This window comes from Fundulus heteroclitus, unplaced genomic scaffold (assembly GCF_011125445.2).
Source record: "Fundulus heteroclitus isolate FHET01 unplaced genomic scaffold, MU-UCD_Fhet_4.1 scaffold_437, whole genome shotgun sequence".
NCBI lineage: Eukaryota > Metazoa > Chordata > Actinopteri > Cyprinodontiformes > Fundulidae > Fundulus > Fundulus heteroclitus.
This window is the reverse complement of record NW_023396854.1, coordinates 11270-83358: the sequence shown is the minus strand read 5'-3', so window position 1 is coordinate 83358 and position 72089 is coordinate 11270. Positions and strand designations below refer to the sequence as shown.

At 40.9% G+C, this 72089-nt stretch overlaps 2 protein-coding genes and 3 non-coding genes across 5 annotated transcripts; 2 read left to right on the top strand and 3 right to left on the bottom strand.

Annotated features, from left to right (window-relative positions):
• Positions 1–19489: 19489 nt before the first annotated feature.
• Positions 19490–21033, top strand: crhb (corticotropin releasing hormone b). Its single transcript, XM_012879667.3, has 2 exons — positions 19490–19715; positions 20081–21033. Exon 2 carries the CDS (start codon positions 20102–20104, stop codon positions 20615–20617), a length of 516 nt encoding a protein of 171 aa, XP_012735121.2. The 5' UTR covers positions 19490–19715; positions 20081–20101; the 3' UTR covers positions 20618–21033.
• A 2148-nt stretch (positions 21034–23181) lies between these two features.
• On the bottom strand, positions 23182–40443 carry trim55b (tripartite motif containing 55b). Its single transcript, XM_036131450.1, has 9 exons — positions 40328–40443; positions 36263–36418; positions 35680–35849; positions 33080–33260; positions 27904–27999; positions 24562–24795; positions 24451–24473; positions 23953–24077; positions 23182–23868 (listed from the first exon to the last, which is right to left on the bottom strand). The coding sequence occupies exons 1-9, from the start codon at positions 40337–40339 to the stop codon at positions 23720–23722; spliced, it is 1146 nt and encodes a 381-aa protein (XP_035987343.1). The 5' UTR covers positions 40340–40443; the 3' UTR covers positions 23182–23719.
• trnaa-agc lies at positions 38678–38750 on the bottom strand. Its single transcript has one exon. It is a non-coding gene; the product is annotated as a tRNA-Ala (tRNA).
• Positions 39641–39726, top strand: trnay-gua. The gene is given in 2 exon segments: positions 39641–39677; positions 39691–39726. It is a non-coding gene; the product is annotated as a tRNA-Tyr (tRNA).
• A 9190-nt stretch (positions 40444–49633) lies between the features above and the next one.
• trnai-aau lies at positions 49634–49707 on the bottom strand. Its single transcript has one exon. It is a non-coding gene; the product is annotated as a tRNA-Ile (tRNA).
• Positions 49708–72089: the final 22382 nt, after the last annotated feature.

Sequence of the window (72089 nt, the reverse complement as noted above, 5' to 3'; positions counted from 1 at the left end):
ATTCCTTTTATGCTGTTTATTCTTGTACACCATTTAACTTTATTCTCGCAATTTATATATAAAAAAAGGATTAAAGAAAATAAATTATTGGCCACAGAGGAGTAAATTTACACACACATTCAAAAACAACCATTTTTGCGAGAAAGGTTGTAAATCATTCAGTCTGCTTTGTGTTCGTCCATCTCCGTGTGGTTTGGCTCTTCCAGAAAACAGGATGGGTCCAAACTGCAAGAAGCAATAACGGTCTCCAGAGAGGATCGTCCGGACTGAACTTCCCTCCATCCAGGACTTGTCCAGGTCTAGGGTCAGAAAAAATCTCTGCACCCAGATCATTACCATGCAGATTTACGCAAATCCAACCACGTCTTCCTCTTTCATAAAAACACGTACAAATGTATACACAACAATACATAGATTGCTACTTTTCATTTTTGCATCCTTATACTTAAAATGGTTTCATTTAGTGGACACAAATTCAAATTACTCGTCTTAAATTTGCCGATTAAAGCTGACCCTGATTCTGACAACTTCCCAACTTTTGTGCGGCTGCAAAACTTGAACATCACTGTGGGGAAGACGACTTCCAGCTTGATGCAGAGACTAAAAAGATCGGCGTGTTTCCAGTTTCCAAATCCCTCATCTAATTAATGTTTACATAAGTGCAGGTAATGAAATTCATGCTCGGCGATGCTGAAAGGGGTCAAGGAGCTTAGGGAAGCCCATCTGAGTGGACGATCGCCTGTGTGGGAGTGATGTGTCCGGCCCAGTGAGCTGGACACATCAGGAGGGAGTGAGAGGGGGGAAAAAAACAATCTAATTACGAAACGCCGGCCAGGGAGCAACTCAGTAATCAAATGATACGTTTTTTTTTTAGGAAAGCTTGAATGAAAACTTCTACACTGCAAAAAGGGAACTAAAAGTAGGTAAAATCCTCTTGAAATGAGTATATTTTTCTTTGATTTGAGCTGGTAAATCAGACTATTTGCCAATGGAATAAGATTTTTGTACTTAAAATAAAAACAATTCATCTCTATCATCTTATTTCAAGTGCAGTTTAGCTAATTATCTTATTTTAGGGTTAGAAATTATCATTCCATTGGCAAATAATCTTATTTAGCTGCTCAAATCAAGGAAAAAGTTACACATTTTAAGAAGATTTTACTTACTTTTAGTTATCTTTTTGCAGTGTAGCTTTGATCAGTGAATATTTGCACACCACATCTTGTACAATTTGAGCATCAATTAAAGCAATAATTAAAATAATGATGTAAAAACATACACACACATATATACATATATATATGAAGTTAATCAAAAATAATTAAACACGCATTAGTGAGTCAGAACAATAATTAGCTAAATTACAGGTACTCTAATATAATGGTTTGAGATTGGATAAAACATTTTTTTAGAGGATCTAGCATGAAAAGATAAAATCTCCCATCGTGGAGCACTTACTGGGTTTTTTATAGCAGCACTGTAATTTAATTGCAGGAACTCATGAAAGGTAATGTAAACTGCTGTCACAACGGGGCGAGACAACACAGGCAACCTTTAGTCCATGTGACATATATTATTTCCACTTTTATTTTCAAAGGAGCTAATAAGGCAAAGAACGTCAGATGAACTTTTACAGACAGGCGTTGTCCTTAAAATGGCAAAAGTGGCAAAAGAAAGTTGCTTTCTTTGCAATTGCATTATAATAGTAATAAAATTAGTTAGCTAAGACACTGTCTGATGCTTAAAGATTTAACGATGAGAGAAATTTGTAGCAAGTCATAAAGAAGAATTACTGCAGGGAAGTATGATAGCTCAGGAACTGGAGAGGCTTTTTACAAAGATTAGGAAGATTGCAGAAGTTGGATCTTACAACAAAAAGCAGCTTTAGAGGTTGAGGCAGGATGCACTAAGCAGCTTATGCCACGTACAGAAACCCTGTTCACAAGCAAAGCTATACTGCTAAATGAAGAGATGCAGGGTTACTTAGCTTATCCAGCGGAGGATTCAAAGTACAAAACTTGACCACAAAGAGCCAAAAGTAGGGTGATTGGATATATAAATAGACCACCTGAGCAGAAAGATGCAGCTCATGAAGCAAAGAAGGCAGGGGACTTCACGTATGGAGAAAACTAACAATGCATCATCAACACAACGTCACTGCATCTACATATGCCCCTGAGCCCAACTCACTCCCATGCTGTGAGGCGGAGAAGACCTCCACCCCTGGCAGTTCAGAAGAAGAAAAGCTAGGGTTTAATTAAACTGCCATCACACCAGGCATTCAAAACTTTAACATGAAGAAACCTGCAGCAGAACCAGGCTCAGTGTGAACGGCCATCAGCCGCGACCCACGGGGGGTTACAGAAAATAAAGTGCAGAGACATGCAGAAAGAACACAGGACCACTGATCCAGGAACACTTTCTACGTTAGAGAAAAGTAGAAAGGTGATTGCATTGCTAGCTCCTTTAGAGGTTTCATCTAGGAGAGACATAAAGCAAATCCGATAAGCTCTGAGACGGTGACACAGGGCCAGCCGTAATATCTGTAGAAGGAGAAACAGGGAGTTGTTGGCAGCAGTAGCTCATCTGATGCCCCCCTCCAGGACGATGTCACAGCTAAACAGAACATCAGACCAGATGTAGCGACTACAAAAAGAAAAAAAACATTGAGAACGTAAAGGTAAAAATTTAAATAACGATAGATAATCCAAAATTGTAGAATAGTTGGAGAATTCAGCATGGTGAGGGTCAGTCGTGTCCTCCAGTAACATAAGCCTATAGCAGCAAAACTACAGAGATAGCTAAGGATAACCTAAGGCAGAAGTCTTCAATGTTGGGGTCACAACCCCTGGAGGGGATGTAGAGGTACTGCAGAGGAGTCTCCCCACCCCACCAAGGGGAGGAGGTCCTTGCACAGCCTCTACATCAAACATGGGGGTGCAGGACTGAAAAACATATTGAAGACCCTTGCCCTAAGCCACTCTAATTATAAGCTTTGTCAAAAAGGAAAGTTTTAAGCCTGGTCCTAAAAGTAGACAGCGTGTCTGCCTCACAGACTAAAACTGAGAGGTGTTTCCACAGGAAAGGAGCCTGATAACTGAAAGATCTTGTCATGATTTGGGTCTTTGGTTGTGTTTTTTTTTTTTTTTTTGACTAATTAGCCGTCCCCTCTCCATTCCATTCAATTAGTCCCACCTGCTGCTCGTTATCTCCAAGCCATTCCACCTGGGAGTTCCCGTACATATAGGCCATCCATTTGTCCTCAGTAGCCGGGCTTCCTTGAATGCAGTGTCAGAAAATTTTACTGCAACGACCCCTAATGTCGGTATTACGAGTCGGAGCAACAGGATGGTACCCGTCTTCAGCATTCATGATGGCTGCTACTCGCAGCAACATTGAGTAGAACCTCATTCTTTGACAGTTTGTAGCAGCTCTCTATTGTTTTATTGTTTATGTAACATTTAGTCGGTCGTACATTTGCTACCTTTCAGTGTTCATCAGACGTGATGTTTATTTGCACAGAATACCACCTAGAACAGTGTTATTGTTACTGTTTTAACAACATTGCGATCGTCCATGTTTTTTTTTTCCTACTGTCCGACAAGAGGGAAACTGGAACGACGTAATCTGCGACTGGTGAGGTCCGACCTCCGAGGCAGAAGGAACGCACCGTTTTACCCACCTCACACAACCATTCCCAGCCAGATCGTCTCATCTCATTGGCTGCATTTTGGTTCTTCAGCGTTCAACTCTGTGTCTGGCTCGACTATCGGGTTCCCAATGTACTAAGCAATACTGATCTGCCTCCCATTCTACTTTTAGAGACTCTAGGAACCACCAGCAGACCTGCAGTCTAAGAGCGAAGTGCTCTGTTAGGAACATACGGGGTAATCAGAGCTCTGATATATGATGGAGCTTGATTATTAAGGGCTTTATACGTTAGAAGAAGAATTTTAAATTCTATTCTTGATTTAACAGGAAGCCAATGAAGGGAAGCTAAAATTGGAGAAATATCATTTCTCTTTTTCAATTTTCAGCAGAACTCTTGCTGCAGCGTTTTGGATCAGCTGCAAGCTTCAAACTGAATTTTGGGACTTCCTGATGGTAAAGAATCACAATAGTCCAGCTTTGAAGTAACAAATGCATGGACTAGTTTTTCAGCGTCAATCCTGGACAGAATGTTTCTAATTTTGGTAATATTCCAAAGGTGAAAGAAGGAAACTCTGGAAACCTGTTTAATATGGGATTTAAATGAACATTTCCCTGTCAAAAATAACACAAAGATTTTTACTTTATTACCAGAGGCCAATTTAATGACATCCAGATTAAGTGATTGATTAAGAAGTTTATTTTTTTTTCTGTCTTGTCTGGATATAGAAGCAGAGAATTTAAAGTCATCCAGGTTTTTGATGTCATCAAGACTTGCCTGGAGTATATTTAACTGATTGCATTCGTCAGGATTTATAGATAAATATAGCAGAATATCATCAGCATAACAGTGGAAATTAACTCCATGCTGTCCGACAAATTTACCAATTAAGCACATAATTTAGTTCGTATCTGACCAGAGCAGCTTCTTCCCCTTCTTTGCTGCGTCCACTATATTGGCTTCTGGGAAACTACAAACAGGGCTTCTCATTGCTTTATTTCGGTAATGTCATCATCACAAATACGCTCCTCTTCGACCACATCTGTGGAGCAATAAACAAGGAGTGCACAAAGACTAGAAACAGAGGGGAGCAGGTTGTTTTTCGTTAACTGCAAATGGGTTCACAGGTAGCAAAAATCCTATTTCATGTGATTTCCACCTTTTGGAACATATAAAATTATTTTCCACATTGGAAAATGTTGAACAGGACCTTGCTAGGAATCGTAAAAAAATGGAAACGTGCACTAAGAGAGAGGGTGAGCAACTTGATCCTGATGACGCCAACGATGTCAACCATCTGCTGTTAAGATACATATTTGCTAATTAGGTTAAAAAAAAAATCCAACACGTTTCATTCGAGGCGATCTCATTTCGCACGTCTCTACCTCCTGACGACATCAGGGTGTGTTTTTATGTCTACGTTACAGGTGCTACAAACACATCAGATGTGCTGTACTGCTAAATGCTTGGTCGACCTCTCATCCCCACTTGATGGGGGGGGGGGGGGCCAAAGGAAGGACGGTGAAGCTCCTGGCACAACACCTACATGTGATCTGTTCATCCCAAGAAACAATGTCACCTCTCAGTCGGCCCATCACTCCCTCTGATGAACTTACTGCAGCTTTATGTCTTTCTGCGGCTTCTTTGCCTCGAATCACATGCCCCTCGCTGCATTCACACACTGCCGTTCCCCTGGAGGGATAAACCTGTCGCTGAAAGGTTTCCGACAGAGACGAGGTCTCAGATTAATGTGTGTATCTCCGATGATTGATTCATTACATTAGATTTATTCAGCTGGTTCAGTAGATTGATGCTGAGGTCTCAAAGCTTTTAAATTACAGCCACTCAATTGAATTAATCAAAAGGAACAAGGTTTGCTCTGACGATGAAGCTCTGACACAGTTTATGCTCTCAGCGCCTCGGTATATTTGATGCTCAAGACAATGTAAAGCTCGAGTATTTGTAGTATCTTAAAATACAAGCGTTTGATGGCGCATTGTTTAGTTTCAGGGGATTCGCTTCAGACTGAGGCTCGTTAGGTGCAATTTTCTCATCTTTGATTTTGGCCCACTGCCGTCGTGTGATCAGTCCCTGCTGGCACCTTATGTAGGATCAGAGAAAATCCACAGAGGGAACATTGACACCTACAATTAGACAAGAAGAATATACTTCTCAGCTTACAGTAGAAAACTCTCACCCATCATCTGATCTCAACCAGATAAACAGACAGAGAAAGACGGCAAAGCATGAGTCATTTGATTGACTCAAGAGTGAAACATGCACAAATGAGGAGGTTAGTTATGCACCGTGCCTCTTCATTGGACAGACACCATCCCAATTATCCCCTAATGTCATAAACGGCAAAATAAAGAGTGCATTATCTGCAAAGACTGGGAACGACTTTCAACCTAGTTCGCCCGCTCTGTGGTTTTATCCTCATTATGCTATTGTAAGAGTACAAAAACCAGAGTGCATCTAATCCTTCACAGCTACTGCAGAGTTCACTGCATCTTCACTGAATTGCATCCCGTGTTACACTATGGTGGACATCCATTAAATGAAAAAGCAATGAGGCAAATGCCCTCAGAGATCGTCTCAGAAGACCCAATGTTTAGTGCACATGACATGAAAATGAGGAAGTAAACCATTCTGCTTATGCATGCACATTGATTGAGAACCATGTGAACTTTCAGTCATTTCAGTATGGCTAAAAAAGACAACTTTGACTTTTTTGAGTTGAATGCTGAGGTGGTCATTCTCATTTTGTAATGTCTCGACTAATCTAGTCAGTGTTATGTGTGTTTTCCACAACCCGATTCCATTTAAACCAGAAATCTAACTAAAAAAATGTTTGGGTTTCATAAAGGGCAAAAACATCATACTGACTCAGGGACAAGACAGTTTTACCAGGTAAAGAGTTTCCACTTAAAACACACAAAAAAATAATTTTTCCTATGCACAATCTTTAGTATGGTGGCTAAACATTACCAATGTTAAAACAGCTTCCTTCGTAATATCACTCTCAAGACTATTGAACACAATGACAGCAGTAACTATTTGCCAAATGTATCTGCTCATTACAAAACTCAATAAACACATTATACAATCCCACAACTTTTGGTTTTAAAGGTCATAGCTACAACTTTTTTTTATCAAAACTATACATTTTTCAAAAATAATACATCTACAGAACGTCTAGAGTGGTGCAACATAAAAATAATGATTGTACTGAATAATACCATATAGTATTTAAATAATTGTTTTATAAAATTTGATGGGTCCAAAATGCATAAATATTTACTTCTAGTTATGATGCCAACGTCGACACAAAAGGGTTCTGCACCAATAGAAATAGTAGGTTGAAGTCACGTGAGATGGAGCTCGGGTGTTGCCAGATCGTAGTAGCACCGTGATGGCGCTGACAAATGGCTTCTTCTTGGCATTATATTTCTCCGATTCAAGCGGACCAAAAAAGAAGCAGAAATGAGGATGAACATCGACCAGCCATTTGAGCGTTGGTGCCGATTTCAGGATGCAAAGTGGCTCAAAAGCCACGCGAAGGTTGTTGCTTTCCTTCTGAACAAGTAATTTAAATATTTGGTAGTGCTAATAAAACAACCTGGCAACCGGCTGGCACACGGTACAGTTGAAGGTTGGAAAGAGAGCAGGTGAATACGCCACCTACTGGCCGGGAGGAGTTAAAGTTGTAGCTTTCTCCTTCAAAATTCTACTTTTTTTTAACTTACTGTGAACAATCAATTTTGTAAAGTACTGTTGAGTTTACAGGCTATTCGGTTTAGCCACAACAAGCAGCTGCTGGAGCTCAGAGCACCAATACCGAGCAGCTAGCTGTGCTGCAGAGCTGATGTCATGTAAGTCTGTTGTTAGGATGTGATGCACTGTTTGTCTTTCTGTATTCTGTAATGTTTTAATAATGTTTTCTTGGATGCTACTCCTAGTTGTTAAATGTGATGTGCGTCTGTTAATGGATGTGATGAACTGTTTGTTTTTGTACACGCTAATGTTTTTATAATGAGAATGGACCCCAGGAAGAATAGTCCTTCCCTTGTGGAGGGGACTAATGGGGATCCTTAAATAACAATAAATAAAAATTACACAGAGACAACATGAGGAGATTCAGGTTTATATGCAGTGTTTTTCATTATTTTTCCTAATCCAAAATGCGGCCTTCTTGTCTACAATTAAAACATTGTTAACGTCTCTATTTACGTGAAAAATTACTGCCTAGTTTAAGGTAGTGTGACCTTGTTTTGCTTTGTAAAAAAGAGGATAAGTGACCCACTCATGAAACAACTTAAAGATCCTCTGTTTACTTAAAGAGAATTCTAAGATATTCAAAGTGTGTTCTCTATATGTGGTTAGAAAGATTAGTTAAATCACAAACATCAGAAAGGCTTAGTGTGGAAGAATAACAATAAAATACAATCTCTGGAATTAAATAAGGGTAGAAATAGTCACTGTTTTGTATTAGAAAATTAACCTGTGACAATAATATCTTGCTTTATGAGTGGTACTGGACACACAAATAAACAAAGAAAAATCTTGAATGTTCTAAAAAATAAAGTATTTTTTTCTTTTATTTCCTATGTAATAATAAAGCTAAAAAGTAGCATTCTTGCAAAGACTTATTCAACAAAGGGAAATCTGGATACTCAAGTCTTTAGCTTTCTTCCTTTTCCTCCATGTGTCCCCATCCATGTTTTGCTGTAGAATTGATCAGTTCTTAGTCGCTCACCAAATAAACAAGCCTTTGCAAGAAGTAATCTTTAAAGTTATGTTGCACAATTAGAATCCCCATCAGTGACTTAACAGACTTAACCTTAACAGGTTCCTCTCCTTGGTCCTCTGGCTCTGCATCAGCGGCTACGTTTACATGAACAAAATTTCACGATCACATTGAAATCAATTTGGATTAAAAACCAAAAAATAATCAGATTGTAATGTTTATATGGGCACACAATAAATTAGTCCAATCATAATTCACGTTTAAAGGCACCCGGCTTTATTCAGAATAGAATCACTCTGACATGCGCAGTTATCAACCCCCCCCCCCACACACACACACACACAAAAAAAAAGAAGAAGAACTTTCATTTTTGCTGAACAACAAAAATAGCAAACAAAGCAGTATTATACAAGTTCGTTTGTCTTACTAGTACCCAGGCTGGACTTGCACCAGGTTCTAATTACGGTTGAGTCGTTATATAAATAAATAATAATTTTGAGCTCTTTTTTTCAAACAGAAAGTTTGTATCTGGAACCCCAACAGTTTTAGTTCCTGACGTATTTCCGCCACTCAGTAACGCGGAAATACGTCACATTTACGTCGGGCGCACACATGCACACTTGGATCAGTTTGCCGCACTTGCACATTGGTCAGATTATGAATCGGCATAAACCACCCCTCATCCAGATTACAATTTGATTCAGATTGAATTTAATCTGATCATCATATTCCGATTGTCGTGTTTACGTGACGCATTTTTACTCTGATCGGCCCTTTATTACGATTAATTTTGTCCATGTAAATGTAGCTACCCTTTGTTTATTGATCTTCAATAAAAGTAGAAAGTAAAAATAACTATAATTGTTTTTTGGTCAAAAATGGTAAAATTGTGCTTCGGCATCTTGTAAGCAGGAGCAGTGCTACCAGCGCGGTCCCGCGGTTCAGTCAGGGAGCGGAAAAGAACCAAGGCAGCAGCTAAGGGATGACGTCGTAGTCGATGCGTTGCACCAGTCAGTTTAAGTACATGCCTATTGGCCTCGTGAAAAACAAAGAAAACTGGAAAATTTCTCCCATCCACCTTTATCTACGATTCCTTCCCGCATGCTGCGGACAAAAATGTGTAAAGTGTAAATACCGGAGCAAAAGAGGATGTTTGGTCACCTCAGTTTATGGGCTTTAGTCGTTAGCTGCATGCTAATACAGCATTAACTTTAGCATTAAAAGCTTGTCTATTTCTCAAGAATAAATAAACCTTAGGAATAAAACAAGGATGTTCCTGACCCTGGAAACCTAAATTTTACACAAAGACAGGAACGATGACTGCCAACACAGCCGCGTCTCGCCTGCTGAACTTTTTTTGTCCTTACATAACTTCTGCCGAGCGGACGGCAGATTGCTGTAAGACAGAGCGGCGTGACAAACATTCACCAAGACAGGAGAAAACCCACTCAGCCATTACAGCCTTTACACGTCTGCTACATGAACAACGATTGCCGGTTTGAGGGGAAGCCAACGTTTTTAAGGTCACCGATGCTCCAAGAAAGATAAGTTTAGAACAAAGAGAGCCGTTTGAAGAGATTTCTTTTTTTCCTGGCAGTTTTCTGTCATTTTGAGTTCTGTCAGTGTCAATGAATACCATCTTTTCTTTAATTTTGAGAGGACAACCAAAGTTCTCCTTTTCTCTATTTTTCCCTCTCTCTCTAAAAAGCTGGATACATTTGATTGCATTATTCTCTATGAATAAGTATAATGATATTGCAAGTGGAGGACGGTAAAAGCAATAAATGCTATTTAGGGATCCTAAACTAAAGTTATGGGTATTATCAAGAAGAAAACTGGGTTATGATCTTGGTCGAATGGCTTTGGCCTAGATTTCTTCTTAGACTGAATTTCCGTTTCCACACTAAACCAGTGTAAAAAAAGAAAACATCAGACATCTCCCTGATGTGGTGCGTTTCAGCTCTCCTAGAAGTCTTGTATAATTCAAATGAAATATATCATAACAGCATGAAATCATGCACGGAACATTTGGTAATTTTTGATCCGTAGGAATCCTGTTTAAAAGTATCTTAAATAATGAGAAGGAAGCAGAGAAAGTGTGCTTCCTCACGCAGGGAACAATATTTCCACATCCTCTCACATTATTAGAGCAAAGTGGGGTTTGTTAAAGATCCAAGCACACATAACTGGGCACATTCAAGTCTGATTCAACATTGATAGGCTTCATTACAGTTGTGCAGAGCAGGATTTAAATGTGAATCTCAAAGTTAATCTAAACCTGGCCCATCTATGAGCTGTTGAAATCTTAAAATGATGACTGGCCAAATTGGCCGCGATTGCTTTTGTTTTCATTATCAGGTTGAAATATATTATGTATTTATATTTTTCTCAACCATAAAACAGAATTGTTCTATATATAATATTTGACTCTAAAGTTTTATTTGTATTTACCGACATTCAATAAATATGAATATGCACACAGGTGAGGCTCGTTTGTTAGATTAAAAGTACATAAGAAGCACTAAACCTACATTTCATCAAACCCACATTTCTGTATTAAAAATGTTTCTATTGGTCTGATGTAATATTCTAATCTGAAATTGTGAGTTTTCATTGGCTGTAATTGGAAAATCATCATAATTAACAGAAATAAAGGCTTAAAAACATCAGTCTGTTTGTAATTAATCTATACAATGTGTTTTACTTAGTGAACTGAGTTGCTGAAATAAAATAACTTTCCAGTAATATTACAATTTATTAATAATGACTGTAAATGCTGCAACACAATAAATTACAATATCACTAAAAGTTCATTAATTTCAGTGATTCAATTAAAAAAAGTGACCATATTATATATTGAATAGATTAATTAAGCACAGGGTGATCTGAAGTGGAGCTAATTTCAGGGCGTGGCTCTGCCGAGGTGTTGATGAAGCTCAGGTTTCAGCTTGATGTCTCTCATAACTGCTCTGTAGGGTTTAGGTCAGGATCTGTTTGTGGGTGATTCACACAAAGTGCAACTATACTCATGAATGCAGGTTGGTAGTTTTGTCAATGTGGGCCGGGAGCAGCTCCTGATTAAAATCAAATTCAGCATCTACATTAAGCTTGAAGCGCTCCAAAACCTCCTGGTAGATGGCTGCTCAGATGACTTTCCAAATCATCATTACCTGTGGAAACTTCATCCTTGACCCCGAGCTTGGGTTCTGTGTCTCTCCACAGTTTCTCCTGACTCTGTCTGGGACATGGATTTCCAACTAAAATGCATAATTTACTTTAATCTAGAATTATGATTTTTGGACCCCTGTCTGTTTTCTCCTTTGACCAGGTAAGATGTTTCTGACGTTGTTCAGAAGTGCTTTAACACAAGGAGTCTAATAGCTGTGCTTCATGTCATAGAAACATCTGAGTGTAAGTTAGTCTTGAAGATCTGACTCCATATTTATTCTAAACCTTGGGACTCTCCCCCCAAATTCCTAAACGGGCTTTGCTTTGAAATCCTCTCAAGGCAGTGATTGCCCCTGTCGAATCTCCACCCTTTTCTATCAGTTTTTCCTTCCACTCACCTCTTCGTTAATATGCTTGGGTGCAGCTCTCTTAACATCCAGCTTGTATAGCAATGACCTTTTGTTGCTTGTCTCCTGGACAACTTACACGCGTTTGTAAGTTTGTAACACGGTTGTGTCGGCTTTAACGTTGCATTTCTGTATTGAGAATCTATCATTGATGTTGCAAATTGTTCTTAAAGACTGCATTTGGGCTTTTAGTTAGCTGGCAGCCAAAATAATTAAACAGTAGAGACATAAAGATTGAAAATATTCAATTCAATTCAATTTTATTTATATAGCGCCAATTCATGAAGAATGTCAACTCAAGGCACTTTACAAAGTCAAAATATGCCACTCTGATTCTAATAAATCTGTATTGTTTATATGAGTTTCACTACTTGAGTTGAGTAAAGAACTAAAAACACTTTTTGATGTTAATGTTGATATACCTGATTTATTGAGATGTACCTTTATCCAAACCCTATCTAAACTGTTGATGAGGAAAAGACCTAACACATGATGAGGCGACACCTTCCCTCCTTAAAGCACCCATGACATTTACTAAAGATACTATCGTTGTGTTGTGGACAATAAATCTGGTCCTAAACAGCTGCAATGTTTGGTCCTTTTTCAGTAACCTTTGATTAAATCACCAACCCTCAGTTCTCTAAAATTACTTCAACCTTTATAAAAGCCATAAGTCTTTTAAAAAATAGATGGCTGTTTTTTTGTTGTTTGTTTTTTTGGGTGCCTGAAAGTGGAAAACACTAAAAACACATGTAGCAAAATGGTACCGAGGAAAGACAAATCCAGAAACACATTTTTTGTTGTTTTTTGTTTCAAACTGATATAAAAGTCTCAGGTCCTAAAATGTATGCACTGCCTCTTGCAATGTTTTATTCCTTTTATTTAAACTGATAGTTGATTTTTAGATTAAAACCAAACTTACATTTATGCCCTAAAACTACTTGCATGGCTCATATTTTCAACTTTTTCAGCTTGATGGTGCTTTTCCTCCTCTGAGTATTTACATAAAACAATTTAAAAGATTATAGTTAGCCTGTAAACTGTGGCTTTTAGTGGGAACGAGTATTTTTTTGCAGGCATTATTTTACATTTGCAACCACTGTACAGTGGAACAGGCAATCAGCACGCTTGACGAAATGTCAGGGAAACCTCGGGCTCAACATCCGACCTCCATCATAGGCTGTTAGAGCCTGGATAGCCTGCAGGAATATTGATTCAGGATGGACAGCCTTGTTTCTGATGACGGATGTGCACAAACTGCTGAGCTGCCGGCAAATTTACAAGAGAAACCAAAGAAAACCCACTGCTGCAACATCATTCAGAAGTATTTATTTCTAATCTGTCACTGAGGACATTCTTTTATCAGCATTAAACTCTGTTAAAATAGGTTTATCTTCTTAAATGAGTCAGTATAATAATCAGTGGTAATCAGTCTGAAAGATGAATTCTTCACCTTTCCAGCAGAGCTTTTTGTAACATTACTGTCATTAATATTGAAAGAAGATATGGATATTGTTCTGACTTTTCTGACAAATATTATTGAACATTTCAACAACCTCTTATGCCTCTTATAAACATTATTTAAAGCTGTACTTTCCACTTGCAAACGCCACTTTTAATTTGTTTGATTCAGAGTTGCAGCCGCTACATGTAACCATGATTTTAGACGCCCTCTGCAACTGTGTCTTGTAAAATAAACCTTTCATCACTGTTTACTGTTGTTTACGTGAAGAGCTGCCATACTGGATCCGACAATCAACCTTAAAAAAATTCTCAGACTTTCCAAGGGAAATAGCTGCTATTACAGTTGATTTTTCCGACTGGAAGCCAGGACTTCCGAGTTCTGACTGCAAATGGAACGTAACTTTAACCTTTAATCACCTTTAATCAGACACTTTACTCATGCCTGCTACGGCTGCCCATCCAAAATTTTACGATTTTAAATTAACTCTTAATTTAGCCAAAATAACATATTTCCCTTAATAAGTTTGTGTCATGAAGCTGTGTTTTTTTTATGCTACCATTTTTTTAAACGAAGTCTTGCAGCTGTGTGGGACTTTATCATATTAAAATTCATGGAGGTACATGAGGTTCAATGTTCATGACACCACATTTTTTTATGTGAAATAGCTTTTGTTTGGTTAATTGCTTTAATGTTTAATGCAAAACAACACTTAGCAGATAAAAGTTCAGTGAAACTCTCTGATATTGTGGAAGAAGGATTCTGGTTCCCTTTAGACTGCCTTTAACTCAGTAAAATATGACCTAGCTCCTGCGTGACCTAAAGGACACGTCTGATCATCCCTTGCTGAACTGGTCAACCTGGAAGTGGAGCAGTGGTCATCAGAATCGTACTCAGAGAGTCCATCAAGGAAGCCGGACTCAACCGAGTCACCAGGACCCGACCGCTCTTTGGAGAGGAAGACCTGTGCAATGAATCTTCTGGAGCTTCTGGATATTTAAAAAGATTGGACAAAGAAAGGTCAGCTCCATTTGGCTCCTGAGAAAGGATCTCTGGACAGACAACACTATGTTTGGAGCTGAAGTAAAAGGGTCTGAGGTGGCTTGACCATGAATGAGAAATCCTAGTGGTTCCAAGAAAAACAATCCTCCTTTTTTTAAAGGGTTTGGCCCATATCATTGAATATCAGGGCGATTTATAAATCTTTGAGTCACATAATTTTTCCCACACCCAGACTCTGAGATTTGCTTTGTTTTGTTTATCCTGCTCTAATATTTTCTTTTCTTTAAAGGAGCATAGCTTAAGTTCCAGGATTTTCGCACAAGTCTGCCCCCTCTGGCGACAAGTTGAAATGACACCAGTGTTGCAGACGGGCACGGGAGAAAAACATCTGCAGCGTTGACTGCACAGGTGTTTAAAGGCGAAATGTCTTCTGAGGTGAGAAAGCTTTAAATATTGAAGTTAGCTGTGTTCTCTCGCCAAAACATCGATAACGGCGGAGACCCAACAAAGAGTGCGCTGCACGTCACACGCCTAGAAGATTCGGGCTGAATCACCCTCTCATGGACAGACTGATCCAGCCTGTAGAGGCAACTGCGGTAAATAGAGGGTAACTAATTTTACACGCTGGGCAATTGTTTGGGCATGTAAGTTAAAGAAAGAAAAAATCTTTAACTTCAAAACTTCCACTTCGCACCTTTGATTTAGGCAGTTTGGAAAGAGTAGACACTGATTTGATAATACGAGATTTTTTCCCCCAACAATCGAATAAACAGTTAAATTTCCATGTAGTTGTTTTGTTTGTTTTAAAGAACATATCAAACTTTGTCTTCTTCTTGAGTGTACTGTTAAGCTACCAGTAAAGGTTAAAAAAAACCTCTTTAGAGCACATCACCCCCGTTCTAAAGCCATTACACTGGCTTCATGTATCTCAGAGAATAGACTTTAAAATACTTCTGTTAGTCTATAAATCTCTAAATGGCTTAGCACCTAAATACATTACAGACTTCTTATCAGTGCATCAACCATCCAGACCATTAAGGTCTTCTGGCTCCAGCCTACTCTGCAGAACCAGAACCAGAACCAAACATGGAGAAGCAGCATTTAGTTCCTATGCTCCACTTATCTGGAACAAACTTCTAGAAACCTGTAAAAGTGCTGAAAGCCTGAGTTCCTTTAAATCAAGATTAAAAACACAATAGGATTGCCTTTGGCTGTTCTAATTAAACTGTTTTACTCAAACATTTAAGTTTATAGTCCAACAGTTTTTAATATTTGCTTTTAGTTTCCATTTTGCCATGTTGTATTTTGTTTCTACATTTCATTCCTACTTGCTTTTATTCTGTTTTAATTTTCCTATGTTTTAATCATGTAAAGCACTTAGCGTTGTCTTTGTACTGAAATGTGGTATATAAATAAATTTGCCTTGCCTTGCCTTCATGTTATTTAACTTTCTTGGCCGGTTATGAAACGGTTTGATTTTTAATTGTCAATAGTTTGGTTTATTGAAATCATTAAAATCATTTAAGGTAGCTGTTAGTTTCTTCTTGCATATCTACTGGTATGGCGGTAGTTTACCATGTATTCAGGCAGTCATAAGGAGCTGCGTGTATGTGTCCGGTTATGGGCGGGGGATTTATAGTCAGCTTTATAACAATAAACACCATTTCTCCAAAATGTTTTTTTTTTTTCTAAAGAAGAAAGGCCAAGTGTTTTATTTTTTTTATTAAAGGTTATATCACTGGACCGTAAACCAGAGGGACACCTGAGCTACAAGACTCAGGTCAGGTAGTGTCAAGCATCAGCCGCCGTATGCACTTCAATATGAAGAGTGACGAGTCAATTAAAGTTTCGTCAGAAAAAGGCAAGCGGAGCGCTGGAAATGTTCAGGAAAACACGACTTAATTCATGTGGGAATGCTTTCCAAGAGAAAATTGTGTGAAAAGCACTTGTCCACTTCTTGCAATAAATCAGGCGCAGAAAGGCAAATCATCAATTAATAAATCTGCCGCTGTGGGAAGCTCCAGTTGGAGTTTTTCCCTCAGTAAATTTGATTAAACCCACCCCAGTATTTTGTAGCTGTCTGTCCATATAAGGAGTCATATCAGCCAAAATAAATAAATAAATAAACACAACAAAACATCCCGGTTCCCCATGAGTCCTCCCAGGAATCATTAAAGCTTTATCTAACACAATCATCTAAGAGACTCCCTCTAATTGAGGAAACAAAGGGATAAAAAAAATCTAAGCCTGAGTTTCCGGCGCGGCATGTCACAGGAGAGGATTTCTGTCGCAGGGATCTGTCCGTGGCCGGTGATTTGAAGATGAGGTGACATGAGATGTCCACAAGCAGCTCCTCCCTCATCTAGTGGTGTTTTATTTGTGTCAGGGAACATGTGCTTCTCATGATGGGACTTGACAACAACCCCAGGAGCCTGTGGATCAACAAACTGAGGGAACTATACGAGAAACAGTTTTACACAGGCTCAAAATGAGGCTGCTGTGAACTAGAATGCCACTAAGGTTGTGGTAAAGAAGCACATTATGTTTCATTCCCAGTTTTTTTTTTTTTTAGATCAAGGCAGAATATTAAAGATCTAGTCTTTACCAGGTTCTAAAATTATCTAAATCTAATCCCGAGGAAACACAAACACAGAGCAGACTGTCGATAGTTATGAAACAAATCAATGACAAAAGACAAGAGCTGTGAATTAAAAACTCGGTGTAGTGTTGCTGCTTTCGTTTTCATTGCCATTATGAGACAATTTCTAAACAACTTAAAAAGGTTTCATGTCTCTACAGTGAGAAACATTATTCACTATCAGAAAGCATCTGGGAGAATGTCTTACATCACCGCAAACGGACATCCCAGTAAATCACCAGGGAGATTTTAAAAAGCCCAGGAGCTGATTGTTAGATTTTACAGTTCTGCGTTAGCAGTACATAAATGTGAGGGACAGGATCGATGGTTTGCATGCTTTTTACCCACGTAACAAATCTGAAAAACATGAACGTGTTCATGTTAGCAGCCCTGCAGGCTCAACACTTTGTACAGCCACCCCTCACTGTAGTTACATTTGTAAGTCTTTTGCACATCTAGGGAAATTTGTGCACCTTCCTCCTGTTAAAACAGCTTCATGCTCGGTCAGACTGGAGACAAGGCATCCAGGAACATCAGTTCTTAAAGTCTAGCCACAGACTGACTGGCCCATTCAGTCATTGAATGTGCTTTCATCTGAAGCCTCTAACAGGTTTTCATCCATGACTGGATGAAGGACAGCTTGGTGTCCCTGAGGACATCATGTTCATTTTTTACAAAGCAACCAGAGAATCCACACATACTGTGGTTAAGACCGTAGGCAAAACCATTGACCCTCAGGTCACCTCAGGAACTTTTTTCTCAGGAAATCGTTAAGGCAAGCAGACAAGATGATGTTGGATTTCGCATGTCTTAAACCCTGAATACGTTCCCTTGAAATCAGAAAATTCCTTTGTCCCTTCGTCAACTTTATTCACAAATGAAGACAGCGAGGTGATTTAAAAAAAATTATTATTAATTGATGCGTTGATGCTTTGGGGATGAAGAATAGCTTGTAGAAGTCTGGCTGTGTTTCAGTGGAACGGCTGGAGAGGTGACCAAATGCTGTGGAAAATGTTTCATGATTTTTATATTTTTTTAATGTTGTGGACTGTATGTTTTAGTCGGTGAAGCGGTTGTTTCTCCTGCCCGGGAGGAATGTCTCCCAAGGAAGACAAATAAAGATTTTTTATCTTTGGTCTTCAGCTTGTCTTGTGTTGAGCTCAACCCATCTTCCCATCAACTCTGACCAACCATGTCCAGAGCATGATGCCTCCACCACCATGCTTCGCTGTAATGACGGTGCGTTCCAGGTGATTAGCAATGTCAGCCTGGAGCCAAACAAAGCGTCTTGCCTACGTAGCCCAGAAATCTAGATGTGAAAATGCACCACAGCCTTACATCACTTGCCTTCTCTGCAAGGCTTCTCTGCTAATTTATTTATTTTAATAATAACTCTTGCAGACACCCTTTCACAAAGACCTGATTTGCTAACTTATACGGTACGTTGTGTTGATCTATTATGTAAAAATCTTGCCTTGTGCTACCCGTACGGAAGAGAAAAAAAAAAATCAAATTTCCTCCACAGATTGGCTGCTTTTACTTGCGAGCACAGAATCCGCTGATCGAGTTTGACCCCTGGACGTTTGTCTGGAACATACATTTTCCTGATAAAAATGTCTGGGCTCCTCTTTAGGAATAATGGGAAAAGTTTTTGTCACATTGTTAAGGCGAGTTACTCAAAGTACCAACTTTGTCCAACTCTTTTGGAGCCAGAATCTCAGAGGCGTTACAAACATAATCAAGAAAAAAAGGGTGAAAATACAGCTTTAAGGAATGAAATGATTTAACATTCTAACGGTTTGCCTGACACCAGACTGAGCTCTACATCTTGAAAGCAGTTTCGGGAGGCAGGTCCCTCCTCTAAAGCAAGGTGGCCAAGGCGGAGAGAGGTGGTGACGTACATATGTGCAGCAGCAATGAATCACCAGAGCCTGTGTGTCTCTCTCTGGGCCTGAGGTGTTTGCAAATGCACATTCATTAATTGCAACTCAGGTCAATTGAGGAACTGCTTTAGAGTCATTATTTTGGTGCAACAAGCAGAAATAACTCATTTTGAACGCACCTGTTAAAGAGCAGGCATTCCTTTTCGGGATATTCCTGCAGCCCATGTACTGTATTGATCAAAGAGAAGCAGAAATATTAACTAAATGTTGAACTCAGATATAAAAACAAACAACAACAAAACAAAAACACCCAATCAGAGCATATATTGATCCAACACTTCCATTAACTTCTAAGCAAAGTGCTTCTAGAATCTCCAACTAACCCTTTCCAGTGAAAAATGCCTGTAGGTGTGGCACCTATTTAGGCCTGATCTGCGAGCGCAAATGGGGGGTGGATGTGGGGGGTAGATGTTTGTGCACGCGTGCGCACGCTCACGTATGACTCATCCCATCCGAACTGAAGCACTTTGTCGGAGGCGTCCATTCACGTTCCACCTCTGCGAGGACGCGCAAACTCAATCTGGGGCTGGCAGCGACGCGCCTGTAGTGACGGCAGCTATATAAAAGTCCATTCAGCATCTCTTCCCCCTTTAAGTAACTATATACTTGTCTCCTCGGAGAAGCGAAGGAGGGCGGCATCTCGCCAACTGTACTTGGCAACCTACAAGGCTGTAGACCTCTGGACTACCTGTACTGAAGGTAGGGAAATCTTCCCGGGCGCTTTTTCTGTTTTATGCTTTGTTTGACATGTTTTTTGTATCCTCAATAAAAAAATTTATCAGTGCTGCTTTTATGTTCGTTTGTTGTTGGATTTTTTTTATTTTTTTTTGTAATTTGTACATCTCAGTAAAGGTTTTAACATTAAAAATTGGGGTTACGCACAGTTTTGCTTATCAATCCTAACATAAGCAGGTCTAAATATTATTAAAACAGACTTTATTCAGGCATACCCTAAATTAAATCACCAATAGCTCTTTCCCGGTGTTTTTTTTTCTTGTGCGTAATTGTCTCTTTACGCAGCAGACATGAATCCTTAAGATGCTGTTTTTTTTTTCTTTCACCAGATTCCCAGCTGAAATCCTGACATGAAGCTCAATTTATTCGGCACCACCGTGATTCTGCTCGTTGCCTTCTTACCGCGCTACGAATGTCGGGCAATTGAGAGCCCAGGCGGTCCCCTGCGCATCCCCGATCTCCAAAGCCAAAACTCCGAACAGCAGGAGCAGCAGCAGCGGCAGTCGGGTCCCATTCTGGAGCGCCTTGGAGAGGAGTATTTCATCCGGCTGGGAAACGGGGACTCTGACTCTTTCCCATCCTTGTACTATCCCGGCGGATCCCCGTCCATTTTCAACAGAGCGCAGCAGCTCCAGCTGACGCGGCGCCTCTTGCAGGGGAAAGTTGGCAACATCAGGGCGCTCATAGGTGGCCTCGCCAACCGCGGGGACGAGTCAATGGAGAGGGGGAGGAGGTCCGAGGAACCGCCGATATCCCTCGACCTGACCTTCCACCTGCTGCGGGAGATGATGGAGATGTCCCGGGCGGAACAGCTGGCCCAGCAGGCGCAGAACAACAGAAGGATGATGGAGCTGTTTGGGAAATGAAACCACCTCTCCAGCCCGCCAAAGATCTCAGTTCTCCCCGTTTCTCTCTTCTTCTTCTTCTTCTTTTTTTTTCGTTCCGCATTTATTAGCACAAAAACATGCTGTGTGCAATATAGTGCTGCTTTATCACTCTATAATTTTCTAGCTTTAACCTGAAAAATGATGGAGCGTAAACGGGCTGGACGGGTCGGGTTAATACCTTGCCATGTTGATGTTGGTGTCGAATTTGTAGAATTTCAGAAGATGCACTTTTCTTTGGTTCAGACATGAATTTGTATTTTGTTTTAGATTTACGAACCGCTGTATTTATGATATTTATGTTTTGTTAATAAACTTATGTGCAACCAGACATTTTTTTTTCTGTTGTGCAACGACACGTCTTATATTTCTATTTTTTAAATAAAAAAATAAATAAATGCAACTCTTACACTTCTCTGTCAACATCCTTACAGGAGTAAAGCGAAGCTCCAAGGCAAACATGGGAATTGAACTGATTTCTAAGGTTTACACTCGTGTAGCTGGAATGCTCAGATAAATCCTAACGAGAGCATATATTTTTCACATTTTAGACCAAATTGTACGGATAAGTAGATAATTGTGGCAATGCAAACCGTAAAACCCAATCACCCAAAAAGAAAGCAAGAAAAAAATTAAAAATATGTCAAGATAGGAGCTCCTGCAGTGGCAAACAGTCATTTTCTCTGCAACCTGCACCCTCAACATACATATCTTATCAAGCCATCAAGAAGCAAGCGTAGAGCTCCAATATGCACCACTAATGAGAGCAAACCGCATTATGCGTGCCTGTGTGTGTTGATCTCTGACCTTAAAGAGTCAGGGTATACTAAAGAAGATCTGTGCACCGAGTGACTCATCCTCTCACGTCGCCGCTAAGAGCTCCTAGTGCTGCTCTGGGCCCCATTTGTAAGGGATCCAACTCACAGAGTGATGCCGCGCAGTGATTAGATGGGACTCAGTGATAGGCTACGTCTGAACTGAAGCTGTGTCAAGGTGAGACCACGAAGAGCCTCTGCGTCGTCTTGAGTCGTGAGCACGAACCGGACCAAGCGCATAATCTCCTGAGCTGGCTGTGAGGTGGGAAAGCGAGGGCATTCAAGCCCTGGGAGACTCTTAATTGAACAAGGCGATTTCAGTGATTGACACAAAAAAAAAGAGAAAAAGAAAAAGAAAAAAACCTTGGAGAAATGAGGAGGATTCAACATCATGCGGGTGTATCTCACATAAAACAGTTTTTCTTTTTAAATATAATTGTAATTACTCTGATTCCTCTCACAGAGCGAAATACCAAAAGCATTTCTTTTTTATTTGATTTTAGCTTACAGCTAACATCAGAATGTTTCTTTTTAAATACATAATTGTTGGCCTACTGAAAATATGTCCAAGTAAAGTGCCGAGTATGCCCTCAATACTTGGACTCTTTGTGCATAAATTACTGCACTGATGTAGCGTGGAGGCCATCAACCAATGACTGCTCAGGTGTAATAAGAAGCCCAGGGCGCTTTAATAACGGCCTTCAGCTTGTCTGCATTGTTGAATCTGGGTTTTCTCTCCTTATTATTAACAATACTTCCTCTACAAGGTTTAGCTTTGGTGAGTCGGCTGACCAATCAAGCCCAGTACCATCAGGGTCAATGAAGCGGGTAGTGGTACTTTTGGCAGTGTGGGCAGATGTCCATCGTGAAAATTAACCTAGCATACTCCATAAAACTTGTCGGCAGAGGAAAAATGGGACGGCTCCACTTCCTGGTAGATTGGGACACGGTGGAGCAACACCATCAGAAGACATGTCCCACCAAGTTGTCCCTGCCTGTGGAAACTTCACGTTGGACCCCAAGCAACTTCAATTCTGTTTCCCCTCACTATTCCTGGGACCTGAACTTCTGAATGAAATGGGACATTTAATTTAATTAGAAAAGAGGTTTATGGACCACTGAGCAACAGTCTGGTAACTTTTTTTTACCCTTATATTAAATAAGACACTTCTGTTATCATCTGCTGCAGCTAGGTATGCTTGCGTGTTGTGGCTCTTTAAGCACAGACTCCAGCTGCAGTCCATGTCTGAATCTTGCCCAAACTCTAGTGCTTAGTTGTCTCCTCAAAACTGAAGCTAATCTTGTTGCTTGTGTAACGTTTTCTACGGTAATTTTTCCTTCCACCCAACTTTCCATCAACTTTTTTTGGATACAGCACTCAGTGAACAGCCACCTTCTTTAGCAATTACCTTTTGTGGCTTCCACTCCTTGAGTTCAATGTCTTTTGCACTACAGAGTGACACATGACTGTGTAGATTACAATATTTGAAATAATTTTCTTTGTTTTATGTAAATCTCTAATTTGCTGAGATGATAAGTTTTTTTTGTTTTCTCTGTATGCCACAAATGAACAGAAATAGCAGTTTGAAATATATACTGAGTAGATATCACATGAAAGTAAAATGGATTACTACAATAAATTGACTTTTCAATGATATTCTAATATAATAGGACACAAATGTAGTTATTATAGAAAGAAATACGTAGTAATGGGTGTCATCATTATTAAAATACAGTTCAAATTAATTTTAATGTCACAATGTATAGAAGATCTGCCATAAAATGGCAAAAATGAAGACACATATAGGAAAATATCCATGTTATGTGATTAAAAAATAGAAGAAATGAGCAATACTATAATTTCACAGTGATGTTTTTTTTCTTCTTCAAATCTCCGCTGCTCTCATTAAGTTACATCAATCATGAAAAAAACACCACGACAGGGATAAAAGAGGGAGTGAAGCCCTTTTCTTCTGCCGTCTAATTACGTAGTTCAAGTAGCGAGTTATTAAAGGTCAGGCGGTATGAAAAATATATCTGATTCGTGGAAAAAGCCAACAGCAACAGATAGTCTATCAAAAGATGTGCCTAAGATCAGAAGAGGGGAACTGGAATACACAAATGTGATGAAAAGAAATAAGACTTGATTTGTGTTATTGTTATCATCTTCCTCCTTTACTTCTGCCCTAAAATCAGAGATTCCCTTTTGTCACGGATGTAAAGATACAACACAGCTGGTCAGAAACCAACAATAAGGAGAAGCAGCCCTTCAGCTCGTGGTTGGGCTCAGGGAGGAGTCTATTTGCTGGGGGGTGTTAGGCGGCGCCGGGGAGGCTGAACTCGCAGCCCCTCCAGAAACAGTCCGTGCGCCTTCTGCCGCCCCTGCGTCTACGTCTTCTTCATCCTCGCCGTCGTCATCTGCAAAGAGAGTGAGCCACGGTCAGATAAGAGACAGAAACCTGGAGGAAAAAGAAGCACGTGGTGGATAATCTGTCGCGTCACCTCGGATGAAGTCGATGCTGCTCAGAGCCTGGCGCTCTCTTCTGAAGTTCACTTTGTAGTGATCCATTTTCTCATAGCCGTGCTCAACTTTGTCCAAGTGTGCCGTGCTGGATGCCTCCTCCATCCTGAGAGCAATTATTTAAAATAGCACATCCATTGACTGAATTTCAGCCTCACACACTCGCGGTGGCACCTTTTTCGAAGCGCATTCGTGCGTTTGCGATTTTCGGCGCTTTTTCGCGGGTTATTTCGGGATGCCACAGCTCAAGATAGGGATTTGCAACATTTCACAGATTTATTTTTTCACGTCAGCCACAGAGAAAGTGTGAACGAGCGGCATTGGAGTGCGGCGGCAGCAGATGTGGATTCGGTGAATCATTCACAAGAAAATCAATAAAAAAAAAAAAAAGTTTTAAACCCAGAGGAGCACCTTAAAAAAAATGAATTTGCATTTTTACAGCCTTTGCCGGTTGTTTATTTATGTGGACAAGTACTCACTTTTTAAGGAGATCCTTTGCATTCTGAAAGAGACAAACGTACATACTGTTTAAAGGGGACTTTTTTCTTTAACCTAACCGTAAAAGTTTAAACTCTACTTCACTTTCAGACCTGAAGGAAAAGAGCCATTTCTGTCTCATCCAGAGTCTGAATCCCTCTCTCCACGATCTTGCAGCTCTCCTCCAGATGGTCTCCGTACTTCTTCGTCAGGCCCTGAATGTAATTCACCTTCTCTTCCTGCTCGGCCGTCACCTTCTGACTCATATCCCGCTTCTTCCCCTCCAGCATGGAGTAGAGCTGGTCAAACTTCTCGCACACCTTGGTCTTCTGCCTTCGACTGTTCTCCTGGAGGAGGGGGGGGGGGGGGGGGGGGGAAAAGCATGCAGGGGAAAGACGGGAAATTCAATCCACATGAATAATTTAGGTTAGCTGAGTGAGTGTATGCAAATGTAATTTGTGGGAGAAGACATCTTTGAATATTGAAAATCTAAGACAATCACAGCGTGTTTATCTTTTATATATTTTCTTTAATTTAAAAAAGGTCCTGCAAAGGTATTCACGCCCCTTGAATCTTTGGTTTTGTGAAACTTCAATTGTTTTATTATAGATTGTTTTACACCACCAGTGACTGAAATGTTTTCTTTTTCCAGGTCACATTGGATCAGTTGGGTCAATTTTCATGTCTTGCCACAAAAGCCCCATTTACATACCCTTGTTAAACCGATCCGAGCCGAGACCAGTCCGAGCTTGGATCAGTTAACCAAGCCGAGCCGTTTACACACCACGCTATCCCGGTTCCTTGGTTGCTCCCCGCCACCTAGTGACGATCTGCGGTACTACAGCTCTGTGGGATTTAAGGCGGGACCAAGCAAATAAAAACGGCGGCGCCCGTAACATTCAGGCAGTTATGCTTTGAGTATTATTGTGATATTTGGGTGTTTGCGGAAAGTCAGGGGAAGAAGGCAACCATTGGTGAATTTACTTGAGAGAGTCGGCTTTTGGGAAGTGGATGAGACAAACAAACGTCTAATAAGGATTTACAGACGCCTGAAACGACAGACGCTGAGGTTCATCACACTGCTAAGCAGAATCATCTGTAAAAATCGTGTGGCACGGTAAGGAAGCTAGTATTATTATGAATGTCTGAAATTTGTCTGAATGGAGTGTGAATCGGGACGTGCAGCCAGACACGCCGGAAAACCAGCGGACAGCTGACTGGGATGACGCGGTCTGCTCATGCGCTCTTCGTTATCAGATAACCGGGATAAAAAAAAAAAAAAAAAAACAGGCCGAGACAGGAATCAGGAACTGGTCTGCATTTAGCGCGGCCTTTTATTTTTATGTCTAGCTCGGTTCAGTTCAGTCTGCTGACCATTTACAATCGAGAGTTATCTCGGTTACCGAGCTCGGACTGGTCTCCGCTCGGTTTAAAAAGTGTAGTGTAAACGGGGTTAGATTCTCATTTGTATTTAGGTCTGGACTTTGACTAGGCCGTTATGACCCGTGCGTATCCTTGACCTGAACCGCTCCTCTGCAGCTCTGGCTGAGTGTTTGGCATTGCTGTCCAGTGGGTCTGTGAATCTACAGGTGGGAGAAGGTAATGTGAGTTATTGTGTATTTAGCTCCATACATCAACTCTGATCAGGTTACCTGTTCCTGCAGAAAAAGGAAAGCACCACCTTAGGCTGATGAGTCACTCCGGGGATGCAGTCTTAGCTTTGAGCAACTCGTAGAGTTTGGCATGGGGGAGAAAAAGGTGAGTTTTGGTCTCATCTGGCCAGAGCACCTTCAGTGGTTTCCAACCCTGGTCCTCAAGTACCGACATCCTGCATGTCTTAGGCTATGTTCACACTGCAGCCTGAAGTGACCCAATTCCAATTTTTTTGCCCATATGCGACCTGTATCTGATCTTTTCATGACAGTCTGAACAACACAGATGGGATTTTTTCAAATACGACCCAGGCCACTTGGATATGTGGTCCTGAATCCGATACGTATCTGAGCTTTTCAAATGCGACCTGTGTCTGTACGGCCTGGTCGCATTTATCCGACCCAGATACTCGACAAACTATTCTGCGTCCTGCTATGTAGAAGCGGGAAGAAAGACAACACCCATAGCGGACTACAATGAGAAGAGCAGTCAGTGGAGAGAAAGCTCCGGTTAGAAAATATATTAAAGATCGCAAAATGCGCTGCAGCATTATAATCCATGTTTACTTTAACACTGAGGACGCTTTGCTACGTGTGACGTCATCGCGTCCTCAACTACGCATGCGGGACACTTAAGTTGTATCTGTTGTGTCAGATTTCACAAAAAAAAATCTGAACTGAGCATTAAGGCCTGCAGTGTGAACGTAGGCTTAGGTGCCTCCAGGCCGCCACACACCTGACTTATATGAATGGTTTAGAGGCTTCAGCCCTTGATGGCTGCTGAGGAAGTCATGCAACCATTTCAATCAGGTCTGATGCAACTCAGAACATCTAAAACATGCAGGGTAGGAGAACTTGAGGAGCAGGGTGGGAACCACTGGCCTACACGGCTTCTCACTGACTGCGTACGGCTCCTTCTCATTATCGGTATCTATTGGCTGCACAGACCTGTAAAGGGCACCATGAATAGCTCTGGATCTCTGTAGCTCCTCCAGAGTTAAAAAAAAGGCCCTTTGGCTGTTTCTCTAATTTATGCTCTCCTTGCCTGGTTTGTCAGTTTAGTTGGAGAGTCGTGTCTTAATGGGTTTGTAGTTGCTTTGAATATTACTCAAATGTAATGTTCAAACCTCAACTTTCTGATGCTGTTAGCTAACTAATGCTCTCAAACGCCCCTCTGAGGCTTTAAATTGTATCTGTATCCATCCAAATAATGAATTACACACATCAGGTGATTTGTGAGTGATAAATAGCACTTTTGACCTCAGACTGACCCCCCGAAGCACTTTATTTAGAGACATATTCTTCGAAATGCGGTTTAAGCGCAACAATTACTTTAATTAGGCACCGTACGAGACAGCAAACCTCCTTCAATACTTCTGATTTGAGTAAAGTCTCTAAAGGCGACACATGGGGAACTGGAACCAACCCAGCTTTCTCTCAGCTAAACCTAATTGTGACACATAAACCAAAGTAAAGCTGCCTGTTCCACTGCCCATCGATTACGCTGCTTTTTTTTTTTTTTTTTTTTTTTTTGTCAACGCTACAGGGGCAGAGCAGAAATCTGGTGCTTGTTGAGGGAGAGAGAGAAAAAGTGAGGGAACAGAACAACATGGCACTGAAAACAGCAATTTTCCTCTCCCTCCTTTTGTGTGGAGCCCACAGACTGATGCTGAAAAAAGCAAATAGAGTGGCAGTGACAAGGACACACTGCATTAGTTTGTGAGTCTCTACAGGTGGGGTAGTGCATGGCACAGGTTGAGGCCCGCTGCGAGCAGCCGGACGCTGCAGGCGCACGACACTGACCTCTATGACGCGACAGGCTTCCTCTAGCTGACTAATGATGCCTTGGATCCTGTCGTTGCTCCCAACCATCATGGTGATCCCGTCACTCAGCTCGGTCTGCAGACAAAGGTAAGATGGGAGGGATTACTTAATGCAATCAGGGACACTTTTAACCAGATGCTGACATACATGACATAAAAAGACCCTCATAATGTTTTTTTTTTTGCTCCACCAAAAGGATTAGCCTCCATTACATTTACATTACTACGTTTGCCCTCTTTACACAAATTGGGGTTTCTACTCGCTAAAGCCAATATGACGATTTCTTGCCGTTTTCAGCTTCAAATAGGTCGATTCTAGGGCTGCAACGAGGAATCATTAAAATTGCCAAAAAAAAATCGACAACTAAAAGCGGTGGCAATGAATTTCATTATCGATTTCGTTGTGTCGCGCGATTAACGCGTCACTTGTCATGCAGGCGGTCGTCAATGAGCACCAAAGTGACCCAGGACCTAAAATAGCATGGAGTCATTGATGAGGGTGAAGAGAGCTAAACAGCAGGGTAAGTCTTTACTATATCTGACGTTTGTTCATTTTCAAAGGGAGGAAACGCAAACAGCGATTGGCTCGTGGCTGTAAGTGGAGTGCTGCGCAGCTGAAGTCGAGCTTCAGGAGCTGCATGAACGTCAGTCTGGTAGCTCGTCTAATGCGGCTGTTAGCTTGTTAGCTGGTTAGCGACAGGAGCTCGTTTACATGCGTAACTTTCCCGGATGTGATTAACTGGCCACCAGATGTGGGTTCCCTTATATAAAAGAAATTTTTTGACCAATCTGTATAATCTGATTGAATCTGACTTTGTAAAGTGCCTTGAGATGACATGTTTCATGAATTGGCGCTACATAAATAAGATTGAATTGAATTGAATTAAAATGTGTTCAGATTAAAAGAAAAGTGTTCTGAATGCACCGTTTAAATGGGCTGAAAATCAAATAATGACGTGTGTTTACTCGCAACAAACTTTATTCAAAATAGAAACTTTTGCAGAAGTTTTGTACTATGGGTTGTACTATGCACCAGGTTCTGAGAGTGGTTGAGAACTCATGCTGTTCCAGTGTCCAGACATCCTCTACCTGCCTCATAAGAAATACAGTCACCAAGGCTCTCGTCGGATCTTCAGCAGTGATTGGCCAAACTCTATTCAATCTACCTGGTCTACTGCTCCTCGTCCACCAAGGAACACTAGTCGGCACGTTTATCAGTGGTTTGGTCCGCCTGGTTCGGTCGCTCATAATAAAACCATCAACTTCGGTCTCTTCAACATCCGCTCGCTCACGAGTTTTGGGCTTGAACAAAGGGAGCGACCAACAACGGCGAGTAATGGCTTTCATCGGCACCGTGGTGAAGACCCGACACACGGACGCGACGGCAACGTTTCAAATTACGCTGTTGGATCGCTTGTTTCCCAGACATTTTATTGGTTATGAAATTGGAGGAGTTTTGATATTTTCAAAGCAGTCCAGACCGACAAGGATCAAGAGTCTGAAGATTTTGCTGGAACTGACTGAAATCTTGTTTTTATGTCTATTCCACAGAACAAAATACAGCCAGGTTCATCTTATGTAACAGACAAGGAAACAGCCTAAAGCACCTTTCCACAGTTTCACCAAACATAATATTGCTGGGGTGTTCCACAGGGCTCTGTCCTGGGACCCTTGTTGTTAATCATTTTCCCATATCACATCAACTACTATATACTTCTTCTTACCTTCGAAGTTTTCCACAACCTTGCCCCTCCATATCTTTCGGACCTCCTCCACATTGCTGCACCTGACCGTACCCTCAGATCCTCTTCTATTCATCTTACTGTGCGTTACCTTTTTTTTTTTTCTCTCGCAATATGTTATTATTGTAGAATAATACTTTTCCTAAAATCATACGTTGGTATGTATTATAAACAGTAGCCATCTGTTTTATCTTTTTCTTTGTTTTTCTTTTGCTTTCTAGTCCAATGTAAATTTGCTTTGCAGGGTGGGCATTATAAGCTTATTGCTTCTGCCAATACACCCTTTTTCAGACTGTTTTAATTTATGTTATATGGATATATGGACATATACTGTCGTTATTATACACTTGTGTGTCTGAAATAAATAAATCAAACTGTATGGCCATGTTGTAAGCATGGGGAGCAGGGCGTTCAGCCACTCTGCTCCCCAGCTCTGGATTTCACTCCCACCTGATCTCCATAACGCAGACTCATTACATTTCAAATCCAAACTCAAAACTCATCTGTTTAGAGGAGCCTACGCACTGTGATTGCAAGTGCACTTTGCACTTATTTTTACTGTGTATTTCAATATTGTGTCTGTTTTTATGTTAAATGATGTAAAGTGACCTTGAGTGTCAACAAAGGCGCCTACAAATAAAATGCATTATTATTATTAATAATAATATGAAGAAACTGTTCAGGAAGAAAACACATTCTAGGTCTCAGAGATGAGCGTGTGTTTGGTGTAAAATGTGTGTCAAGCCCAGAACAAGAGCAAAAGATGTTGTGAGATGCTGGCTGCAGCTGGCAACAAAGGGAACTGAGTCCTGTTCTGATGTGGGCTGAAAGACCACTCAGCAAAGAAGAAGCCATCATGGTTATGATCCTCGGCTGTTAGGTTTTGGGTTTCTATCGCGTTTGTGTTTTCCTCAGTTCCCTGTTGTTCTAACAGCCTTATTAGTTTATTTTTGTGTTCTGTTCTTTGTGCATTTGGATGTGAAGTCTCGCTGTTGTCTAAGCTGTTGTCGGAGCTGTTGCACGGGAGGTCACTTCCTGAGTTACTGCGTGGGATCCTGTTACCTGAGCTCCTACAAGGGCTGCTACAGAGGTTCCTGGTCACCAAGCTTCTGGTCATTCCTGGCCCCAAGCTTCAGAAAAGATGCAGGTTTCTCTTCCAAGGTGCTTGTCTGAGTTGTCGACTCCCACCAAGAGCCCTGCACCGCTGTCGACACTCGCCATTGGTCTTGCTCCGTCGCCGCCGGCCTCCAAGAGCCCTACTCCATCACGGCAGCCTTCTAGAGCCTTCTTACATCGAGGTGGACCTCCAGAAACCCTGCTCCACCAGGAGGGTCCTCTGAACTATCCCTCTGAGTCTCTGCTATGCCTGGGAAAGCTTCCAGGCACCCTGCTATGCCGGGGAAGGGTTCTGTCATAATTTAGGTTTTTCTTTGTTTTGTTTGGACAGTCTGGATTGATTTATTTCACTTTATGCTCCACTCCTCTCAACCACCTGTCACCATCCTATAAGATCAGTCACCTCCCTGCCACCACTCAGCACCAGATCAACTCTGCCTGCTGCAACTACTTAGTAGGGGTGGGTATTGCCAAAGAAGTCACGATTCGATTCACGATTCACATGCCATGATGCGATTCTATCACGATGCATCACGATACTTAAATTATTGCGATGTATTGTGATATTTTCACTGAACACTGTTAGAAATAAATACAGCCATTACCAGTGGCTGACTGGCTGTGTATGATCTGGATAGTGTCTTCAATTGATACATACTGTAACTGAAAGAAACTGAATTTATACATAGCTGTATTTATTGAAATGACTTTTGGAGGTATTGCCATGAAAACAAATATTACTATTACTGGAGTGGACACACTGACAAAAAGTGCTTAGGATTTATAAAACTTAAAATAAAATAAGGATAATCAGTGCCGTTTACATGGCCTCAGTGGTCCTTTAAACCAATGAAATGAAAACATTCAAATGTTTGTGCGTGTAGATGTTGGAGCTAGCTTGCAATCGAATATTGTTTGTTTAATCTGCGCTTGCGGTGCTGGCAGCTCTTGTTTTTCTGGATGGCGCCTCTGCATGTGTGCCTTTAAGTTTGTTGTGTTCCCACAGTATTTCATTACGATGTAACAGTGTTTGCAAATTGGGTGAGTCATATCAATTTAGTTTTTACCTTCTTTGTTTTTAAAGCCAAAATGCGTCCAAACATCTGACTTGACATGTGATGGAGCCGGGCAAATGTTCTCAGTCTCCTCCATGTTTTGTTTATGAATGACCCGTCGCAGTATCCCACAGCTGGAAATGCTTGTGACACAAGGCAGAGGGCGTCAACACATCCGCAGCGACATCTACTGGACTGGAAGTTGTATTCCACTTGTTTTTGGCTGATGTCCGCCAACTGTTCATGCAATTTTATTTATTCGTTTTTTAAATTAGTAAATCGATTCTTGGCGTCAAGAACCGATGCATTGGATCGCTAAAATTAGAACCGCGATGCATTGTGATGACGATTATTTTGCACACCCCTACTACTTAGTACCAACTCTGATCACCAGTCACTCCGCCTCACTCATCCGTTCCCTGCCAGAACGTCTGTCTTGTTTCCACAGCTGCATGTGTTGTTCACTCCGGAGACCTCCCTTCATTTTTTCGTGTGTTATCCCTGGGATCGGTCCTCGTCCTGCCCACTAGTCTGCTTACTAGTGCTTGTGTGCACCGTCTGGAAGAAGGATTCCAGTTGGATTCTGTGTGTCGCTCTGTTCACACTGGAAATACGTTGGTGGCTTCCAGTCAGATTCTGTCTACAACTTCCGGTCACGTTTGATGATGCCTGCAGCTCTGAATCAAGTCTGGTTCTGCTTGCCACTTCAGGTCAGTCTGGTTCTCCCTGCATCCATCTGTTCAAGTCATCCATTGCCTCCTCACCGGTTAAAAGTCAGCCTCAGTCTGCAACCTCAGCTCATTATCTGTCACCACCCACCTTATCAAAAAACCTTTTAGGCGTAACCCTGTTGGTTCAAATATCGGGTTCGCCACGTACACCATCATCACAAAAGCTTGTGAAAGGACACCCAAACTGTTTGACCCCAAGTTAAACCCAGAAAATACAGAGGAAATGTACATTGCTGAATTTTAAAAAAACAAATAAAAAATAAACTGAATATTTTCTGTCTCATTATTCTGATATTCAGCAAATAAAAACAATGTGGGTAATCCTAACTAACCTATAACAGGATAGTTTGATTTACTGTCCGATGTAGAGGAGAAAAATAAAAGCTGGTGTCTTTTTATACTCTGTGTGTGTGTTTGCTTGCTTTCTGGTTACAACTGTTTTCATATGAATGTGAAGACAAGATTATTCTTTCCTTTAGTGAAGAGAGCATCTAAAAACTCAGAGTCCTCACCCTCTTTGTCTGGTAGACGCTGTCGAGAGCCGCCACCTCGCAGTCTTTGTGGGCTCCAAACACCTTACACATCGAACACGTGGGCACGCCGTGGGTCACGCAGTAAATGTTGATCCTTTCATCCTCGTGAACGTCGCACATGGGCGTCTCCTCCTTCCTCTCCTGCGCTGGCCTGCTGCTGCTGTCGAGGTGCGATGGAAAACAGCAACACCTTTCGGTCATTTCACGGCATAATGATGTGACATGTGACGTCGCTTTTGATAATGTCACTGTTACACACCTTGGCAGATTATCGACGAGCCGTCAGACTTTATTTTCCATTAATGCGTGCACTGTCAGCAAGATAATGGATGTAGCTGAATGCTGAAGCACAGGTTTCAGAGGATTTCTACTTGCTATGAATCAGAAATGCCTATTAAGAAACTAATTCTTATGATACTATACATACAATCAAAACTTTTAGGCTATTCAGTCACTGACTGTAAGCCACTCCAGCTAAATGTCTCAGAAGCCTCGGGTGCTTTGACCAAATCAGTGACGTGACACTTTCCGTTCATTCCTTTTTACACACTTTCTTGGTTCTGTGTCTTATAAATAAGGTACTTGCTGCACATAAGACGGTGCAACCATTAAATCATGAACTAATGCGCCGCCTTTCACATTTTGTTATGTTGCAGCTTCAATCAATACAAAGTAATGCCTCATTTTAAAGCAGAAGGAATTTACACATGGTAAAATCTTTTCTAAGTAAAACTCTTAAGAGTGATGTGGATGTGTATTCATTCCCCTCTGAGATCAATAGCTCAAGCTCAGTCTGATTGGGTGGAGAGCATTTATGAACGTCCATTTTTTAAACTCTTTTACACATTTCCAATTGGACTCACATCTGGACTTTGATTAGGCCATTGTAACAGATAAATATGCTTTATGGCCAAAGTGGGGGTCGGGACACCCCTCGGAGTCACGACATGATTTGATGCTGATGTGCTCAAAATATTTAGTATTTCCTTATTTGCGAAACTGATACCAAAATATAACAAAATGCTCGAAATTACTAATTTTAATGCAGGTGGGAGGCTGCATGTTTTGTAAACGGTTTTATAAAAATACTACTTTATTCTCGTAATTTTCCCCCGAAAGAGAAAATAAAATTCCCACGTGTTAAAAGGGGGTCACCAGTCTCTGGCACCATTATTTTCGGGGTCGCAGGCTAAAAAGTTTGGGGACCCCTGGTCTAAGCCGAGCTTGGTTCTGACAACCGTCAAGCTATCTCGGTTATCTTGGTTCCTTGGTTGCTCCTCGCCTCCTAGTGACGATGTGCGGTACTACCGCTCTCTGGGATTGAAGGCAGGACCAAGCAAACCAAAATGGCAGCACCCGTAACATTCAGGCAGTTATGCTTGGTTATATTTCGTTGTTTGCGGAGAGTCAGGCAAAGACGGCAACTTTTGGTGAATTTAGTTGACAGAGTCGGCTTTTGGGACGTGGATAAGACAAACAAACGTCTAATAAGGATTTACAGACACAGGAAACAACAACAGACACTGAGGTTCATCACACTGCTAAGCAGAATCATCTGTGGAAACCGTGTGGCACGGTAAGGAAGCTAGCTATGAATGTCTGAAATTTGTCTGAATGGAGTGTGAATCGGGACGTGCAGCCAGACATGGCGGAAAAACCGCGGACAGTCAGCTGACTGTAAGGGGATGACGCAGTCTGCTCATGCGCTCTTTATCAGATAACCGGGATAAAAAAAAAACAGGCCGAGACCTGCTCAGGAACTGGTCTGCAGTTAGCGCGGTCCGGTTATGTCTGCTGACCATTTACACAAAAGTTATCTCGGTTACCGAGCTCGGACTGGTCTCGGCTCGGTTAAAAAAGTGTAGAGTAAACGGGCCTCATGTAGCTGCTCTGGCTGTATGTTTATGGCCCTTGTCCTACTAGAGGGGGCAACACTTCTCCCTCCAGCTCTGATTAGCCTACACAGCTGAAAAACAATAGCTGCTGCCACCACCATGTTTGCCTGCAAACAGAGAGGATCTCCTACCCGAGCCGTGGATCGCTGCAACTCCTCTAGAGTCACTTCTTCACTGCCTCTCTGATTAATGCTCTCCTTGCCAGGACTCTCAGTTTAGGGGAAAAGCCATGCCTGGGTAGGGCTGTAATTACGGCGTTCTCTTTCCAGTTTCAGGTGGCGGATTGAGAAGTGCTCCATGAGATGTTCAAAGCCGCAACGCAACTACTTTGGCCTTGATGGGGCTCTTTGGTCGCTAATGTTCTCTAAAAACCTCTCAGGCCTCCACAGAGCAGCTGCATTCATCCACCTATGTACTCTTACAGTTATTGAGCTTGAAAGGGAACTGGTTGCTTTGAATTTTATTTCGGGGTACTGGAGAGAAGTGGGTTTAAGACAAATGCACACCACAATTTTCAGATTGTTTTTTGTTTTTGTGGAAGACTATTAAACACTTTCCACTTACTTTTATGCATGGTATTATATTTGCAACATGTGCAAACTTTAATTGCAATAAAACACATTAAGGTTTGTGATTTTCTTTGTGTGTGTGTGTGTGTGTGTGTGGGGGGGGGGGTTCTCTCACCTGCCTGACTCCTGTTTGAACATATCAATGATGTTCTCAACCAGCAGGTTCCTCTGCAGGCCGTAGACCCCGTGCCGGTCCAGGACCACCTCGTGTCTGCAGGACGGGCATCGGAAACGGCCGCCGGACGTCAGCGAGCCACTTCTGGTTGGCAGATATGGGTTTGCCGCCTGGAGGCAAAAGCAATTCAAAACCTGTATTTAGTGCCTTAGCGGTTATGAAACGTTAATCCAGGGGATTAACAGGCAGGCAACATCAAGGTTGAACCGTGCTGTGAACACTCAAAAATTGGCCCATGCGGTTTGAGGATCGTGTAAACGCAGAGATATGATACTTTGGGTACTTTATCCAACTTCTAAACATTTTCTAACTTTCGTTTATTGCATAAATAATCTGAAAACAAAGCATATACTTTGGGAGGTGGCAGTGTATTTGTCATTTGCACACTAACTTGTGTTCATACACTTTTTGAAGTAATCATTTTAAAAAGTTTAGGAAATACATTTTAAACATTCCGCTTTAAATGGTAGACACAACCAACAGGGTTCAGTGAGTTCTTCTTAAAATTCGATTTAAAGCGTACCTGAAAAACATCGTTGGCACATTTTCTACACAGGTTGTGCTGGCAGGGTAGGATGACCACGGGCTTTGTGAACATTTCCAAGCATATGGGACAAATCAGCTGCTTCTCCAAGTTCTCCATGGCGTTCGATTCGGGGGAAACGGCTTCAAACTCCGCCTAAACTCGGTCAAACCAAAGCTTTGGTAAAAGTTCACGTGAAGAAAAATACACGGCCAGACGCTGAGTCACACGGTGAAGAGAAGAGGGTGTGCGGTCCAATCCAGCTGGTGTCAGTTCTTTTTTTAGTTCGCCTTGCCATTTTTACCCTGCCCATATTTGAAATTGAGCAGGCCAGCATTCAACAGCTGTGTTAAAGCTTCCAACAAGGGTATTTAGAAAAAGCTAAAATATATAAAAAATCAAGCATAATTCCTCTTCAATAGTGAAACAAAGTAGCATTTTTTTAACCGCGTTACAGTGTGAACAAAAGTCTGGAAAAAGATGTTTCATTTTGGGGAATGACATGACTGATATTTTTGTAGATGCTAGGCTGGGCGGTGTTTCTCTTAGGTTGAAAATGTACTTGTGGTGGTGGGCAGTGGGGCTGAACAATTATGACATTATTGCAATAGAATCGCAATTTTAAAAAACACAATTTCCGAATCGCAGAGGTCTGCAATTTTTAGCTATGTAACAATTAATGGATAAAACGCATCCTTTAGGTGTCGGTAACATGTTTAAAGCGGGTTTGCCTCCGCATGGAAGGGAAAAGAGTTACAGCAGAGAGTGAGTCAAAATTAAGTGACTCAAAAATTAAGTCGCAATGGCAATTATGGTTGAAATATATTGCAATTTTGATTTCTGGCAAAATTGTACAGCCCTAGTGGGCTGCGCGGAGTTGCTTTGTACAGTACTGTGTAGCATGGTGCCAGTACCATACCATACCAATTTTATTTATAAAGCACTTTAAACACCAACAGGACCAGAGTGCTGTACACAATCATAAAATACAAATGTTCACTTATAAAACAATAATCAAAATGGTAAATAGAATTGGTAATAAATGAGTCTCTAAATCACAGCCATTCCTCATACTGGAAATCTCACATATCAGATGATATTTATTTACACTGAATAATGTGTAATCAGAATTTTACTGGAGGTTATTTGGGTTTTGTTTGTTTTTTTGCTTTTGATTTTTTTCTTTACCTCAGTGTCCAATTTTATGTTATTCATATCTTAATTTGTCAATCATACAATTCAAGAAATCAAAACAGCTAGAAAAGCAACATGCTAGTCAGCTACTGAGAGGGTTGGGGTCACTACATTCGTAACCTACTTGGAGACGGCTTTGGTCAGCGTTGCTAGTGCGGCATGGATATTCTGACTTATTTCCAAATACAACAAGCGAGCGCTGAGCAAACGAGAGCGAGCAGGAAGCAGCGCCATTAATTTCTGCTGCAAATGTCAACACTGGAGTAAACATTCATACTGGGAAGGTTAGCTACAGCAGCTAGGGGGCATGAGGAACAGAACCAAACAGAGAAACTCAGCCAAATGAAAGAAATTTAGGTTACCTGCAGGGAACACTACTTGCTTTTGATCCTTGTGCTCATTAGCTGATGTAGTTGCCTTTCCTAGTATAAATGTTTACTTGAGTTAGTGTTCAGCCTGACATCAGTGCTTATGTTAATCCAAGCATCTGTTTATACTTTTTCTTGAGTTTTGAGTTAATTGTTTGGACACAGCACTACACAGTGTTGCTAAATCTGACTGTTTCCAGCCCAAACACAACGTAAAAACCCGCCAATATAACAAAAGAAAAAAAAGCCAAAATCTCAGCACACAGCTCCCCACAAAATGTGCAATCAGACTATCAAATAATCTGCACACACAATATCACCTTCCCAATCACGCTGTCATAGCAACCGCTAAACGTTTTACCGCGGGAAAGGTTTATTAAAACGGAGGCAATTTAAAATAATAATAATAATCTGGTTCAAGTAAAAAAAATATTGTTATGTTTGCAGTGAACTTCTCGTGCTGGTCAATCTTTTTTTGCCGGTGTGAAGTTTAGATTTAAACCCAACTGCCAGCATCGATCCCCCGCGCCGCGACCGCTACCTGCTGCATCCCAGTGTTAGAGCTAAGTAAGCCCAGAGTTAGCCCAACCAGCCAATCGCTGCGCGCCTCAGATTCCAGTGGGCCAATCATGTCCCGAGCTGGTGGGCTTACTTTTCACCAATCTATTGAGCCTTTATGAACTCTCGCGGTAACACGCGGATAACCGTAATTATGAACTCTCGCAGTAACACACGAATAACCGTAATTATTGAAATTGAGTGGACCAGCAAAATCGCAAAAAAGTGGGAACTTCTTGGGCTGCTCGAGCAATCGTCACAGAAATTTTTTAGACTTAAAAAATGAAAATATTATTGGAGAATGCGGGCATCGATCCCGCTACCTCTCGCATGCTAAGCGAGCGCTCTACCATTTGAGCTAATTCCCCTTGTATTAGCTAAAACAGCTAGCATTAGCTTTGTAGCTAACCAGCCTGGTAGCATTTTTCTGGCTTGTACTGCGTGCATTTATCGATTAACCAAAAGACATGCTCTTAGGACCCATGTAAACTGCCTCCCGCACGGGAATAGCGAAGATTTAGACAACACACTACCGTGTACTAGCTTATGCTATGATAGTTTAAGCTAGCGGCGAAGTTTAGCATAAGCGTGCTGAAAGTTTGTACCCAAAACGAAAGTTTTTTTACAGACGTCTGCCCCCTCTGACAAGTTTAAATGACACCAATGTTGTGCACGGCCATGGGAGAAAAGGAAAATCATCTGCCGCTTTGACCGAAACGGTGTTTTGTTTACAAGCGCAATATAGTCTGAGATAATAAAAAAAAAAAGCTATAAATGTTGAAGTAGCCGTTTTCTCGCTACTACATCTTTTACGGTGGTTACGCAAAAACGTAGCCAGGTGAACGAGAGCGCGCAGCGCGTCACACCCACGCGCACGACCTGCAAATTCAACACGAATCACTGTCTCTCATTGACAGACTATTACAAAGACACAACAGTGGTAAACTCATTTTACACGTTGGACAATTGTAAGGGCATGTATGGGAAAATAAAATAAATATATTTAACTTCAAAACCATTCGGTCCGAATCACTCTCGCATGAACTGAATATTAAGTCTGCGGTAAATAGAAGATTTTACACGTCGGGCAACTGAAGGGACATGGATCCACGTCATAACGTCCATCATTTACCCTAAAGGCAAATATCTTAAACTGTTCTATTATGACTAGAGCAGCGAAAAACTACAAGATTTTTCAACATGCGGACGTGGCACACGCCTTTCATATTTCCCGGAAACTACGTCACGCCCATATCTCCCTTCGATAGCTCAGTTGGTAGAGCGGAGGACTGTAGTGTACACATGGACATCCTTAGGTCGCTGGTTCGAATCCGGCTCGAAGGAGAGAACTTTTTTTCCCCGTTATTCTCACAAAATAGTACATGTCTTACTATTGTAAATTCAAATGTCTTCATGGAAGTCCTTAACATAACACAGCGCAAGTGTTCGCCAAAGTAATACATTGAGAAATTATGATTTTTCAGCTCAATGTAAAACGCATATCTATAATTCGTGCAGACTGCTCTTCTCAAAAACTCGCCTATTTATCTTCAGAGAGTCCGGATCCGTCGCCGAATAGGTCATTTCTTGACCTACAGCGCCGCTCTACGGCAGTCCCCTTAAAAACAACAGCTTCTATTTTTCTCATCCTCGAGTATGACGCCATACTTACTCGAGCCAACGTTTGTCACGGCCGAGGGAAGCAAAGACAGGAAAATGACGCCCGAGGAGGCAAAAAAAATAGAAGTCTCCAGAGGAAAAGCAAAAGTTAATCTTGCTAAAGAATTTACATGTTGGTGTTTGAGGAAAGCGCAACGGGATAAAATACCCATTACCGAATATGTCCGAGTCCGTTCTTCAGTTTTGTAGGAGCTAAAGTGCTAAGCTACCAGGCTACATAACATACTAAGTTGTTGTTCGGCAAAAAAACAGATATGACACTTACCTGATGCGGCATATTTTTTGCTTCTCTGATGTAGTATTTAATCCAGAAAGACGGGGGATATGACCTTGTCTTTAGAAGCGGTTCAAACCGGTTTGCGATCAGTTTGCCAAAACCTGGAAGTTACGGGTCTAGCGCCCCTAGTGGCTAAAAGCTACACGGTTCTGCTTTAATAGTAAAAACGAAAAAAAAAAAAAAAAGGAACATTATAAGCAGTTTAAGTTTATTTTTTTATTATTTTTCTTTTTGGTCTTAAAGAATATTACGTTTTATCCATGTTAATACCAATGTTTTTGCAGAAAAACAGCCACTAATCCTATTTTTCAGTTGCCAATCAGATGAGCGGGTCAATAATTTAATAGCCTATCACAGGGACTAGTCAACAATTTGGCAGCCAATCACAGGGCGAAGTCAATCTTCTGTCCATGACCCGAATCCAGGGCGCATCGTTGGTGTGCTGTTGTAATGAGTGTTACCTGTATTGCTGAATATTCCGTTGTTTCAATTTAAACAATTAAAAAGGCATCCTTACTAAGCGGCAGCAGTCGAGCTGACAAACTGTCCCTTGCCCTAAGCTTCATATTCATACAATCTACAATGCATTACCATCTCACAAAATACAACTGAACACGCGTTGCTAACATGTTCACCCAGAAGTAAAAAATATTTAAAAAAATTGTATTTTATAGGTAAAGACCAAGGCATATATATATATATATATATATATATATATATATATATATATATATATATATATATATATATATATATATATATATATATATATATATATATATATATATATATATATATATAAATACATTTTCCGTCACACTTGTCCCTCATGGGGTCGCGAGGGGTGCTGGTGCCTATCTCCAGCCATATATATATATATATATATATATATATATATATATATATATATATATATATATATATATATATATATAAATATAATTTCTATTGATGTTATATGCCCAATAATATCTATAAAACACAACACAAACACAAACTGTCCCTGGGATTTGTTATTTAGTGCCGATATCAAGCCCTGACTGTTAGAATGGGTGGTACGTATTATGTTGCGTCCATGTCTTTGTAATCTATTGTTTTGCATACTTGTTGTGTTGACTTTATATAAATGCAACATGAACAAAATACCTCATCTGTCATTATAGAAAATGTCTAACCAACACTTCAAAAGCCAGAAGGCTATGGATGATACTGGGTGGGTCTCCCGACTAAGGGCTTCTGCTTACATCAGATGCAGGCAACCGACCCAGCCCAGGGCAACAGAAATGGTGAGCATTCGTAATTGACTGTATTGTCTGTCTGTTAAGCCGAGGACTGTAGTGAATAAATGGAAATCCTTAGGTCGCTGGTCCAAGAGAGACTTCTTGTTTTCTGGCAAAATGTTACATGTATTGATATTGCCATTTCAAATAGGTCTTCCTGGAGTAGTTAAACTTAAATAGTAATAAAAACACAGGGTGAGTAATTTAACATTTTCTGCTTACTCTAAAATCATTTTACATTTTATTTATGTTTTTGTAGTAAAACAATTGAGTGAAAAGAATAGTAAGAAGGGAAAAAAACGAATTTATTTCTATTAAAGAACCTAACAATAAGCACGGTTATTAACACTTGTAAAGGCCAGTATGTGTTTTTTGAATTTGTTGACCCTTGTCTTTACTGTGAGATTTCCTAAACACTGCCCATTTTTCCCAATCCTGTATGTCCCATCACAGACAAAACTGGGCTCCTAAAAACGATAAACATAGCAAATCTTCTGTTGTAAAATTGTTTCCCTTTCCTCTTTCCTCACTTTAAATCCCGCACTGATTCTAGAAATAACTAACTGGCTCTTCTTCACTCAACCACAATCTCCAATTAGGGCCATTGAAGTGTAAAACCAGACAATTTCTTGGTGCATTGTGACTAAAAATAAGATTCAATCATTTATTTTGACCTTGATATTCCACCCTAGCGTCGTTTCTCGACAGCGCTAAGTAAAAACTTTGTATTTCCAAACCCAACATTTACTGCAAACATTAGCCGGGATAATTACAGCATGACTCCTCTCAGTGAGGACACGCTGCATGCTCTGCATTGTTGATCAGCATGTAAACCGACAAATCATCCCCACTGCAAGCACCTCAGTGAAAATCTAATTTAACGGCAACCATTTTTGCCTCCGATTTGCTTCCTACTCACGCTGACAACAAACATTAGCGTTTGACCTGAACTTAAAATGGCTTATAATATTACCTTCTGGAGAGGATAACTACCAGTTGTGTAAGAGGACAGTAGGAAGCATCCTATAAATGCTTTCTTTAGTGCAAAGCAGTTTTTAAATTGTTTGGAGTTTTTGTTTTTTACTTTCCCTTATCTTTTTTGTCATTTCTGTGTCGCCTGTTGAGAATTTTATGTAGATACAGCTGTAGGATTGTAAGTGCCTACTGTATGTTAACAAATCTTGGCTTTAATTTGATGACAAACGTGTACATCACTTTGCAAAAGTATTCACACTCTTATGACCTTTCCACATTTTTCACATTGTACTCATCTAACTTCAATTTTAGGAGTTTATTTAATAGGTCATTAATGCACGAGGAAAATGATACATGGTTTTAAAAAAATCTACGAATAAAAATCTTAAAATTGTGGCCTGCATAGTGGATACTTTTAAATAAAGTCCGTTGCAACAAACCACTTTTAGGAGTCGCCTTTGTTTAAAAGGAGTCCAACTGTGTGTAGCCTTTTTTTTTTTTTTTTTTTATAATTACTATGACTTTTATTCAGGGAAAGCCTCGTTGAGATAAAAATTCTCTTTTCCAATAGGAATCTGGAAATCTCAGACTCAGCCAATCTGTGCAGGAGTTACACATAACAGAATAAATGGCTTCATAATAAACCAACGAACACAGACAGGTGAGGGATAAACTAGTGGAGAAGTAATATCACAGATTCTAAAGTGCTGTTCAATCCATCATCTGAAGAGGGGAAGAGCAGAGTACAGCTGCTGCCCTACCAAAACATGGCTGTCCATCTAAACTAAGAAGCTGCAGAAGCAGAGCAGCAACCTGAAGCAGCTGAGAAACACACAGTGACTCTGGAGGAGCTGCAGAAGTCCACAGCTCAGGTTGGAGAATCACTTCCACTCCTAAAATGTGGCCTTTGTGGAAAGAGAGGTAGAGGTGTCGAGTGTCAAGCAGAAAGCCATTTTTGAAACCAAGCAAGCATGGTGGCAGCATTATGCTGTGGGGACGCTGGTCTTCATCTGGGACAGAGAGACTGGGCTCATAGTAAATACTTGAGACTGGGACAAAAGTTCATCTTCAAGGTGAAGATATAACTACAACAACAAGGAAATGGGTGAAAGCAAACCAAAAATCATTTGTTGGAGTAGCCCAATCAGACTCCAGGCCTAAACTCTAAATAAAAATTTCTGGCAACTTTTTTGATCATTTTAATAACTCATGTTCACAAACCCTTTTTGGTCTATATGACTAAACGTAAGCTCTTTTGCACAGAAGAGGTGGTGAATAATTTCAGTATCCAGATCTGCAAAGCTAGTAGAGACACCCTGAATCTCTTGCGGCTGTAGATGCATCCGTTTTGCGTGACCCTGCAAGTCTGCATCTTATGGATGCGTATCAGTTTGGGTTTGTTTTATATCTCTCTACGAGAAAAATGCAGCACCAACAATTAATGTGAGTCACATGTCGGAAGGGATGCGTTGTGGGATTAATATTAAACGTGTTTTCCAACATCTTCGAAGCAACGTTTTATGTCAGATATCATTTCTGAAATCTTTCTTATCATAGGTTAATTACCTTGCATGAAAGAAGGATTTTTCACCAGTCTGTGACCCATCGGTGCATGTCTAATATGCCATTTTCCTCTGACTAATACAATATGACATCCGCATGTTGCACCTCACCTCCGTTCCCTTTATAGTAAGGCCGCATGGAAATGCATGCAGCGCTTTTCACACAGACACATCAGATCCAGTGAGTCGTGTTTAACCGTTTTAGACAGATGTTGTTGAAAATAATGAACGACCCCACCCCTCCCCCACTCCCTCTAATTTGTGTCCCTTTGTTTTCATGAATCCACCCAGGGATACCAGAACGCAGGTGTGGAACCACAGCTTTGAGCATGTACCCAGTTAATGCCTTAAAGGTGAGAAAAGACAGAAAAACATCACTTTGACATCCAGCTCTTAAGCATAAAGCTCCTGCTGCCTCGTCTGATCTGCAACTCGATTGAAATTTCCAAAAAAAGGGTTATTAATATTTGTCATTTCACCCAAATCCTCTCTGCGGTTTGAGTGCTCCTCTTATAATGCACGATTACCCATTAAGTTTCCTCTTTAAAAAAGAAAAAAAAAAGATTTTTATGAAGCAGTGTGAACTCTAGTTTATTCAGCATTAATCATTGATCTTTAAAAAGCCTGAACTGGTCTGATTACGTGTTCATTAACGAGCGAGGACTGCTCCGGTCCCCACCATTTAGCTGACGCCTAAAAGTGAATTCAGATGAGATCAATTAGGGAGATGTTCGGGGTGGTGTTTGTGTGACTAAAGTGAATTCATAATTCTAAAGCTATTACCGCCTGACTCATAATATTGCAGCGCCGGCTGGCAAAACTCCAATAAAGATTGACAAATTAAGAGCAGTATGGAGATTTCTTTAAAAAAAAAAAAAGATGAAAGACTAATATAAAAGCCAGACACTGCTGTCTTTGAAGCTGAAAGAAGCCCATTTAAAGAGCGCAGTGTGAAAAGTCCTTGCTCAGCGGTAATTTGAGGATGTATAGCAGAAAAGGGTCTGCAGGCACTTCCAAGTCGCACGAGGAGAGGTTTTTACACGCGCGTGGCGCGGCGCACAAACGGCTCACTCGCGAGATAGAAGTGTATACGGGACGAGAAAAGGAAGCAAGAGCAAAGGGTGCCATCTGTTCTCTTGTATGAATATTTCAGTTGGGGAGGCGGGGGGGGGGGGGGGGAGTCAGATGGAAAGCAATCACTGGTTGTGATTTTAAAAAGTCTTTGTACAAGAGACGGAGGATCTTTCCGTCCAAATATACACGCAGATATTCAGTTTTGATTCTGGTAATTGGTGTTGAACTAAATGTGGATCTAGAAATGCAGATTTTAAGCTTGAGCCGATTAGTGTTTTGTCCATTTTGGTTCTGATGGCCCTACTTTCCCTTCAGAATTAGTGAGTTGATTCCAGTAGTGTGTGGTGTGTACAGATTGAGTGGTTGGGTCTATCTGCTGTCCTGCTGGATGGAGACCCTACGCCCTGGTTTTAAGTCCTTTGGAGCCTTTTTTTTCTAGGATTGTCCAGCTGCTTTCATGTCCCTGCTGAGGAAAAGCATACCCTGAGCATGATGCTGCCACCACCGTGTTTCACACGGGTACATGCGGTGTGGTCACATTTAACCAGAGCACCTTCCTCCCCTTCTTTCCTGAGACACCTGCATCGCTTTAGTTTATATGGACAGTCATGTCTTTGTTAGTGGTTGCACATTTTCCGTTTTCAGATGATGGATTAAACTGTGCTCTATTGGATTTTTATCAAAGCTTTGACTATTGTTTAAAGACCTAAACATGCTTTAAACTTACCCAGAGCTTTTTTCTAGACCTGTCTGCCATGTTCCTCGGTCTTCATGATGCTGGTTGTTCTCCAATGTTCTCTCCAGCAAACTCCACACAGCAGCTGGAGTTTAAAGAACAAAGGAGGATTCACTGCAGGAAGTAATTGGTTTCACAGGATTTTGTTTTGGGCTATTAGAGTAAATACTTTTTTTTGGTTACATTTTTTAAAACCATGCAAATATTTCCTTTCTCTTTGTAATATTCTGCTACTTCCTCTGCAAATAGTTGTTGTTCTAGTCTATTCTGTTGTTCTTGTACAACTTGCATTTGTTTTGTTTATTCCACATCATATATCTCTATATTTTCTTATGTCAACTGCAGGTTTGTCAATGTGTAGCACCTTATCACCGAAGCAAATTCCTTGTTCGTGTGAAATGCTACTTGGCAATGAAGCTCGTTCCGGTTCTTTGTTTTAGTCTATCACGTAAAATCCCCCTAGGATACATGAAAAATTATTGTTCTGATGTGACAAAATGTGGATAATTTCAAAGGGATTGCACACTTTGTAAAATTGACTGATTTCATCTTTGAAACTCTTCATATGATTTAAATTAATTCGCAGGGATTATTCATATTTATTGGTAATTTGGTGAGAGTTTTGTCTTTACCCTGTTTACTCTCAATGTTTACGGCCATGGGAGGCTGTCCCACTGTATCGCGTGTGCAGGTCAGCTGCAACACATCAGAGGCCACAGAGGTTCATCTAAGGCGCACAGGGAAGTTTTCTCCCTTTTTGCATTCAGTTTTGTCATTAGCATGGAAATGGAAACCGGGCCAATGACTTTTCATCTGATATATAGACATTACCTCTGTTTTTATGCATCGTTGTTGCAAATTATCAGCCTTTTTCAAGGTGCTAATATGGTTGTCTGACAGCCCCGTTTTATTATTATTTTTTTTTTAAAGTAGACTCATACATGGGGCTCCTATACAGCGCTTTCTGTTTCTGGATAAGTCTGATAAAGTAAATAGAGTATGGTAAAATAGTAAAATGTATAACCTACCTCATTGCATCCATCCATTCAGTCCATCTTTATTGAGGTTACCGACATTTAAAATCTGACCAAAGAAAAAAATCTGAAAAAAAAAAATTAAATAATCTGCCATGAATTAAATTTCAATCTGGGAATGTATAAACTGTTTAGTTAACGAATGTGTAGGAAAGCTGCCGCCCCTACGTAGTTAATTAAGTGATGTAAAAGTCACAAGCAAGTGTTGAAATAATGGCCTTGTGTTCACATTTAAAACAAGAAAAAATTGAAATAACAAAGTAGTTATCCTTATCAGCCCGCTAGAGAGCTTTTAAAGCAAAATATACATAAGGGATACTGTCCAAACGCTTCAGCACAATCTCTACATCACTTGTTAAAGAGAGCATTGTGAAATATTTTTTAGTCTGTTATATTCATAACATTAAACCAATATCTTATGTAGTATGATTATCATGCATTGGTAAAATGACACGCTTTCTTTTCACAGCAGAGTGGAAATCTTGCAGTTTTGTGGGAATCCAGCACACTCTCTCCGAGACCGCTCAGTTTAACTTCAGAATATGCAGAATGAGTTGCTCAATGAATAATATATGAGCCCTGAGTTGTGTAAGATAGTTAACATCATATCTAACACATACCAAGTTGATTTTAACAAAGATGAACTCCCACACGGGAATTTACGTAACATCATCTTCCCTGAGATGACGTAAAAAAAGACGTCACTCTGCTTTAAGCGACACCAGCGCAACTCGAGGTTGAGGAGAAAACTGTGAGAGACCCAACCGAATGCCTTAAACCCCATCTCCTCTGAACCACAAGATGTTTGATTCCTTTTTCTCTTCACATTACAGTGAAGCTGAGGGATTTTGTCACTATGTAGCTGGAGTTTTGATTTATCATATTTTTTTTCCTCTATAGACTAAAGGTAAAGTTAAAAGAGTGACTGGAATTCACAGAAATTCTGCATTTACACCAAAACGCATTCAGACTCCATTTACCCCTGAAGGCAATTGGTTAAACTTGATTTTATTTAGTGGTATTGATCCAGCGTAAAGGGGACTGCAAAAGACCCACATCAAACGGTTCCAATTTTTATTAATATAAAAGTAGAAAACCATAAAACATTTCCCTTTAGCTCCATAGTCATGCACTACTTTTTGTTGGTGTATCGTGTTAAACGCCATGGAAAAACAATGACACATGTTTGTGGTTGTGACATGAGATATGCCTTCTTTTGCAGGGAAACCAATGAGTCTTTCTAAAAAAAAAAAATTATTTCTAACGTTTTGTGGTGATGGTCCTGTGATGTCAGGTTGAAATAAGGCAGAAATTGTGATGGAGTGCTGCCAACTTTTCAAGTTCTTTTTTTCTTTGTGATTTCAAATGAAAACAAACCGATGTAGTGTCATTTCATTGCACTCTAAACAGTACACAACAAAGTGTGGATGTTGGATCAATACAATACTTCTCTCAATAATTTCCATCCATCGTTATCCGCTTATATGAGATTATGTAGAGAGGGCAACGGGTCCAGGAGGGAAACCCAGACATCTCTCTCCCCAGCGACATCCTCAAGCTCATTCTGGGGGATCCCAAGGTGTATAAAATCCATCCAACAAGTTCTGGGTCTCCCCCCCCAGTGTGACGTCCCTGGAAAACCTCTAAAGGGAGGTGCCCAGGGGGGTATCCTGATCCGATGTCCAAACCACTTCAACTGTAACCTGACTCCGCCAGATGTATTTGCTCCGCATATCCATCTGGAAACCTTCCGTTGAAGTAATTTTGGGAAGGGGCGAAAATACTGGTTAGCTGATTGGCCTATGTTGGTGATAGACGGGCCAAATAAACCAATCAGATCAACGAAGCATATGACGTACTAACAGCGACGACGAAAACACAACCACAAGCTCTTGTCGAAACCAGTCGGGAGAAGAGCAAAAACATCTTTTCCTCTGAGAAAAGCCTCCAGAGCAGTGTTTTGCTCTTCTTTCAGTGAAGAAATACTCTGTAATTCCGATAAAACTTGGTTGATAGCCACGCTAACGCTAGTTTCATCGGCTGAAGCCGCCATGTTCTTTAGACTGAACTGTCGCGCTTCTCGTTGCGTCACACCTCAACCCGCCTCAAAGCCAACGCTGACTGGACGTTCGTTTGGTGAACTGCTCCAAATTTTCTTTAACGGAAAGTAGCCAGACTGATCTGTGAGTGAAACCTTGAAAGCTCGCGAGATCAGGATGGTCTCACGAGGCTACTTCAACTGACTCCTTTCGATGTGGAGAAGCAGCAGCTCTTCACTGATCTCTAAAGCTGAGCCTGGCCACTCTCTGGAGGAAGCTCATTTTTGTTGATTATAGAATAGAATTTAACTCAATTCCACTGTCACAAGTACAAAGCAAAGAAAGTTGTTCTCTGCTTTTAACCCATCTCCTAGGGGAACAGTGGGCTGCCATGTGCAGTGCCCGGGGTTAAGGGTCTTGCTCAGGGAGCCAGACTGCTGGCACTGGGGATCAAACCGGGTACTTGCATCCTTCTCTGAATGCAAGCACACTGCTCTAACCACAACCTCCCCAAAGAACAGGTCTGCACTAAATGTTTACTTCCAGTATGATGCACTTGCCTTGTTGATAACTTTGAAACAACATACATTAAATTGGCCAGTATGGGGCTTGAACCCATGACCTTGGCGTTATTAGCACCACGCTCTGACCAGCTGAGCTAACCGGCCATATCTTGGCACTCATGCTTTCGGTCCTTATCTATACCTCATGACCTTGGGTGAGGGTTGTAACATAGATGGACCGGAAAAATAAGAGCTTTGCTTTCAGCTCTGCAGCTGCGCCAACATTACTTCAGAATTACTAATCCACCTGTTATTCTCTCCTTCCATCCTACCATTACTCACAAACACGAGACCAAGGTATTTAAACTCCTCCATTCGAGACAGAGACTGACCTTTGACCCAGAAGGGGCAGTACCAGAGGTGGGTAGTAACTCATTACATTTACTTGAATAACTTATTGAGAAAAATTTACTCTTAGGAGTAGCTTTACTGCACTGTACTTTTTACTTTTATTTGAGTAATAATATGAATCAAGTATTGAAAAATTTTAATTAAAATAAAATTTCTGTCTACTCCACCTACTGTGAGTAACTTCACGAATAAAGACCATACTTGTTTTAACCAAAAATGCACTAGAGAGACAAAAACCTAGCGTTCATGTTAAAGTCAGACTTCTTATTTGTGCAAAAGCTTTGCTATTTTAATGTTATTTTCTATCTGCTGAGCTCATTGAGCCATTTTGAGGTCAAATGAATGTACAGTAAATAGTGGATATTGTAATTGGAAGTACTTTGCACTGTTCTACCATACTGTATGTACCGTACATTAACTGCTGTAAGTATTGTTTTGAAATTTTATGTTGGGAAAAAAAGATTTAGAAAAGAGTTTATTTTGTCTTTAGTATCTTTAGTATATATTTTGTCTTTAAAATACCAGAATTTGTACATAACTTCATTCTTTAGTCTGCCTAATTACAACATTTTTAAATATTAAATGATCAATTGTTATGATTGGTTATTCAGTACTCGAGTAGCCTACTTACCGAATACTTTTTTACTCTTCAGTAATTTCTTGGCTGACAACTTTTTACTCTTACTTGAGTAAAAATGTGTTGAAGTAGTGCTACTCTTACTAAAGTACAACTTTTGGCTGCTCTACCAACCTCTGGGCAGTAGCCTACCCCTTTTTCCAGCGGAGGACAATACCTCAGATTTAGAGGAGCTGGTTCTCATCCTGGATGCTTCACGCTAAGTACCGAACCACCCCAGACCACGCTGGAGGTCATGGCCTTAAGAAGCCAAGATAGATAATAGAAAAGACAAAGGATTAAACAAACCCCAGAAATTATAGAATAACAAGTAAAATGTTGTTTGGTGCATGATATTAACATCAGTTCAGCTTGATGGAGAAAACTGTGTCGGAGTCTGAACTTTAGCTTTAGACGTTGTGGTACTGTATGCCTGTTGAGAGCCATTCACATGTAGAGTGGGTGAGACGTCTCTGAGAACGTCCAGAACCCCATTTCTTCAGCATCTTTGAAACAGAGCATGGACTGAAAGTTTGGCTACACTCGTCTCCTTCTCTGTTCCCCTCACCGTCCTCTGCAGGACCCTCTTGCTCACCACATTACAGTACCGCACCGACAAGCAGTAATTCAGCTCTCTCAGCCACATTAACATGGAGGAGATTGTGAAGATACCACTAGGGAGGCATGTTCGACGGTTCCCTGATATTTCACAATTCCCAGCCCTGGGATGAGGCAAGATCATCTGCACTCCAGTGAAATTGCTTGGGAAATTTTTAAGATACATTTTTTTTTTTAGAAACATTGATTCATAAAATAAACTCCTGGTTGCGCAAATGATCTAAACCTTTGGGCTGGTCAAACAGGCTGTACCTGAAACCTGACATGTTTTTAAACATAGAAATAGGCTGCCATCTAGTGGCAAAAGGAAAGCAAGCGTCATCAAGCAGGTTCACAGCTCCATGCTGAGGTGTCTACTTACTTTCATCTCTTCACCACATTCCCTGTTTTAGGTTTTTTCATCCGCAGGTTCGGGTTGAGGAGAGCTGGTTCATCTCATTTCATGGAGGCTTTCTATAAAAATTATTTTTCCAGTCCATATTGTAGAATATACAGGGCTTTAACTTTTCCACGTTTTCTCATGGTAAAACCAGAAACTTCAATGTGTTTTGACGAAAGTTAAAGAGTGGAGTCCATTTCAGTTCGCCCCCCCCCTTTACTCTGATACCCTCAAACAAAATCTTGTGGACCCAGTTGCCTTCTAAGTCACCTAACTGGTACATATAGTCCACCCGTGCGTGATTTAATCTCAGCGTAAACCGAGCTGAATAAACAGCACAGCGACAAACAGGTTACACATCAGACAGGTCAGGCTAAAGCTGTGGAGAAGTTTGAAGCAGGGTTAGGTTATACCACTGCCTCAAGCTTTGAAAATCTCACAGAAGTCTGTTCAGGCCATTATCTGGAAATGGAAAGAGGGTAGTCCAGCTGCAAAGCTACCAAGATATGGAGGTCTGCACTGCAAAAACGGAACTTAAAATAAGTAAAATGTTCTTAAAATTTGTGTATTTGTCCTTGATTTGAGCAGGTAAATAAGATGATTTGCCAATGGAACAAGATTTTTGCACTTAAATTAGGAACAACTCATCTCCATAATCTTATTTCAAGTGCAGGATGTCCAATATGTATCTTATATTAGGGGTCAAAATACTCATTCTATTGGCAAATAATCATATTTACCTGCTCAAATCAAGGACAAATACACTAACTTTAGGACATTTTACTTATTTTTAGATCCATTTTTGCAGTGTACCTTAACCGACAGGCCAGGAGAAGAGAACTATCATGGCTGAGCTTTGTTTTCAGAACCGAATGCCGAAAGCAAACAAGAAATTGTTCTCATGTACACATGTAATTTACAATCCATTGTTAAGGCACCCATATAGTTAAGGTCGACAATGATTTTAGGTTGCTTTTGAGGAAGGAGAATAAAGATGTTAAGACTGCTTGAAGGCAGCCAAGTATGATGACGGTGAATATATGGAGGGTGTTTACTGGCTTACAGATCTCACTGTGGGAAATCCAGGTTCCACAGGAAGACTGTATTGAGGTGGTTGGGGTTTCCTAAGATATGTGCATGTGTGGGTTCTGTCCGGGTACTCCGGCTTCCTCCCACAGTCCAAAAACATGACTGTTAGGTTAATTGGCTTCTCCAAATTGTCCTTAGGTGTGTGTGTGAATGGTTGTTTGTCCTGTCTGTCTTTCTGTGTTGCCCTGTGACAGACTGGCGACCTGTCCAGGGGGTACCCCGCCTCTCGCCCAGTGAACGCTGGAGATAGGCACCAGCAACCCCCGCGACCCCAAAGCGGTTTGGAAAATGGATGGATGTTTTAAACTTGTGTGCAGATATGCGCAGGAGAGCAAGCAGACTGGTGTTTGACTGAGGAAGCAGGTGAGAAACCAGCCGGGTTTACTGGAAGCAAGAGGTGGCCCAGGTGATCCAGCGTCTGAGGAGGTAAGAACCAGGGAAGTCCAGAGTGCACAAAAGCAGATTCGCAGCTTCAGTAAGAAACTCATCCGACACTAATGGGAGTTGTGCTCTCAATGAATCTATCATTAATTGAAGAGAGGCAAGAAGATGTCTATTGTTTTAAAAAAGCTGTAAGAAGTCCCTTCAACATCCATGGTGCTGACAGAATCATAGTGTGAAGTCTGCTTCATTGTTTGTGCAACCATCTGTATGGGACTGACAGAGTATTAGCCCAGTTGACCGGTCTTGAAGTGAGGCACACCAGCAATCTTCTAAGTTGATGGGGATCCATCTGAATACGAGGTAATCCTGCAAGAAAGCATCTTAGAGCCTTTAACAGACTTGAGACTGGGTCTGAGCGAGGCTAACCTTACACACACATACAGTATGAGTGCCGGAGCCAGCTATTGCACCTCTTTTCCACAAGATAGCGCCACATGCAAGGAGCTAGGATGTCCTCTTCCTCTATTTTCCACCAAAGGCCTCAGAATCAGAATCAGCTTTATTTGCTAGGTGTGTTTACACATACAAGGAATTTGACTCTGGGTTGTAAATGCTCACGATGCTCACCTGATGATCATGATACAAATGTAGGGGCCATACATTGTGTGACATGATTAAAAAGCATATATTGGAAAGTAAAAACATAGAAGTATTTTTTATTTTGGATTATTTTTATTTAACCTTTATTTTACCAGGATATTGAGATTAAAAACAGATTTTTCAAGGGAGTCCTTGCCTAGAGGCAGCAACAAATAGAAACACAAAAAGTTACATAGTTAAAAGAAAAACTATGAAAAACACGTACATGTTATTGAATCAGCCTGCAAACATTTCAGTTTGGAAGTAAAAGCACTCAACAAAGTTCTGTTAATTTCAACGTTTTCTGAAGCAAATACCAGAAGGAGGGCACTTAGTGAACAAAAGCCTTCTTGCCCCATTCAGTCCGAGCAGAAGGGACAGAAAGACGCAGAAAATTGTTTAAGCGCAGTGCAGATCTAGGCTGACAGAAGTCCAAGTAATGCCTTGTAAATAAAAGTTAACCAATGGGAATTCCTTCGAGCAGCCAGACCAGAACAGGCCATCCCACCCATGACTACAACTCACAATGGTGTGTTGACATTTTGCAGTATGTGATGAACCTCAGTGAAGAGAAATAGACCGAAATAGACATTTTAACAAAGCAATTATGTACAAAATATCTCCATAGTCCAACACAGACATACAAGTTGCAGCGACAAGGCGCTTTTTTAGCAGCATATGAAATGCACAACCTGTTTTGAAAAAATAAAACCACAACATTTGAGACGTTTTACAAGATTTTCCGCATGCAGTTTAAAAGTGAGGGATATAGAGAGAACTATAATGTGAGGAAGCACAACATGAATCAATTAGTTCTCTGTAATGCTAGAACCTGTGTGAGGGTTGCCCTCGGGAGGAAATCAGGCATGTATTTCACCTGTGAGGAGAATTAGCTGCTCACCTGAACGCCTAAAGCCCCCGACACTATTACTCAAGAGTTTAAACATACCTCGCTCAAAGGTGTGTCCCTAGGCATGTTCTACTGCTTGTTTACACATACTGTGAATGGTTAAAAAGATTGTTGGGGAAATTAATTAACACAAAGCTTCCTAAATCATTTCCCCCAATGGGCACTTGGTGTAGTGGGCCAGCTATACGCTGCTGTGCAGTTACTACCATGGCTATAACACATTCTGGGGAGTGCTGGCCTAGTGGTTAGAGCAGTGTGCTTGCACTCAGAGAAGGATGCAAGTACCCGGTTCGATCCCCAGCGCCTGCACTCTGGGTCCCTGAGCAAGACCCTTAACCCCTGATTGCTCCCCGGGCGCTGCACATGGCAGCCCACTGCTCCCCAAGGGTGATGGGTTAAAAGCAGAGAACAAATTTCGTTGTAATGTATGTTTCAATGACAATAAAGATGATATTAATAATACTATAACACTGACTACACCTGTCGTCTGGCAACAGCAGGATTGCAGGCTCTAAGCACATCTCAGTATCAGGACGCAATAGACATCTTGGTCGGAGTGCATCTTTGGTGTAGGGTTGTAGTTAGTTATATTTAAGGACTTTATACTTTAGTGCAAGGCAATTCCACCTTTTAAGAGGTATAAAGTAATGAAATAGAAAATGATGTTGAATCTTTCGCATTTGCTTTCAAAATTGCAGTACTACTCATTCATCTTTAATACAGTCAGTAGAATGAAATTGAAAAAAAGCTTAATTTTTTGCATGTTAATGTGGCAGAAATGTACAAAATAAAAAAATTACAGCTCCTTATCAGCACAAATGTCATATAAGTATTGGACTTTAAAGATACGTTTAACTATACTTCATTTCCACTTCTGTAATATATTTTGCAAGTCTTTTAAAAGTCTTTTTGAAATCAAAGACTTGTTGCACAAGTTTAGTATTTTTGCTGGGTTTTCTCAGATCCATAAAGATTCAAAACTAGACACACAATCTACAAAGTTCCTCACTAAAATTTGCAGAGGATCCACACACTTTCTGCAGCCAACAGCAAAGTCCTCGCATAATTTTGGTGGCATATTTGACCGACTCCTTTAATAAGAAATGCAAGACTTCATTTAAATGGGCTAGTTTCCTATTGGGTTTTAGCCATGGTTTCTGAAATTTTAGTATGGTTGAGGTCATTGCAGAAATGTAATTGTAGCTTAAGTTATCGATTCCAAAACTAATTTATATAAAGTGCTTGAGCAACATTAAAAGGCAAGTGTTTCTTCTAAGTGTTACTAACATCCAGTTGACCAATTTCTAAAGTTTTTCCAAAAAAAGTTAAAAAAACAAAACAACTGGACATTTTTTCCCAAAGTTTTCTAAAGTTTGCACCTGTAAAATATTGCACAAAAGCATAATGTACCGTATCCAGTGTTTTTAATGACGTGTGCAATCTGGTAAAATATATCACAACAATCTTAAACTGATAGCTACATTCCCTGGATCAAACAACAATAAAAAACAACTTTGGTCTGATCTTTTGCGAAGGTGATCAGTATTCAAAGGTCAAGTTATCCTCAAGATACTTATAAAACATTACCCTCTACAGTTGAGCTGCATCTAATGTAAGTGCTTTGTTACCTGTTGGTAAGCAGAAATGTCTGAAAACAGTGTTAATTAGTCTTTTTGGCATTAGGTATCAATTTCACCGTGACAATAGAATTTTGAAAAAGGATTTCAAATGCTTAGTGATTACAATATATTTGCTTATTGTGAAAATGTTGTTTCTGCATAAATAAGATTATCCCATGCATAAAAGTGACCTATGACTGAATCCAGGCCCATCCCAGCACTATAAACTGGAAGATGCTGGAACAGCAGTGCCACCATCCACTGTGATGGGAGTGTTGACCGAGACCCTATTCCAAACCTGACACCTTAAGCTTAACTTAAATTTGCCGCTGCCTACGTTGACAAGCCAATTGTCTTTTGAAGAAAAGATCACATTTGAGCTACTTTCCCATGATCACAAGAAAAACATATAGGAGTTAAAATACCAAGCTGTCAAGCATGGTAAAGGCACAATCATCCCGAATCTGTTCCTCATTCAGTGCTGCATTGCACAAAGTTGGTGAAAAAATTGAAGAAACAGGACCACCTTCCTATTCATCAACTTCACCACAAATAAACAACTATGGTGGAAACTCAGACACAATTGGGTGTTCCAGCAGTGCAATTATCCCAAACTCTGGAAAAATCTAAATGAATTTGATATTCATGTCACTAATTGTATTTTAACATTGCTGGTCCAGCAAAAATACAACTTCACCTTTTTAAGGATGTTTTTTTTAATTTATTTACAAAACCTAACTTTTCTTTCGAATGAGTTTCTTTTGAATGTTTCAAACAATTTGTATTTGACATAACTGTCTTTCTTAACATACACATTGTTAAAAAACCTTTACCGTAGGGGTAGGTGTAGGTTGTTGTTTTAAGCCAAAACTACGATCCCCAAACATAATCATGTAAGAAGGGACGAAAGAATAATAATTTTGCCTTACTTGCCCTTTAACATGGAGTGCATTTTACTCGGGTGGGGGGATACCATATTAAGGGCCATGAAAAGAGGGAGCATGAGGCCTATGCTTGTGCTCTTATTGGTCCTGGAATGGCGGTTGCCATGGTGCACTCATTGTCCCCCAACACATGGACATGGCATTGGAAACCTTGAGTGAAAATGGTCATGTGCTGCATGGCTAATGCAATATTGGTGACACTTGGATAGGGCAGGATGGTAATATCTTACACTGAAAAAACCCTGATGATTGTGAAAATCAAAAGAGTGCATCTAAATAGTTGGCTGAAGCAGGTATGAAAACAAACAGTATGATAACCTTGAGCATAGTAAAATATATTTGCATTTGCACAATAATTTTAGACAAATGTGTATAATAAGATTTAATTTTGTGGTGCTTCTTCAGTGAGTTGGTGGTACTATATAGCCTGAGAAATCCATGGAGATTCCGGCACTACCTCTTACATCTCTTTATAAAAGGAGTGTAAACCACAGGGACGGTATAAAGTAAGATTTTAGTACTTTTCTCAGTATAATGGTGCGTTCCTTTTGCCTGAGAGGTCAGAACCTACAAGTCACAGATTATGTGCTCTCCACCTTTTTGAGTTCCAGTTTCCCTTTTGTCAGAAACTACGAAAAACATGACTGCTCACACTGTTGTTAAAACAATAACAATGACAATAACACTGTAATAGCCAGTATTTTGTGCAGATAAACAGAGCTGAAACATCCTGTCTAATGACTGACTAAACGTTATATAAATTATAGAGAGCTGCAACCAACAGTCAAAGTATGAGCTTTTACTCAATGTTACTGCGAGTAGCAGCCATCATGAATGCTGAAGTCGGGTACCATCCTGTTGCAGCAACTTTTCGACTTGTAATACCAACTTTATAGGTCGTCCCAGTTAAATTTTTCGACCTGGCGGTCCAGAATTCCGACTACCGAGGACAAATGGAACGCCCTATAAATCTATCTGTTCTGCGGAGGCCTTGGATGTTTGCTGGAGAGAACCTCAGTGAACAAACAGACAGCATCGTGAAGATGACCAAGGAACATAGCAGACGGGTCAGGGAGAAGCTTAAAGCAGAGTTAGGTTAAAAAACAATATCCCAAGGTTTAAACATCTCCCGGAGCACTGTTCAGTCCAGCGTCTGAAATTGGAAAGGGTATGGCACAAATTAATACCTACCAAGACATGGCTGTCCACCTAAACTAATCTCCTCAGAAAGGACAACCATTAGTCAATGAAGTATCCAACAGACCCATAGAACCTCTGTAGGGGCTGTAGAGATCCAGAGTTGATGTCAACAGATCAAATATTAGTTGTGCACTCCATGAATGTGTGTCAGAGTGGCAAAAATGAAGCCATTGATGAATGAAAGTCATGGGAGATCGGTTTGCACCTTACCACCAGCCATTGTAGAGGGCCCAGCAAATGTGGAATAAGGCTCTCTGGTCAGATGTGAACAAAATTGTACAGCTTTAAATTACATTTATAAGAGGTACTACAAACAAAACAACAGGTTTCCCTCTAACCTTTTGTTTTTATTTTGGAATCCCAACTCCTCCGACTAACCTGGAATGCTTTTTGCTTGGTTTATCCCATTCGTAGCTCCTATTTTTGTTTTTTTTCCCCAAGGAAAACGGAATGCAACATAAATACAGGGAAATCATGTAAGAAATCTAAAAAATAGAATACAATTGTGACTCGGCTGAGGGTTCACTTTCAATCAATGGCCCCAAATAGAGAGCCAGGGCTACATTAGAATGAATTTGAGGTGAAAGCATAGTTAGGTCAAAGATAACGACCCAGTCAAAGTCCAGTCCTGAATTCAATCAAGAATCTGTAAGAAAGACTTGACGACTGCTTTTGCAAGACACTCCCCATCTAACACGGCTCAGCTTGAGCGGCTTTGCGGAGATGAATGAGCAACAATTTCATATAGTAGATGTGCACAGTTGATAGAGACACTGTACACACCCCATACAATACTGCTGGAGTAGCAAAATATTGCTCCGCAAAGAATTGATTCAAGGGACAAAATACAACTGCAGGCCATTTACTTTACAAATAATTTTGTAATTTAAAAAGAAGCACCTGAAACCCATGTAGGATCATTTCCATTTTAGTCACAATTATATGCAGCACGTTGTGTTTGTGTGTCTCATAAAATGGCAAATAAAAATGTGTTGCATTTTTTTATTTTTTTTATTAAAACGTGGCAAAAGTGTGAATGCGTTTGCAGACACTGTCCCACGCCTAGTAGGCAGTTTCACGAACATATGATTAATTTAACAAAAAATAAATAAATGCTTGAGTCACCGCGCTCATGCAGCAAAAAAGATTGCCATAGCTTAACAGAGATGGAGCATTTTTGAATCGCTCGCGTCGCTGTATTTCAAACAGCTCCAAAGTAGTATGACTCATGAGAGAAAGGTAATCACAGGCAATGATGTGGACCGCTGCAGGGCAAGCCCCGTTGTGGAGGAATACCCTTGAGAAAGTCCACGCCGTCTGCAAATGACTGCTCATATAATTCTAGGGATCGCCCTGGCCTCGCGGCCACTCACATTTGCCGTTACATACGGCACAGGAAAGATTGTCCAATCAGCGCGCGGTTTACAAACGCTGCCTTCACGCCATTGGCTAACCCGAGACAAGGGCGGTTTTTTAGGGGGTTGCTCGCTCCAACAGCACCATCTCTGGCAGGTGTTGTGGGCTTTAAAACCACACAGTGGGGGTGATTTTTTTTTTAGGACGGTAGGCAGGTAGTCGTAGATAATTAAGCTGGTTTTAGGTTATATTTTTTTTTGGTTATTTTTCTTTACGTTTGTGCCAACCGAGTCGCTGCGGACCCCAGCGGAGCGGCGGTGAATGAGACGGAACGCCGGGGTTCCCCTCTCTTCCCTGAGCCAGACACACCGCGTTTTTTTTTTGCAGCGGCGAATCGGGACCACCGCTCCTTCATCATGCAGCTGCGGAAAAAAGACGGAAAAGCCCCTACATGTTGAATATTTCCCACCGCCGGCCGAGTCCTGAATGAGAGAGGAGCTCTTAACCGCCGCCAGGATCTCCCCCACCCCCCTCCTCCTTCTCCTCCCTCCCCATCCCCGGAGCAGCCTCGGTTCTCCTTCGCCCGCCGGTGTTGGCTCCAGAAAATGATATGTTGATGATATTTTGTGGAAGCGGCCGTGCCTTGTGTTTTCCTTTCGGGGTTTGCAGTATGCGGATCCACGGGGACGCCGCGGAGCTCGCGCGAGCGGACGTTTTTGCTCTGCTTTGAAAAAAAAAAAAAAAGAAAAAAAAAAAATGAGGAAGCGATTTCACAAAGACCCAGAAAATGGCAAGAAGGTCTCGTCGTCCGTGGGCCCGGATTTGAGCAAAATGAGAAGGAAAGGGGCGAACGCCACGGCATGAATAGTTTCCCACAGAATGTCACCGAGGGAGGCAACCCGGCGGAGGTAGACGAGGCGCAGCATCGATGAAGGCGATCTGGACAAGTTTGGAGTCGCTCATGATGAACAGGAACACTTTGCAGCTTCGTGTCAGATCGTTCTCTCCATACTGAAAGCTGTTTCCTTTCGCCTTTTTTTTTTTTTTTTTTTTTTTTTTTTTTTTTTTTTTTTTTTTTTTGCGTGTGGGGATTTTTCTAATTCATCGCTCACCTTTTTTTTTGAGAGATATTGCATGTATTATATATTTTTTTTCTTTTATATTTCTGATCCGGAACCAGCCCTGACTGTTCAATGGAAGTATGTTATCAGTTGCCGGTTTTGCCTCTAGACAGGCCGGTTCCCAAGCATGTACTCAGCCGGAGGGGAGCCATTAGTTTCAGCTCCAGCTCTTCCCTGTTCGGGGCTCCTGATCCAAGACAGCTGTCACAGGTAAAAAAGAAAAAAGGCTAATTTATATTTATTTTGCTTTCATTGTGGTGGTTGCTGTAGTCTCTTTTCAAACTAGTTAATTTGTGGGAATCTTTCAGGTGGTTGCTGGAAATTGCCACACACACACACACACTAGTGTGTGCCTCTATCTGTATTTTGGTGTTTAATTGAAGCCTACAATCATTTCGTAGTCACAGGTGAATCTTACAGACGCGTACCGATGGTCCAAGCACGGTGGTGGCAGCATCATGCTTAGGGTCTGCTTCATTGCCAGCGAGGGACTGGATCATTGCAACAAAAAAATGGGTGCCCCCTACCACCTGGCTGTTGATTCACCTCAAATCAACAGCCAGGTGGTTGAAACGTGGATGCAGATATCCCAAACACGCGTGTAGACGGACCAGGATGCCCATTGGAGTTAAAAAAAGAAGACCCTTGTGGAAGGGCCCTAATCCCAACCATTTTTTTTTTGTTTGAAAAAACAACAGTCTTTTTTTTGGGGGGGGGGGGTCTAATAAGCTGCAACAATTCTGCCAAGAGTGGGGGTCATGTATATATGCCAAAGGATTGTTAAGAGAAGCTTCTTGTGAAAGAAATAAGAAAACGTGTGGTTAAGGTGCAACTACCTTTTTTTTATTAGACATTTAGTTAAACACTGACATGAGAATATTACAGTTTGCATGTGTAATTCTGGGGCACCTGTTCCTAGACAGGTGTCACAGGCAAAAAGAGAAGGGAGAAAAAAAAAATATATACTTTTCCAACTATGCAGTGGTGATACCCCAAGCCTATAATAAACATCTGTGCACAGAATGCATTATGAATCTGCAGGGATCTTGCAGGTGGTCGCTGGGTAGTCAGGTTCATACCTGTGCACACACGCTTGCTTTTTATTTAAAACCTCATTAGGACATTAAATTTGTTCTTTTTGTGTAGCCCACCTCTGACATTACATTCTCCTGCATTTAGTCCAGGCGTTGTTTCCCATAAGGATTACCAGCTGGCATGGTGGCAACAAGAGCTTTGTGTGTGTGTGAAAACAGTTAAAACGGTCCCGTTGCCATCTAGATGAAGTTACAGCATTTTTTTATTTTTTTGGTAAATATAAAAGCTTAGAAAATTTGGAATCCAAAATAACATACTATAACTAGACAATTCCTCTCAGTGTCGTGCGTCTGGCAGTTCATTAAATAAAAGGTTTTAAACCAGAGGAACGGTATCATGTAAAAGTGTAAACAGTTTTATAGAGTAACTTTTTTATGGACCTTGGTATTCTTTAGATACTTGCTCTATTCCTTTCACAATGAGCATATTGAGCGGCACAGAAGCTCTCACCATGTTCTTATCAGTCGGACCTTTTTTTTTTTACAACAGACAAGAAGCCGTCTCCTAACTTTGTATTTGTGCGTGTTGACCTCAGATAAAAGGCCCCCGTCGTTCAGCCAGCGCCAACACGACGCTCCAGTTTCCTCCAGGGATTTATCAGAAAGGAACGTGCCACTCTGTTATTTATGTTATCGTACGCCGACACATTGACATCGTATAAATTATTGAGTAAGACTTGGGACTTCCTCTTTTTTCTCGTAGCGCAGTGAAGATATCCCTCTGGTAAGCACGCCTCTATTTATTCCACCTGCTGTGCAGTGAAAGATAAATGTGGGCAAGAGACGACCGTCTTTAGGTTGTAAGGCCACACGCAGCAGCCTTTCGTTTCGCTTTGTAGGGAAACGAGTAATGCAGTGTAGTGCGTCTTCATTACGTTAGGCTGCACTGAGTCATTTTGGACGATCTGTCCTTGATGTGTCATCCATTGGATCTTTGTTCAGAAGAATAATGGAACCAGATGTAAGATGTGTGCTCAGGGAAGAAGTCCTTCTAGGTTTATGTCGCATTCTTAAGGATTTTTAGAGACAGTAGTTTTGTTGATGTCTTTGGGATGCATTGCAAATCTTGCCAGTAATTGTTTTTTTTTGGATAATGGCTTTTGTGCAAAGCTGAATCGTACATGTGTGCCCTGTGTAGTTGAGTTTTGTGAAGCAGATCCTACTTCACGTAGCTGTTGATGTAAACTGTCTTCCATCTTTGGTGCAAGCCCGGCAACAGCCAATGCCTTTTCTTGAAAAATTGTGTTTTTTCACTGTTCTACTGGCCGATTTATCATGAAATGTTTTAAAAGTTGAGTTAACAGCACTTTTGGAACAGTTCAGCCAACATAAGTTAGTTTCCGTTTTTTATTAAAATGGTTGGACGACCAAATGCACCCTTATGCAGACAACACCATAGTTTATTGATATCTCTGATAATGCTTATCAGGGTTGTCACCGGTATTTTCTGTCAGCGTAACGGTAAATATCTCCGGCTTTACTGACCTTTTTTATGTTGCCCTTAAACAACTGTTATACTGTTAGCTTAGCACGTAGCACCGTTTAGTGTTTTGTTCTTCCTGCCTGCCTGGGAAAGTTCCTCTGAACAACACTTTTGTGTTTATCTTGTCCATAAAGACGGTTGTATGTTTTTCTCTGGGTGTTTTCCACATGTAAAACGTCCAGCAGCAGGTCAGTATTTGGGTCAGGTGTGCGCTGCTACCGGAAGAAGTGACAATTTAGGCAGATGTGAGTGAGCCAGTTGGGGAAACCCTACAGAAAGGGCCCCTATAGGTCAGCCAAAGAGCCATTATGCTCATTAAAAGTCAGCGTAATGGCCTAATTACAGCGTCCAGAACCCCTGCTAATGTCTATGCCCAAGGAGAAAACTGCATTTACAGAATATCTGTGTATTCTCCAAAAATCTATTAAGATTTTATTGAAATAATGTCTCTGTTAAACATAGTCGGGCTACATTTTTGGTATTCGTTCATGGGAACCTTATTTATGTCCATCCTGCTTGGGCCAGCTTTCCTTCCACATAAACCAAAGTAGAAGGGATTTTTAACCAGTTCGGTTAAAACCAAATGTTAGGGAGCTGTTTGGCTATTAAGTTTCAAACTGTTGGTTAGAAATGCTAACAGATCTGCTAAAACAAGCCATAAAACATGGTATGAGGAGAAACTGATATCCATCTGAGCAACTATCATACTACACACGTCCTTAATTACTGACCAGAGGATAAATTAACTGCCAAACAACTAAGTCACAATAATTTACACAGAAGGATGCCAATCACGCATACATCAGAACAATGTTCAGTAAGGAATGGTAGAACAGCAGCCTATAGTTCTGTTCAGAAAGCACTCACTACACGATACCTTTTAGCAGTGGTGGGCACAGCTAACCAAAAGCTTCACTTACGTATGTTCCACTATCTACAATATTAGCTTTGCTAATGCAAAGCCACTAAACCACTAAATTAGTGAAAGCTATTGCTAACATCTAAGACGACCATCATTCATGTTTTTTTTTCAGCCACAATACAACCTAAAAGCTTCCCACATCAATAAAAAACAGCCCAAATATCATACTCTCATGAAACTCAAAAAAAGAAGTGTAAAAGTATAACGGCTCACACAAGAATGTCACAGGCAAACAACTCTACTAAAACAAAGGACAAAGATTGTACAGAGAGGTTTCACAAAGTTTCCAGTTAGGCAACCAAACGACCATCGCACAAAGACTGCTTTCCCAATCATGCCGTCAGAGCAACAGAAAAAAGTTATGTTACCAATGTAACTTTTAAATTGAACTTACCGATACTACTAATTGAACTACTACTAAAAATTCCTCTCTCTCACACACACACCCACGTGTACAACCCTACAGTGTAGGTCAAGCAAACATGTATCTATCTCACACAGCCATAAAATCTTTTTCAGTTCAACAGTTAAAAAGAAATAGGCTACATTGCATAAAAAAACCCAATAAAGTTATCTTACCTTTTTGTGTAGCGACCGGCATGCACATATAGCAGAAGACGTCACATGGCAGTGCACTGTTTACAGAATAAATGAAGCTTCATTTAAAAAAAATATAAAGAATCGTAGATGTTGGTCGATTCGCGTTGCCCCATAAAGGAGTGTTTCACCTGCTGCTCCGTACCACACATATTTTGCTACCTGGGCATATATATATTTTGTGGGTATGAAAATATTTAAGTAAATTCTTTAATAATAAAATAAATTAATGTAAAAATTTGGTCTTTATATAATCAAAACAAGAAAAAATAATTCAAGGATACTCATTTTGGTAAATCAATATAAGCTGACCCGTTCCCATTTGGCCCAATTGTCAGACTTTTTCCCCACCGGGGTGCTACAATAACAGCCACTTCCTGGAACAATGACCTGATGCTGAACGTTTATATTCTGCTAACTTAAGGTAACCTGACTCTCGCCAGATGGATTTTGTGCCACAGTGCTCCACACATCCATCTGGTATTGCTCCTTTGGAGATGTACTTCAGAAGGAGGGGCCTCATCAAAAATCCTTGCATATGATTGGATGAACCACTTCTGCTATCTTTACTGACATGCTACTTCAAGGGAAGATCAAGCTCTTGCCAAACGGGCGTAAACATCGTTTCCACTACCAAAAGCCTTCAAAGCCGTTCTCTGGTGTTCTTTTAAAGAATTAACATTCGGTAAATTGAACAACCCTGATGAAATGGCAGCATCAGTGTTACCGTTTGCTTCCTCGCTGCGAGCCGCCATTGTTGTTTGAATCCAAATAGTTGCTTCTCTGATATGTCACATCTACGAAAACCCCTGATTGGCTCGTCCATTTTATGCGGTATTGAAATTGACAAGGAAAGACCACGTACATTGGCATTACTTGTGTTAGAAAGATTGCATGTAGGACAACCAATAGGTGAGGCGATACCCCCGAAACCTGAGGGACAGCGGAGGGTGAAGGCAGGACCAAACCCCAAACCAATCACTGCCCTTCGGTCCGGATGACAGGATTGGTCCGTGTTCTTACAGGCCCAATCACAGAGATCAAATTTTTTAGCCTCCTTTTTCTGAATACATAATGTATTAACTACTGTCAGGAATCGAAGGACCATTTCACCCAGTACAACAAAACCTGTTTCTGAACAGGATTAGCAACTACAGCTTTAAGTGTGCACCTTAAACCAGCTACAGACTTAACGTCTGCAAGCTCGTTCTGCATATAGGGCAACCTTCTTCCTCCAACTTCTTATGCTAGCCGAAGTATCCTTTTTAGACGGAGGGGCTGTTTTGGGATGCTCACCGCCTTCAGCCATCATAGAATTTGAGCAGCTATACAAAGGTGGATGGGGCGGGGTCCTGATACTGGGGTTGAACACGACCTGAGGGAATTGACCTCCGCGTTCTCTCTCACGAGACGTACAACAACAAAAAACCTTTTAGTGGTTTTGAAAGCATGACTTCTTTTTCATTATCCGGGATACCGTGAAACCGGCAGCCGGCCCATGTCTAGTCTAGACTGCAGAGAAGATGTTTGTTTTTGACACGCAACATATTATAGTTTAGAATGATTATTTCTGTCCCTCGGTAGTAAAATTTGTACCAACAGCAAATTGACAGGGGAAGTGGTAGCACCCAGTGGCACAATAAAGATAAGCCATTGTAATCAAATAATTGCATGACTGAATCAAAGGGACATGCTTCCATAAAGGATATTAACACTTAACCAGAACGAACCAAAGTGTAGCTGCAGTGTCTAATATGGCATCTAGTATCAAGTGTTTTTTTTCTTGGTTCCGAGTTTGAAATTATAGTATCGTGACAACTGTACTTGAGACACTCTGTCATGCTCTGCGGTTCTCGGGTTGACTTTCTTAAGTGTACCCAGGCGGTTTCTTCTATTTTTTTTTTTTTTATTACTTGGAGTACTTGGTTCTCTTGTTTTACACCTAGGGTAACCTTCAGAGTACATGAAAGCTAAATGTTTCACTAGGAGAGTTTTTAAATGTGTATTTGAAGAGGGCAATTACTGTGTTGACTCTGCTTGCATGTTTTCGTGTTAATGTCAAATGTTTAGCTTGTAATTTGTAACTGTGTGCGCATTCCTTTAGCGTTTGGGGGGGGGGAGACGTTGATCTCAAGGGAGTTCCTTGTTAAATAGAGCTTGAGTAAATAGTTTTGGTCGATACAGTCAGATTCTTCTTTTGCTCTGTTGCAACACTCTGCCTCCCTCAGTAACGGGACTTGAAATAATTTTTTGTCTCTTGGAACTTGCGTCTCGGACCAAAACAAGGTGGCTGTTGCCTGAAAAGGTCGCAATGCTGCGAAGTTTTACATTGTGGCTTGATTTTTATTTTTTCGCTGCTGACTTTGCTAACAAACACAAGATGTAACAATGTCCTTCCAGTTGGAGGTCTACTGGTCCATTTCTTAACTCAGCTGTTTTAATTTTCCTGTTAAGGCACTCCGTTAAGTTCGTCCTGGTATTTTTTCTTTCTTTTTTTTTTGCTAATGCAAAGTGAAAACAGACCTGCAGCCAAAAAAACCCCCAAAAAAACGCTTCGACTTTCTTCTTTTCAAACACTGGCAAAAAAAATGGGTGAACCTGCCTCCATCGGTGCCATCCAGCCGTCGCTACAGAGCAATTATTCTTCCACAAATATTATGTTTGGGCCTTATTTATGACCATAAGGGTGCGTTTGTCCTCGGTGGCTGCTGTGTTTTTGTGTGTGGTTCAACAAGCCTGTTGTTTGTGGAAGCAGGGCAAGACTGCCATGGCAGAAAGAGGCAGTTAGGCATGTGCCTGTGCTCTGTGGGCAGTGGTTTGGCTCGCTTCCACCTTCACAGATGGCCGGAGTCTCAGTGTCTTTTTTTTTTTCTTTCTCCGCCTGTCTTGTTCTGCCTCTTTCTTTCTTTCTTTGGCTGTGGAATGCTTATGATTTGGTTAAATGGGGGGCGGGGAGATTAGTTTTTTTTATTGTATGCATGCGTCACATGTTTGATTCCTTGTTTTTTTTTAGAAGATAAGGTTTGCGGTTAAGATCGTTGGGTCCCCCTGTTGATTTCTTTCTTTTGAAGAACAGCGATCATTTGGACCCAAGAGAGACAGAGAGACAGATCGGCTACTGATCAGATTGTCGCGAATCTGAAGGGACTGGAATCGGCAGACGAGCGAGAAGGGTGCAGGAGCGAGTCATGTGGTTCTCATCTAAACTATGAAACACAGATGCAGTTGCTCAGCTTGGCATTGCTGTGCGCATTTTTTACAGACACGGCGTCTTACACAAGCGTTCGCAACTGTTGAACCCCCCCCCCCCCCCCCCCCATTTTGTAAATTTGCAGCCCGAAACTATTTTGTATTTATGTGCAAAGCTGCTTGAGACGTATGACTAAAGCTTCGCAGCTGTAACTACATCCACAGGTGACTCTACAAAGCATGGACACGGTGGGACTGAAAAAAAAAAACATTCCAGCTTTTAACTTGCAAAATAGAAAATGTTGCAAACCACTAGCGTTGCAAAATATATTGATTCCCAATCATCTTCCATAACAGTAATATATTTGGCGAGTTAGACTCTGTCCTTATTGCCCTCACTGGATGTATTTTTATGCATTTTAGGGGCTTGAATGCTGGAGCTCATGGGGAGCGATGCGGACATATTACAATTGTAAAGGTTCAAGAGAATCTGGGTTTACTGTAATCAATGTTATTGCAATTTACTGGGACGGTATTACGCATTTCCTGATATCGTGAAGGCCGATTAAAACCTTGTATTGTGTTTTCCTTTCGCTTCATATGCTACTTTCTGTCGGTCCATCACATAAAATTTTAATAAATAAATTCAAAATGGTGGCAAAATGTTAAAAAGTCACTTTGCAAAAGAGTACTTTTGCAAGATGCCATTGATATAAAATAGGTAGAACGTTTGCCGTTCCTACCCAAGTTCTTGCTTCACCAATTTTCCAGCAACTACATTCATTCACATGCAGATGCTAACAATCTTGTTTAAATATGCTGGTAAACAAATACGCAGAGTTAATTTGTTCTGTGTTGTCATGTTGTCTTGGGCGATAATGGGAGGAAAGCAGCCCAGGGCTGGACGCGGTGATCTACTCAGCCTGTTGCGTCACCGTCAGACAAGCCATCGAGATTGTTTTGTCATCTGATTGGAGATAAGCTCCTTCAAATCTGAGATGTTTAAGAAGATGATAAGCTCATGCATGGGGGCGAGAGATGGCTGCGTTTGTTCCTTGTAGACGCTCCTTTACCCAGATTGATAAGCAAACACAGGGCAGCAGTTTTTTTTTTTTTGTTTTTCCTCTCTCTGGGAGTTGCTTTTGTTGATTCGAACTGCCATCAGATTGACGTTTGATGCAGGATGTGGTCAGAATGCTAAAGGAGCCGCTCAGACTCTGAGCCGGGCGTTTCACAATCTTTTCTCAAACTTTTAACCCCTGCCGTGCAAAAATGGAGGCTTTAAACCTGCTTTTGCAGCAACGAGCTGGAGCGCGCCGGAGGGTTTGTCAGATTGTTTAGCTTGGGGTAAATGGACAACATCCTGTCTTCACTGAAACACACGCACTCTTCATGATTCACGTCACGTTCATTCCTTTCTCTCTTTGTGTGTGTGTGTGTGTGTGTGGGAGTGCTCTCGTCACGTGATTGTGATGTTTTTGTGCTGCGTTGAGTGCAATCAACCATGAAAAAGTGGTTCCACACGTTGACACACTTTTCAGACACACAGCTACTACTCGGGCTGAATTGTTTGTAATGCACATCTGCAGATTTAGCAGCTTTTACAGAGACGTTGACGTGCCTTTATTCATTTGCCTCGTTGAAGGAGCCGGATTTATCACAGTAGCCATGTGTTGTATGTCAAAATGTACTCGGCGCTCTTAGCTTTATGCAAGAGGTACATTTTTAGGCTAAAATTTAATTTTGTAAAAAGGCTGAAACAATGAGTTGCGACATAGCAAAACTTTTACACTTTTTTTTTTTATTAAAGTGGTCCCAATAACACATGTAGTTAAATAAAAGTACTTGTGGTCACAGAATATCAGGTAATTTGCTTTTCTGCAGAAATTTTTTTACACAGAACAGGTGCATTAAAAAGTTTAGTTATTTCTGTATTTCTGTTAATCAGAATCAGATATACTTTAATAATCCCAGAGGGAAATTACTGTTTCAGTACAACCGCCTTAACATTTCAAGGAGAGACGATTTACTGAGGCCATGCTGCCAAGGACACCGCCTTACACGGTGCCCACAGGGCGCTGCTCTTGACTCTGTGAAAAGATAGTAGCCACACTAGGAAAGGAGAGGGGAAAAAAACACATATATCACACCCTATCCTCTTACTAGGATACAGTTTGAGATATCATAAAATGAATATATAAAAATTAAACTTTTATAGATTCATACATGCAAAGCCATACGTTTGAGAGCTTTTTTCAATTGGGGCTAGCTAGGACTTACATCTTATGAAAACCAAAAGTCTCCACCATCTGAACATCACACAAGACTAATAAAAACAGATTTTAATACAGAAACGTTATGTTGTGCTCTATTCAGTCCTGGAAAACTCTGCTGACTTGTCATTTATCCACCTGACAGTCATTGACAGCCTCCACAGGCAGGGTAAGCTACAAAACGTTGCAGCTAAAGAGGCTGGCTGTTCTGGATCCAAGCATGTTAATGATAGGTTTAGTGGAAGGAAAAAATATATTTTTTTAGTTGTTGCACAAACAGCACGGATGTCCTCAGCCATTAGAGGACTGTGGAATCTATAGCAATAAGTGCTTGAACTATATAGTTAGGGCTGCACAGGATGGTTAAGATATATCGTCATCTCAATGTCAATGCACAAGATATCAATATTGCAAAAGAAATGCTTGGACTGAAATAAATAATTGCAATTCACAACCTATTTCCAAGAGACTTATGATATAAATTTGGTAAAAAAAAATGTTTTAACCTAGCAGACGTGGTCCTGTTGGCTTCATTTGGCCGTGATCTACAGCTCTCACTGGAGAGTGTGAAGCGGCCCAGATAAGGATCAGTGCCTCAAGATCCGAGACCATGGTCCTGGGCCAGAAAAGGGTAGAGTGCCTACTCCGGGTCGGGGAGGATGTGCTGCCCCTAGTGGAGGAGTTTAATACCCCGTTTATACTACCCTTTTTTAACCGTACCGAAAACTGTTCAACCTCGGTAACTGAGATAACTAGAGAGTGTAAATGGATCGCAAACTGAACTGAACCGTGCCAGACACAACCGGATCGCGCTAAATCTAGACCAGTTCGACAGTAGGGCTAAGCCCGGTTTGTCAGTGGCTCGGTTCTCATATAACAAATGGCGCACGAGCAGAACGCGTCAACTCCTTACAGTCAGCTGACTAATTTTGCGGTTTCAGACATTCATAAAAATACTAGCTTCCTTACCGTGCCACACGGTTTCCACTGATGATTCTGCTGAGCAGTGTGATGAACCTCACCGTCTGTCGTTTCCTGCGTTAAATCATGATTAGACGTTCGTTTTTCTTATCCACTTCCCAAAAGCCGACTTCGTCAAGTAAATGGACCGAATGTTGCCTTCTTCGCCTGACTCTCCGCTAACAACGAAATATCACAATTATAACGAAATATAACTTCCTGAATGTTACGGGCGCCGCCATTTTTATTTGCTTGATTCCCTCCTTCAATCCTAGAGAGCTGTAGTACCAAAGATCGTCACTAGGAGGCGAGGAACCGTGCTAGCGTGATGTGTAAAGCACAAGCAGCTCTAGACAGATTCAAGTATTTATTTTTCGACAAACGGTGTTGCAGGAATAAAAGTTTTGTGTCTATAAGATCCTTCCCCAGTATCTGGAAACAATTACCTCAGATACTGACTAATTAAATCACTGAATCAGAAAAATGTGAAAAATATAAAATCACAAGTCATATCATTGCAGCTTTCACCTACGATAGCTATGTTTACATGGACAAAAATAATCGGAATAAAGGGCTGAACGGAATAAAGATGTCATGTAAACACAGCAATCGGAATATTGTTATCGGATTAAGATCAATCGGAATGAAATTATAATCCAAGTGAGAGTGTTTGATATATTCTGATTAATTATCCTGACAAATGTTTACATTCATGATGATTGGATTAAGTTACGCCGGGAAGC

Coding starts and splice junctions, on each gene's coding strand:
- trim55b (XM_036131450.1), bottom strand. Junction 24,796..27,903: donor AAGCCTGTCGCGTCATAGAG/GTCAGTGTCGTG, acceptor CCCCTCCTCCAG/GAGAACAGTCGAAGGCAGAA. Junction 23,869..23,952: donor CAGCATCGACTTCATCCGAG/GTGACGCGACAG, acceptor CTCTCTTTGCAG/ATGACGACGGCGAGGATGAA.
- crhb (XM_012879667.3), top strand. CDS start 20,102: ATGAAGCTCAATTTATTCGGCACCACCGTGATTCTGCTCGTTGCCTTC.